The 72,089-nt window shown below is 40.1% G+C and overlaps 2 pseudogenes; one reads left to right on the forward strand and one right to left on the reverse strand.

Moving 5' to 3' along the window:
• Positions 1-9,698: 9,698 nt before the first annotated feature.
• On the forward strand, positions 9,699-20,450 carry LOC103238858 (mitochondrial carrier homolog 2 pseudogene; annotated as a pseudogene).
• Positions 20,451-23,833: 3,383 nt separating this feature from the next.
• Positions 23,834-23,929, reverse strand: LOC119624102 (small nucleolar RNA U13; annotated as a pseudogene).
• Between the last annotated feature and the right edge of the window lie 48,160 nt (positions 23,930-72,089).

A 72,089-nucleotide genomic window follows, 5' to 3' on the forward strand; every position in this document is an offset into this window, starting at 1 on the left:
AAAGAAATGTTCAAAGGAATAATCTTTTTAAACTATCAAACTTACCTTAAAATGATTTTTTAATTGGGTGTGATTAGAGGAAAACATATTTGTTCCAGCACTGGTTAAGGTGAATATTGGTACAAATCTTCCAGAAGGTATATTGATCATGTATTTATGAAGGCTTTGAAATGCCTGCAACCTTGACCCAGCAATTTCTGTTCTAAGAAATTATTCTGAGAAAATCATAAGTGACTTTCTTCATTTGATGATGTCCTTTGTAATGTTACTTATTGTAGATTTTGTAATAATATTTTAAAAAATACAAAATAAATTTCCTAAGGAGTAGACTCTTGTCATCACTTTGAAGGCTTGCAACCTACTGAAAGTTTCATATCAACCAAAAATAAGTAGCAAATTTGAAAATGTAACACTGTTATAAACAATGTTTGTGTCACTCCAAAATTCTTATGTTGAAATCCTAATCCTCACTATGAGGTAGAGTGTTTGGTAGGTAATTAGGTCATGAGAGGAGAACCCTCATGAGTGGGATTAGTACACCTATAAAAAAAATAGACTCAGCAGAACTCCCTTACCCCTTCTGCCATGGGAGAAAACAGCAAAAAGACAGCCATCTATGATCCAAAAAGTGGACCCTCATCAGACACTGAATCTGCCAGCATCTTGATTGTGGATGTCCCAGCCTCTAGAACTGTGAAAAACAAATTTCTGTTGTTCATAAGTCACCCAGTTTATGATATTCTATTATACCAGCCTTAACAAACCAAGACAAAGATTATAACATAATGCTTTCCACTGAGATTTGACAATAGATATCAAACAGTAATAAATTTCTGCTTTTGAGTAAGCGATATAAAGATACAAAAGATCTTTACACCTGTGGTACCAGTAAGAAAAGCCTGCATAAAATAAAAATTATATGTTTCTGTGAGAATAGCAAGTAGTGGCAGATGCAAGGAAGCCTTAATGAACTGAATTTCAGAGCCAAGCAATCCATCCCTTTTGAAATGAGGAAAGAGTCCATAAGTTCCCATTCCTGCAGGTGAGCACCTCGTCTCTATCTAGATGGATGAAGAAACCAGCTTCTTGTAGTTTGGGAGATTTTCAGTGAATGAGGTGATATTGTTTGGCTCTGTGTCCCCACCCAAATCTCATCTTGAACTTTAGCTCCCATAATCCTCACATGTCATGGGAGGGACCCAGTAGGAAGTAATTGAATCATGGAGGCTGGTTTTTCTCATGCTGTTCTCATGATAGTAAGTAAGTCTCATGAGATCTGAGGTTTTATGAAGGGCAGTTCCCCTACACACACCCTCTTTGCCTGCCACCATGTAAGACATGACTTTGCTCCTCAGTTACCTTCCACCATAATTGTGAAGCCTCCCTATCCATGTGGAACTGTGAGTCAATTAAACCTCTTCCTTTTATAAATCACCCAGTGTTGGTTATGTCTTTATTAGCAACATAAAAACAGACTAATACTGGAGGAGAAATCAACCAGCCCTTATTCAACAGTGAATGCTGGCAGGGAAGACTAGAGTCTGATACAGTCCCAGATGAAAAGCAAATTGCTCAACCCAACAGTACTCTCCTCTGCCCCAACCTCCAAATTATAGTGAGGAGATAGTAGAGGACAGGCTGGAAAAAGAACATAATCACATCATCTCTCACATTCTCATGATGCTTGGATTCCAGGTATGTGTCAGATTGAAATCTGAGGTGAAGCTACAGCCCAACCTTCTTCCAGTTTAAATATTGACATGGTTAAAAAGTCTGCAATGGAGGTTGGGAGTGTGGTTAATCACAGGTCAATTCCGTTTAATTAAAGCTATGATTCAGTACCAGCTCAACCCCCTTCTAGGAGATAGCTAAACAATTAGTTCCTTCAGCAGAAGTTACACTCTCTGGATAATAAACAAAACTAAAAATAATGTACTTCAGTCTCTGCTGTTCTTTTATATACAATATCCAGAATACCATTAAATAAGTATAAGACATGCAAAGAAACAGGATATTTAAGAGAAAATATAGTCACTAGACTCAAACCAATAGATGATCCAACTGTTGGAACTAGCAGAAAAAGATTTTAAAACAATTGTTATAAATATATTTTAAAATGTACAGAAAAAATAGATACACTTAATGAAGAAGTAGAGTTTTCTTAGAGGGAAAAAAAATAGAAACACTAAAAAAGAGCCAAATGGAAAATTATAGGACTATAGGAATACAATATTCAATAAAATATTTATTAAAGAAACTTAAGAACAGTAGGTTAGTCATAATTATGTACTGTTCAGATCTCCTACTCTGGGGAGAAAAATTGACTGATAGCTCAGCTACTATTTCTATAGATCTACTGTAGCATTCACACCAAGACAAGCCACTATAGACTGATCCAGCCAATCGTTAAGAATAATAGATCCATTAATGCAAGCCCATTCCTGTGAGTTGTTGGATGCCTCCAGTGGGTGACTTTGGTTAAGAAATCCATCAGTCTGGCAAAACTGTTTATAGATCTTTGCAGCAGTACTAGACTTTATCAACACAATCCTCCTTCCTTTCCATTCTCTCCCACAGGCTTGAAACTTCAATTATGGCCTGAAGCTTCTCTCTACTTTCCTCTGTTTCCTCATCTTTTATCCTTCACAGACATTTCCCAAATGTATCTTTTGGAAGTCTAACCCCATCTTTGCATCTGATTCTCAGTGGATCCAAACTAATAGAAGATTGTACACTTCAGAAGGCAGTAAAAATGAACTTGAAAATAGATTAGTAGAGACCTTATAGCCTGAATCTCAGAGATGAAGATGATTGAAAGGAAAAAAGGGGCCAGGTGCAGGGGCTCATTCCTATAATCCCAACACATTTGTAGGCCAAGGTGGAAGGATCACTTGAGGCCAGGAGTTCAAGACCTGCCTGGGCAACATAGCAAGACCACATTTCTACCAAAAAAAAAAAGTTTGAAAATTAGCCAAGCTTGGTGGTGCAGCTACTCAAGGGGCTGAGGCAGGAGGATTGCTTGAATCCTGGAGTTTAGGACTGCAGTGGGCTATAAACATGCCACTGCACTCCAGCCTGGGCAACAGAGAAAGACCCTGTCTGGAAGGAAGGAAGGAAGGAAGGAAGGAAGGAAGGAAGGAAGGAAGGAAAGAAGGAAAGAAGGAAGAGAGGGAGGGAAGGAGGGAGGGAGGGAGGGAGAGATGGAGGGAGGATCAATGTCCCAAGGGATCATATTAACTAGTCTAGTGCATTCGAAGTCTCAGAAGGAAAGGAGAAAGAGAAATGTTTGAAGAGGTAATGGCTGAGCAAATTTCAAATTTGATTAGAAATAGCCACCCCAGGATCAAAAAACCTCAATAAAAATCAAGCAGAATGAACACAAACCAAACAACAATGAAATACGTTATGGTCAAATTGCTGAAAACCCAGTATAAAGATAAAATCTTAGATTCAACAAGAGAAGAGGTGATGTTACATAGAAGGAACAACGATGGGGAGGTTCACTGACTTTTCATCAAAAGCAAAGTAAGCCAGACTGCAAATGGAGCAACAACTTTGACATGCTGAAGAAGGGAAATTGTCCATCTGGAGTTTTATAACCAGAAAAGTTGCACTTTATTTGTGGGGATGAGACGGAGATGTTCTCTGATTATCAAGGCTGGGATAGTTTATCGCCGGAAGACCCACCCTACAGAGGATGTTAAAGGGGGACTTTAGATTGTGCAAACTTGGTGGAAGATAAAGGATCAGATCTAGAAGAAACACTGACAAGCACCAGAGATCGTAAATGTGAACGTTTTCTTTTTCTTTTTTCTCAACTTATTTGGTGGCAAGTGAACTGTTAAAAGCAAAAGTGATGACAATACTTTGTAGAGTGTGTAACATATGCAGAAGTAAGATGTATGCAGACCATGGCACCCAAGTCCAGAGAAGATGACTGGAGGCATATTGTTGTAGGAGTGTTGCCTTTTTTGTGAGGTAGTATTATGTTATTTCAGACTAGACATTGGAGGGGTGGAATGCATATTATGATCCTACAGCAACCACTAGGGAAATAAAACAAAGGGTTAAGACCAAAAACACAAAAATAATAAACTGTAATAACTATAAGCTTTTTTCTTTTAACCATGATCCACAGTAAATATTTTATTTATATAGTTAGTTATTGTTTGATTGATTGATTGATTGATTGATTGGAGACAGAGTCTTGCTCTGTCACCCAGGCTGGACTTAGGTGATGTGATCATAGATCACTGCAGCCTTGGACTCCAGAGCTCAAGCAATCCTCCCACCACAACCTCCTGAGTAGCTGGCACTACAGGCACAAGCCATCATGCTTTCTCAGCTGATTTTTTTTTTTTTTTTTTTGAGACAGAGTCTCGCTCTGCGGCTCAGGCTGGAGTGCAGTGGCACTATCTCGGCTCACTGCAAGCTCCTCCTCCCAGGTTCACGCCCTTCTCCTGCCTCAGCCTCCTGAGTAGCTGGGACTACCGGTGCCCGCCACCACGCCTGGCAATTTTTTTTTTCGTATTTTTTAGTAGAGATGGGGTTTCACCATGTTAGCCAAGATGGTCTCAATCTCCTGACCTCGTGATCCACCCACCTCGGCCTCCCAAAGTGCTGAGATTACAGGCGTGAGCCACCGTACCTCAGCTGATTTTTAATTGTTCTGTAGGGACAGGTGTCTCATTACACTGCCCAGACTGGTCTTGAACTCCTGGTCTCAAGCAATTCTCCCACCTTGACCTCCCAAAGTGTTGGCATTATACACATGACCCATTATGCACATGACCATTATGTGGAACAAGTGTTCCACAACTCTCTCTTATGCACAAACATATCATACAGAATACATCATTCAATGCAATATTTATGATTACTAAGTGCAATGAATATTTTCTATTCTATTTCAGTTTTTAACATCAATCATGACCTATTGAATCCATTTTTACTACTAAACTCCTGCACTGGATCACAACTTGCAATTGGAAAAACACTTTCGGGTAGCCTCTGCTATGTGTCAGGTCATTTACTTCTTAATTTCTTTAAATTTTTATCTTGTTACTTGATTTTCACCAAGAAAAATCTCATGCATAAGATAAGCTATCTCCATTTTAGAAATGAGTAAACAGACTTGGAGAATGTAACTAACATTCCTAAGACCACAGGCTAGTAAGTAGAAAAGGGAGGATTTCAGTTTAGATATAAATATAAGAAATCCAACTGCAGAGCTCTTAAGAACTCCACCTTGATCACTAAATTTGAGGATCTGGGTATCATGAATGGGTGCACGTACTCATACACATTTTTCTTGGGATAAAAGACTAGTTTTCATCTGTAACCTGAAAAAAGCAACTGAAGAATCACAATACTATACTGTTCTGCCCTAGTTTACTGCCCTAGTTTGTTTTTTCATGCCATACAACTAAGATCTGCTCGTATTATTTGAGCAGACACTATTAAAAGCTCCAGTCACTTAACTATGATAGAACTCTAACCTGCAAAACTTCACATCTTATACTTTCCTTTGTATATGCTATTGGTGGGTGGGTGGCAACAGAAATCTACAAACATATAAAAGAGAAACTTCAAGCTACTGAGGCTATTTTTCAGCTCTAAGATTCTGTAAACCTATAATTGTAATCAAGGGCCCAGCCACCTGCTATCCTATAATGAAGCCACAAGATAGGCAGTTGTCTAAATTGCTCAGAAAGATATACAAAGACAGGGATTCCTTTGTTTCTTTGTTAGCCTTCCCTGGAGTTTTGCAAGACCTAATGTTAATTAGAGTCTCTTAGTGCAATTTAACCATATTCCTCTTATTGTCTATCATAGAGATAGAATAATCTAGCTTTCCATGGGATAATCTTTTTTTAAATATACTTATATACTTAAAGGTAACTATTTATTTATTCATGATTTAGCTTTTTCCTCTGTAGACTAAATAAATATAATCTCCTTAATTTTCCCCTACTGGTTTGATTTTCTTCATAATTATTTTTGTAGTGCTCCTTAGGAAACCCTCTTTAATTTCTACATTTTAAAGGGTGGATTCCCATATTGATCACATTACTCTGCTAAGGGCCTGACCAGTACCAGGTATGACTGGATAATCCGCAGCTCTTGCCGGCTATGCTTTCTAAGAGAAAGCTGAGTACAGGTTGAGCATCCCTAATCTGAAAATTCGAAATCTGAAATGCTCCAGAATCTGAAGCTTTTTGAGGGTCAAGACGATGCCACAAGTAGAAAATTCCACATCTAACCTCATGTCAAAACTTTGTTTAATGCATAATATTATCAAAAAATATTGTATGAAATTACCTTCAGGTTATGTTTATAAAGTGTGTAATAAATTTCATGCTTAGACTTCGGTTCCATCCCCAAGATATCACATTATGCATATGCAAATATTCCCAAAATCTGAAAAAATAGCCAGTATCTAAACACTTCTGGTCCCAAGCATTTTGGATGAGGGATACTGATCTGTATTACGTTAACATTTCCGAAAGCATTATTGCCAGTTTCCTGGACTGGCAACAGCCAAGATTGAATCTCGCTCACACAAACTGCCGTGAACCAGCTGGACCAATACCCTATATTCTCTTTTTAAAGGTATCTGCTCCTATGCTTTTAAGACATTTAGGTTTCTTCTTTCATTGAATTCTCTTCCTTGTGGTTTGGGTTTTATTTTAATATTTCTCTATTGTGACATAATTATTTTTATTGATTTCAAGAGTTCCCTTTATAATAAGGATTTTAACTCTTTGATGGTTATGTATTTTTTTAAGTTTGTATGCAATCAAATATATTGCCAATTTTTTCTTTGCTTTTTCTTCCATTGTTTTTTTACAAAGTCCTGATTTCGAGCCCAAGATCAATGAATACTTATCGAATTTGTTTTAACTTTTTCAGGATTTCATACTTATTTGCAATCAACATTTTAATAATATAGCATTAATTTGGTATTTACCTTAGTGTGTGATATGGTAAAAAAACAAAAACAAAAACAAAAACAAAAAACAAACAAACAAACAAAAAAAAAACCTCACATATTTGTGTGTGAGAGAGAATTTGCCAGGGTTTCCAGTTCATCCTTTTTCCATTGATTTGTGCACTTTCTTTATCATATTTGAATTTCTTACATAAAGGTATATGCTTCAAGGTTGCCTGTTGATCAATCCAAGTATGAATATACTTTATATATATATGGCTCTTAAGAAATAAACCCTCCAGTCAAAACATAGGCAAAGACTTCACAAAAGAAGAAAGAAGATTCTCAACAAATGTGAAAAGATTCAATTTCATTAGAAATCAAAAAATTATATACAACTTTTTCTGTTAAATCAGCAAAAGTTTTTTCAAAATTATTACAATGTTAGTGTTGTTGAGATTGTTTAAAATCGTACAACTTCAAACACTGCTGTTGGTGTTCTTTGTACTAAGATTTTCTTTTGATAATTTTTAAACCAGTAGAAAATCTAAAAGTATAGTAAAATGAACACCCACATACCCCTCACCTTTTCTGTGTCAACTTCCCTGGGCCAAGTGGAGCCCAGCTTAAACATTTCTGAGTTTGTCCATGAGCAGGCTTCCAGATAAGATTGATATTTGAATCAGTGACCTCAGTAAAGAAGACTTGCCCCTGTCCTAGTGGGGGTGGGCCTCATCCAATCAGTTGAGGACCTTTGCCTTTCTACCAAATAGAAAAAAAGAGTGAAGGAGGATTTCATTCTTTTTGCTTCCTACCTGCCTGCTTGACTTGCACACTGATCTTCTGCCCTTGGACTTATATTGACACCATCAGCTCTTCTGGTTCTCAGGCCTTCAGGCTTGGATTGGAATTACACCATGGGCTTTCCTGGGTCTCCAGCTTGTAGATGGCAGATTATGAGACCTCTTAGCCCCTATAATTGCATGAGCCAATTCCTCATAATAAATCTTTATATGCACACACACATATATGTGTATATATGTATATATATATATAGGTATATGTGTATATATATGTATATGGGTGTATATGTGTGTATATATGTATTCTATTGGTTCTATTTCTCTGACAAATCCTAATATGTCTATACTGTAAATATTTGTCACATTTGCTTTCTCTCTCTCTCTGTCTCTTTTCTTTCTCTCTCTCTCTCTTACTCCGTGCATGTGTGTGTGTATCTGTGGGTTTATGTATATACAAATATGTATGTTTATATGTATAATATATATAACATTTTTGCTACACCACCTGAAACTTAGTTGCAGACATCATGATACTTCACCTTCAAAGATTTTAACCTGCAATGGTTGGTGTTTTAAACGTGAACCAAATATTTAAAACAATTTGGAAACATGTATCACAACCTTCAAGATGCAAAACTGGCATAATAATTTCACTTGTAAGCATTTGTTTAAAATATATTTTATTTTCATTTCTCAATTTGGAGCCTACTTCTCATGACATCCAGTATAACATTAGTTTCATATTTATGATTCAATACAAAAGTACTCACATAATTATAAAGGAAATATATACAATTAATTTTAGCTTTTGACACTAAGGAAACACATGTGTGTGATAGCTTTTTCTCCAGAAATTTGTTCTTTCATTTATTTATGTATCCTACTAATATGTACTGAGCACTGTACTATACAAAATAAATAAGATATGGACTTACTTTCCAGAGGTTGTCATCATGAATGACTTTTTAGGCCACTTCTAGAAATTTAGCCTTTTCTCAGATGAGGAAAAGGATTGAAGGATTTTAGATATAGATCTAATTTGATTTGCATTTTGGAAAGATCATTATAAATACAACTTATAAGATAGATTGAATGGGAAAAAGATTTGTTAAGAAAAGTAGTTGGGAGGCTGCTGTAGTAATACAGGTGGTTGGATTGAGAACAGAGATAAGCAAATAGATTTAAGAGAAATGAACAAGGAAGAAATAATAGGAGATGAAGATCTGTTGAACATCTGATTAAATGAAAAGGAGGACTGAAGAGTCCTCACCAGGTTTCTGGATCTCGGCTGCTGGGTTGGTGGTAGTGCCATCCCTGGCTAGAGAAATAGAAACACATAGTTTAGGGAGGAAGGGCAGTCCACTCATGAGTTCAGTTTGGCATATGTGAGATGTTCAATAGGCAGGATTGTGTGAGTTTTGATATGGACTTAGAAGACATCAGTGTTTATTCAGAAGTTAATGTCATAGGAGTAAACAAAACCGTCTAAGAACAGTGTGGAAGGTAAGAAGAAAATTGAGGCTGGATCTCTAAAAAACAGTTATATTCAAAAGTTAGACAAATGAGGATGATGAACAGGAGCAGTCGGAGAAGTAAGAGGGTACCCAGGAAAGATTGGTGATAGAGAAGCCAGAGGAGGACATGGTTTCAAGAAGGCAGAGTCACAATGGTGCCCCACACTTCACAGAGGTCAAGACGATAAGAGCTGGAACAGTCCTTTGGCTTTAGCCACGAGCAACTCCATGGTGACTTTTTGTTTAGAGCAAGTTTCTTGGCACCATTGACACATAGGGCTGAATAACTTTATGATGGGGGGCTGTCCTGTGCATGATGGAATGATTAGCAAAATCCTTAGCCTCTACACATTAGATGACAGGACCAACCCCATTTTCCCTGTCCATCCCCCATTTGTGCCAACATAAAATGTCTCCAGACATTGCCAAATGTCCCTTGGGAAGCAAATCATGGCAGACACAGCCAGTCAAGTCCTCCTTGGTTCTGGTCTCACCATCCTGTCCCAGCTGTTCATGCAGGATATAAGCCTCTTCCTCCAAAAATAGGATGCAATATTTTTGGATGGCAAGTATTTCAACTTCCTGGTCTCTTTTGTTACACTCAATACATTGCCAGTATCGATGAAAGGTATGGGTTTTTCACAGGCTTAACTCTAAGACTGTGTTCGGGAGGCCTTCAAACTGTGGCCCATGAAAAAGTTTTACAGCCTTCCCAGGAGTGGACGAGGACCTGGAAATGTACAGAAAGAAGTCTTATCTTCCTTTGAGTTATCAAGGAGACAGCTTGAGAGATGATGGCTCGTTCTACTGCTACCCTCCTCACACATTCCTTCCACATGATCACTCTGAGACCTGTGGTACAATTCATTAGCAGAGGACCTAAGTACTGTGGACTTAGTGACTTCATAACCATATATCAGAAAGAGGGCATCCTAGGGTTTTTCCTGGGACTGGTTCCTCACCTCCTAGGTGACGTGATTTCTTTGCGGCTGTGTAGCTCACTGGCCTGCCTCATCAGTACCTATGCCCTGGACGGCAGGGTTTCTACCATGAGTGAAATAAAGAGTTATTCTCAAGCTGTCACAAGATTTTTGCTGGCATGTTGACCTGTCCCTTTGTGCTTGTCTCTAATCTTATGGCTGTCAACAACTGTGGTCTTGCTGGTGGATGCCCTCCTTATTCCCCAATATATACTTCGTGGATAGATTGTTGATGCATGCTACAAAATCAGGGAAATATGAGCCCAGGAAATAGCTTGCTTTTCCAGAAGCTCCCCTTTGGGAAGACTTATTCATGTGATTTGAAGATGTGGGGCAGAGAGAGTGACATTTCTATAGTCCTAGATGCAAAAAATTGTGTCAGAAAATGTTGATTTCCATACAGTGTGATACACTTTTTATAACAATCATTTAATCTTGGGGAAAAAAAAAAAAACAGACTACAAAGGGTTATGAGTGAGCAGGTAGTGCAAAGTGAAGTCAGCAGCTTAGCTGAAAAAAGAGAGAGATAGTAATTAGAAGAGAATGTATGATTAATGGAGGATTTGGTTTTTTTTAAAAAAAAGATGAAAGAGGCTAGAACATGCCTAAATGACGACAAGAAGATCCAACAAAGAACTTATATTTGGAAGTAGCTAACAGATAGAGCAAGGTCTCTAGGGAAACAGGAGGGAATGGGGTACAGAGAATCTCCTGAACAGGTTTTCCTTAAGGATAGCTTTATAATGTTGGGAGGGACTCAGGACTTTCAAAGAATTTTCCTCTGTTTGCCTTTATTGTTTCTGTGAAATAGGGAACAATCTGGAGAGTGAGAAGAAAGTAGAAAGGCAAAAGCCCTATGACAGTGAAAGTTTTTAAGTGGCCCTGATTGGAGCCCAGATAATTCTTTTCGGGAGATTTTTTTTTTTTTTTTTTTTTTTTTTTTTTTTTTTTTTTTTTTTTTTTAAGACAGAGTCTCGCTCTGTCACCCAGGCTGGAGTGCAGTGGCCGGATCTCAGCTCACTGCAAGCTCCCCCTCCCGGATTTACGCCATTCTCCTGCCTCAGCCTCCCAAGTAGCTGAGACTACAGGCGCCCGCCACCTCGCCCGGCTAGTTTTTTGTATTTTTCAGTAGAGATGGGGTTTCACCGTGTTAGCCAGGATGGTCTCAGTCTCCTGACCTCGTGATCCACCTGTCTCGGCCTCCCAAAGTGCTGGGATTACAGGCTTGAGCCACCGCGCCCGGCCTTCAGGAGACATTGACAACACAGTTGAAGCTGGAGATCATGAATGGTCAGTGATAAAAATGCTCTTACGCCATTGTTTCTTTTTCCCCCCAGAAGTTTTCAGCAACCCAGGAACACATATGCAGGAGATTAATAGTCAGATTGATCAAGACCTTGGTTTTTGCCACGTGAGTGTGATGGGCAGTCAATGTGGCAGGAAAGTTAAGGATTTGAGAAAGTTGGATATTTTTTGTTTTTCTTGTTTTTTTTGTTTTTTGTTTTTTGTTTGTTTGTTTGTTTTTGACAGGATCTCACTCTGTGGCCCGGGCTGGAGTGCAGTGGCACAATCATAGCTTACTTCAGCCTTGACCTCTCAGATTCAAGTGACCCTCCTACCTCAGCCTCCCAAGTAAGTGGTACCACATCCATTCACCACCAAGAATAGCTGAATCTTTAGGAAATGGATTGCTCCAAATGCTCATCTGGAAGAAAAAACCTGCAATATGTCCTCATATCACATATAAAATGTATATAACATATTATATTACATGTATTACACTATTATTCCACAGTTTAAAGACTTAAACAATAAGACCAAAAAAAATAGAAAATGTATAATTTATATAATCTAGAGAAGAAAGGTCTTCCTAAAAGATTATATAAATGTATAATTATATAAATGTATATAAATTATAATTATAAATGTATAATTATATAAATGTATAATTTAATAGATTATATAAATGTATAATTTATATAATCTAGAGAAGAAAGGTCTTCCTAAAAGCAAAACAGGATGCCCAGAAATCATACATAAAATTAATTTATGTGCATTTTGAAAAATTTTTCAAAGCAAATAAATGACACCATTAAACAAAGTTAGAAGGCAAAATATAGGCTGCAGTGCATATGATAAAGAGCTCCCACTAATGAATAAGCAAAGTGCTAACATCCCAGTGGAAAAATGGGCAAATATATAAACAATGTTATCACAAAGGGAAATTCAAAGGATAATAAATATATGAAAATATACACAACCTAACAAGTAGCTAGAGAAATGCTAATTAAAATATTGACGAGATTCCATTTTTGCCTATCAAATTGGCAAAAATTAAAGGATATGTACAATTTCAGTGAGAAGGTGAGGAAATGAACCTATGGCTGATGGGACTGAAAGAGAATTGCCATTCTCTTTTGGGAAATCAATAGCAACATATACTGAAGGGTAAAACACATATGAGGAAGCATTACCAATATCATGTTTGAGAGAAACAAAAGCACCAACATTTATGTGTGTATGTGTAAATATAAGTATATATATATATACTTATAACATGAATGCATATATATAAGAATCTTTATTGTAGCATTATTTTAAAAATCACAAAAATAGGCTGATTGTCCAAAAATGGGAAATAATTGAATTAACTACAAGACATTTATACAACAGATTATTACAACCACCCAACAGGTTCACCTTGCCCACTGCCTAGACAGAGCCAATTTATCAAGACAGAAAAATTGCAATAGAGAAAGCACTTAATCCACACAGAGCCACTGTACAGGACACCGGAGTTTTATTATTACTCAAATCAGTCTCCCTGAAAATTTGGGGATCAGAGTTTTTAAGGATAGTTTGGTGGGTAGGGTGCCAGGGGATGGGAAGTACTGATTAGTTGGGTCGGAGATGAAATCACAGGGAGTCAAAGCTGTCCTCTTGCACTGAGTCAGTTTCTGGGTGGGAGCCACACGTAGCGATCTGGGTGGTGCCAGCTGATCCACCGACTGCAAGGTCTGCAAAACATCTCAAGCACAGATTTTAGGTTTTACGATAGGATGTTATCCCAAGGAGCCATTTGGAGGAGTTTAGAATCTTGCAGCCTCCAGCAGCATAACTCCTAAACCTTAATTTCTCATCTTGTGGTTAATTCATTAGTCCCGCAAAAGCAGTCTAGTCCCCAGGGAGGAAGGAGGTTTGTTTTGGCAAAGGGTTGTTATCATCTTTGTCTCAAAGTTGAACTATAAACTAAGTTCCTCCCAAAGTTAGTTCAGCCTATGCCCAAGAATGAACAAGGACAGCTTGGAGGTTAGAAGCAAGATGGGGGCGGTTAAGTCAAATTTCTTTTACCATCATAATTTTCTCAGTTACAGTTTTTGCAAAGGCAGTTTCATCGTGCTACTATAAATATAATTGGTGGGCTCTATATTAGTTGACCTGGAGGGACACCCAGAAGAAATATTAAGTGAAAGAAAACAAGTTTCAAATGTATGTGTGTTAGGTGATTTCATCAACACACATATGGAACATGCATTTATGTTTCTTTGTATGAGTATGAAGAAAAAATAGACATAGGACCGTAGATCAAACCATGGCTGATGGGACTGTAAATTGCCATCCTCTTTTAGGAAATCTGTTTTTAAAAGGAATAAAAATGGATTGAATGGGGTAAGAGAAGATTGTCAACTTTTTCTCTATAAATTTTAGGTTGGTTTCAAAGCATGCTTCACATTAATAATTTTTAAAAATTGAATTAAAAAATACAAGACTAAAGCATGAAATGATAATTCACAAACTGTCAAGAAAGCAGATACCAGCGATGATCCATTCTCATTTTTCTATATAAGTATAATATATAGGAACATTGTTAAAATGAAAGCACATATCACATCTCACTACTTAACAAAAGAATTACTTTCATGTCAGAGGTCTCAATTTGCACCTGAGTAGTTTCTGCCACCATAGGATTCAGACACGTCTGGACACGTGTAGAGGCTAAAGGATCAGGCCCACTGGGGGTTGATCTGCATGAGGGAAGACTAAGGAGCCTCCTAAGAAAATCTTATCTTAAACTAGTTAGAGTTGGACATATGTTTTTGGTCAAACAGTATTGAAAGGGGTGGCATGATTCTAAGCACAGCATAAAGACAAAAGGTAAACATCCTTACTATGTAATGTTTTCCCACCCAATCCCTAGACCTGAGTTCTAGGACCAGGGACAGTTGTATTAATTGAATTGATAGACTCCATACAAAAACATCTCTGAGATGTTGAGAAGGCAAGATAAAGCAAATCGGGGACCTGCATAAAGTGTGGCACTAAAGAGGGTGTCAGCCTAGTGGGATTTCAGGGGCATTCGGGGGGGGTGGGCCTCAGCAAAGTATGTTGGAGGTAGAGGGAAGCCCCTCTACATTCTGCTTTATTCTCTTGACATTCATACTACACGTTTCTCTCCATTTATATGGTCTTATCTGCCATTTTTAATGAATAAATACTATTTTACTGATATATGTATATTTATATTTATTAACCTCTCGTCTGTTTTTTTTTTTTTTTTTTAACTGTTTGAGTTAATTTGGACTGCTATAACAGAATACATACACTGAGTGGTTTATAAAGAACAGCAATTTATTTCTCATAGTTCTGGAGACTGGGAAAGACAACATCAAGGTACTAGCAGATTCAGTGTCTGGTGAGGGCACCCTTCTTGGTTCATAGACAGCTGTCTTCTCTCTGTGTCCTCACATGGTGGAACAGGCAAGGAACCCTCTGAGACCTCTCTTCTGAGGGCACTAATCCCAATCATGAGGACTCCTCCCTCGTCACCTAGTCACCTCCCAGAGACCTCACCTCGTAATACCATCACCTTGGGGATTAGGATCTCAACAAATGAATTTCAGGGGGCAGGGCCTGAACATTCAGGCCACAGCATCTACTATTACAGAACTTCATATGTATAGCTTTGTTTTGATGCTCAATTGTTTTCTTAAATTCCCAAGAGCACACACTGACAAGCTCAAAAGGTTTGAACATTTGCCTGTGTGTAGTGATACACTAGACACAGTCATGTTGTTTTTCCAAAGCATTGAAGCAATTTAGCATGCCATCAGCAATGCTAAAGTTATCAAGATTTTGTCACAGATTGGACAGCTAGGTTTTATCTTTTGCATTTAACAAATATTTATTGAGTATCTACTATCTACTATAACCAGACACTCCTCAATTATTTCCCTCCAAGTTCCCATGTGGCTTCCTGAGTCCTGGAATGATGGTCCTAAGCACCACGTTCTATAAGCGCCATGCAAAAAAATGTACTCACAGCCAAGAAAAATCCACCTGCCATGGGATCCTGTTTTCCCGATGGGGAGAACTTCTATTTTCTAATGGCTCTTTGGGAGACACTGTCTCCATCTTCTCCTTTACCTGCAGAAGCAGTTTCCCTCCTTGTCACTAAGGTTGATTTTCTAGGACAACTCTTCCAATCCTTTCTACATCCAGGGCTGTTTCCTCCCTCAGTGTTTCCTTCCTTTCTACCTCCTGGAGTAGAGGACCCTCCTAGAGAGAGATAGAAGTCCTGGGTAACCACATCCTGCCATATCCTAGGATCATGGTGACTCTCCAGTCCCCAGAAACCCACCAGACCTAGGTGGGAGTGAGGTCAGCCCCCCTTTCCCTGTGCCCAAGCAGGTCCCCAAGACGCCAGCCCTGCTTCCTCCTAGAAGCTGGTCTTTGTCTGTCCTTCCCACAGCCTGCACTTTGGGAAGAACTGGTACACTACTTTCAGCTCTCCAGTGAGAGTTTTCACCACAGATGATAGCCTCTGTCATGTTTGATGTGATTCTTTCCCATCTGCTGACCTAAGTTATTCTGCTGTTGTTGCTCATGTGTTTGCAATCCTTTATGTAGCCAAATTTGTCAGTCTTTTTGTGATTTCTTCTGACACTTCAAAGTATAATTTTTTTAAAAAAAGGACTGTGTTTTCTCCAAAGATCTGACAATCAATAACTTATATTTCCTGTAAGGTTTTCTATTATCTAATACTTTAGCCATAAAAAATTTATTTTGATCATGAGGTATTAAATTGCCGTATTAAATTGATTTTTTCGAAAACAGATCTAGATAAGAATACTACACAATGTGTATTAAATAATTCTTTATTTCATTGTTTTTCAAAGATGCCTCTTATTATCTGTTATATTCTTATGTACAATATGTTTACTTCTGAACTATGCTGTTCCATTTAACTATATGCTTATTGGGGGAAGATATACCTCCATTTATTGTTCTCTTTGCAAAATACTAGTTAATGCTCTTAGGTGAGTATGGGGGTGGTAAGTGCTAAATAAATGACATCTATTTTTGCAAATAAAAATTACAATTATGGTAAGTTCAAATATCCTATGAAGATTTTTGAGGTGGACAATAGTCAACCTATAAATTTGTTGAATGATATAGAAGGTTTTCTGATTGATCATTATTTTCAAGAACAATAGTACACCTTTCCATTCATCTTCTCTAATATTGTTCAGTAAAATTTTATATTTTGTTTCTATTAGATAAGACATGCAACTGTTTCGTAAGAATTCTTATTGCTAAATAATTTAGATAATATTATATTATTCTGGTATAAATAAAAGGACTTCTGGTATATATTTGTATATATTGCATTCATCTGTCTATTTTATTGATGCCTATAGTTATTTTATTTTGTAGATTTTTTTTTTGGTTTTTAAAAGTATACAATCATAACATCTAAAAATGATATTTTAATTTTGTTTTTCAGTATTAATTCTTCTGAGTTTTTTTAAAATATCTTCTTGCATTGACCACAACTTCCAAAGTTGCGATCATATATATATGCATTGATCAAACCCATGTGAGAATGATTGCCTTGGTTTTCTTACCGATTTGAAACAGAAACTTTCTAACAGGAGGAAGAAAAGGAGGCTTTGGAATAAGACTTGAAGGTTGCTTAATGCTGATGGTGTCTCTTACAAGCTAGAAATCCAGAACAAATTCCACAACCTCCCTGAATCCCAGTTTCCTCACCAGGAAGATGAGGATATGAATACATCTCACAGTGTCATAGGAATAACTGAGATATCACCTGCAAAGGGCCTGGCACTCAAGGCAGACACAACACATTTTACTTTTGTCTAGTCAAAGCGGTGAGATTTACCAGATCTACCTGACTTCAGACCCACACACATAACCCTGTGCTCTTCAGCCTCTGCAGGAGGTATTCCATTTGTGCGTAGGCCGTGCCCGTGTATAGAAACAAACATAGCCACAGATGTCTAGGTCTATCAGCCACAGCAAAATAAGCCCTGAAAACTAAGCTACCTCTCTGTGAATATACCACATCATGCACAGCATCATGTACGGATTGGAAATGTCTAAACTCGAGCCAGCCTGGCCAACACAGTGAAATCCCATCTCTACTAAAAATATATATAAAAACAAAAAATAGCCAGGTGTGCTGGTGGGGGCCTGTAATCCCAGCTGCTCAGGAGGCTGAGGCAGGAGAATCAGCTGTGAGCTGGGATCACACTTTGGCACTCCAACCTGGGCAACACAGCGAGACTCCGTCTCAAAAAAAAAAAAAAAAAAAAAAAAAAAAAAAAAAAAAAGAAAAGAAAAGAAAAAAAAAGAAAAAATTGTCTAAATTCTATCCAGTAAGTGCAAATTCTAAGGTAGTGGCTATCTCTAAGGAGGGGAAGCCAGAGATGAGATGGGAGGACAGAGGAAGAATATGAAAAGAAATGCAAGTCATTGATACTATTATGGTACTTAAGTTGGGTGGTGGTTTCACAGGTGATCATTACAGTATCAGACTTTATAACATACATGTATTTTAGTGTCATGTTTAGTATGCATGAAGTTTTATACAAAATATTAAACAAAGCCAAAAAAAATCGTCTGGCCAAGTTTAAAAGACCATGAGTATTTAATTAGCAGTTCTTCACTGGGCACAGTGGCTCACACCTGTAATCTCAGCACTTTGGGAGACCAAGAAGGGTGGATCACGAGTTCAGGAGTTCAAGACCAGCCTGACCAAGATGGTGAAAACCCCGTCTCTACTAAAAATACAAAAATTAGCCAGGCGTGGTGGTGGATGCCTGTAATCCCAGCTACTCAGGAGGTGAGGCGGAGAATTGCCTGGACCTGGGAGACAGAGGTTGCAGTGAGCTGAGGTCACACCACTGCACTCCAGCCTGGGCAACAGAGCAAGACTCCACCTCAAAAAAAAAAAAAAAAATTCCTATTCCCTCTACCCTGTATTCACTGTTCACTGTAATCTACCCTACAGTGAAGAAAAGGTACCTAAGCCAGGACATGCCCCTGCATCTTTTTTCCTGATAATCATATTTTCCTAGGCACAAGGCCTGAGAGTTACCAAACCTGATTTTTTGATAGTATTTGTCCTGGAAAATAAAACAAAATGCCTTTCTTTAAGGGATAGTCTTCCTTTTGTCAATGTTTCAAGGCGGAAAAAAAAGGAAGTTTAAAAAGCAGCCTATTTCATTGTCACCAGTTCATAAACACTGTACTAAAGGGCAAGAACGACGCTTGATGCCTCTTGCAAAATCCCAAAGCACCCAGTGCAAGGCCCTGCACTTAGTAGGCGGACAATTGACGTTTGTTAATCAATGTATGAATGATGAGCCAAGTCTCATAGCTTCCATGGAGAATCTTAAATGTCACTCCTTTTGAAATGCGACCATGCTTCTCAACCTACTAAAAATTTCATAATGAGCCACCCACAGACACAATCTTGTGTGAATATCCCCTGTGTTCCCCAAATCCTTTGTGACCTATGGACACAATTGCTAAACGTGAGTCATGCTTCTATCACTCCTACACAATGGGTATTTTTAATGCTACAGCATTTCCTGAAGTCAAGCGCTCAGGAAATGGTTTTTGCAATAATGACCTCAGCCTCCCCATCTTCCCCCCACCCCCACCACAGAACCCAAGAATAACTGAACAGGTGTCCAAATACCCAGAATTACCCAAGAAACCTCACAACCTGTCTTCTGTTTCCTATCAAAGTCATGAGGTTAACCCCTTGTCCTTTGGAGTTCGAAAGGAATGTGTCCAAGAACTGAACACACCCATATCTGTGCTTTATTTATATCAAGACACAGTTTATTTCCAAGACTGTCAATGGTCTCCAGACCCCAGAACTAAATCTGTATACCATCATGGCTAAAAGTACGGGTTCGGGAATTCAAAAGCCTTAGAGACTGAGTTCTGACTCTGCCACTAAGTATGTGGCTTCAGCCAAGTCATTTAGCCTTTCAGAGCCTCAGTAGTCTCATCTGTAAAATGGAACTAATGAAAGAAACTATTTCGTGGAATGTGTGAAAATCACTCATGTAAATGGCTGATCTCCAGGCCTGATACACAGCAAAACGCCTAGTACTTGCTAAAAGTTATTGCGTCAGGTTTCCCCAGACTGAACCTTAGGCCTGGTCAGTTTCTCCTGGACAGCAGTTATTTTGACAGCTTAGGATCTTTAGGTGCCCACACACCTTCAGAACCTCAACCCATTCTTGGGAGCACTGTCTGGGCACCCTCTGAGGATCAGAAGTAGGAAGGGAGATCAGATGGTGAGAGGATAAGGACTGTTGATATCCAAGGGAGGTTGTAAAACCACTTGGGCATACCCAGGTTCAAAACAAAGAAGCTATCACATGAGGGTGGGAGAAGAGGTATTTACTCAGTGAGACCCCTTCCAGCCCTCACGGTAAAAGTCTACACTTGTTTAGAAAAGAGTATGTCTGTTTTACTGTTTTATTTTTAAAAAAGGGAAACTCAACAACAAAAACGATGTTGAAAATGACAATTTGACTATGGAAAACAGGCTCCTGCTATTCTCATCAGACCATCTGACAAACTTCCCAAGGGAGTTTCCAAGGCCTCCCCAAACAGTAACAGCAGAGCAGCCGCTCAAGAGGATGCCCCGGGGAGCTGCCAAACTGCAATTGCCCTGGAAATCAGATTCGAACAGCTCAGACACAAGGGCAAAGGGCGGGATGCATGCATCCCTAAGCACCAGCCCTTCAGCCTGGCAGAGGAGCACAGACAAAGCTGCCCCGGAAGAATTGCTTGGGAGGTGCAGATACAAAGAATAAGATCCTGCTGGCAGCGCTGGGAAACACAGCAGCAGTCGGCACACGCTGGCCTTGGCAGTCAGCAACCGCCTGGCTCAGGCTGAGCGAAACCTTTCTGTGAACATGGCATGAAAGCAGATCTCTCAGAGGCTCATGCTCCCTGAAGGTGAAAGATCAACAACAAAAAAGGCATTAACCCCTCTCCTAAATGATATTTCATGGCCATCAAATGGCCATCAAAGTCCCATCAAAGGAGCAGCTCATGTTCATAGGCCTGGGGGAGATGCTCCCAGCAATTCAGACACATTGGCAGTCCCAGGGAGGAGGCCATAGCCTATGGGGCCGCTCTATGTATGAAGGGCAGCGCTTTGCATGACAAATATTCCATGCAGAATCTTGGAACGTTGGCATAATTCTTTCTGGACCCAATAATGATAATTACTCTCTGTCCTAATTAAGGAGAAAATAAAGTAGCTAATACTTCTATAAATCAACAAGTAGGATTAGTATGATGTACCAAGCGCCCTTGAGTTTGCTTCAGGAGACTTCCTCCTCTGTGTGACCACGAGTATATCATGGCGGCCACCTGGGCTTTTGTTTCCTCATCCATAAATCCTTTCTTTAAGGGGACATCTTATGGGTTCCTTTGAGTGCTCCTATCCTAATTTACTATTCTTTTCCTTTAAAAATATTTGGTAAAGGCTTAGCATGCAGCAGTAAATTACACAGCATGATATGTAGTATTCTTACTAGAATTTTATGCCTTTCAAGGGCGAAAGATGGTGGTCAGGTGACACTGATTTTCTCCTTGTATAGCTTCAAAGATCGTGTTATACATGAGAAACTAGATATTCAAAGGCACAGAGAACATGTCATCATATCACTCAGATTAGAATTTCCAAGTGCTCACTCGTGATATGTAGTCTGGTGAGCCAGGCCTCAAAGCGTCCTACAAAAGAAATAGACAACATGGTTTCTGCCTTCTAGTATTTGGCAATTATTTGAGGAGCAATATGTTATTGGGAGGCTGAGGCAGGAGAATGATGTGAACCTGGGAGGCAGAGCTTGCAGTGATCAAGCCACTGCATTCCAGCCTGGGCAACAGAGTCAGACTCCGTCTCAAAAAAAAAAAAAAAAAAAAAAAGATGTTATCTGTTCCCTTCATCTGGGGTCTTCATCATTTCCTTAAATGTGTACATTATCCATTCAATAACATACATATTCATTGTCCTTTATCCTCAAATAATTGCCAAATACTAGAAGGCAGAAACCAAGTTGTCTATTTCTTTTGTATCTCCAAAAGAATCATAGTACAAAATTTATAAATGAAATCATATAGCTCTGTGCTATATGAAAATGATAACCTATGACATTACAGCCACACCTTGTATTTGTTAACTAAATTGTCCTTTCTATTTACTTCCCAAGCATTTGAGCCACTTTTCCCCAGATTGAATTGCCTTTTTTTTTTTTTTTTTTTTTTTTTGAGACAGAGTCTTGCTCTGTCACCCAGACTGGTGTGCTCACTGCAACCTCCACCTCCCAGGTTCAAGTGATTTAAGTCAAAATACCTGAACTTCAAGCCTCCCAAGACTTTAGCCTTCCATGTAGCTGGGATTACAGGCAAGTGCCACCATGCCTGGCTAATTTTTTTGTATTTTTAGTAAAGATTAGATTTCACCATGTTAGCCAGGATGGTCTCGTTCTCCTGACCCCATGATCCGCCCACCTCAGCCTCCAAAAGTGCTGGGATTACGGGCATGAGCCACTGCGCTCGGCCTGAATTGCCCTTTAAAAGCTCCTTTTTTCCCTTGTAAGATCATAATATTCCATCTTCCACTATATCCATCCTGAGACAACAGCAACCGTGTGTGTTTATATGTGAATATGGAAGATGTGTGTGTGTGTGTGTGTGTGTGTGAGAGAGAGAGAGAGAGAGAGAGAGAGAGAGAGACAGAGAGACAGAGAGACAGAGGCACAGAGAGAAACGTGTGTTCTGATAAAGCAAGGTACATTAGATAATAGCCCACTGCACCTTGCATTAAGCAAGCCTGCCTGGGAAATGAGCAACTTTCTCAGGCCACTGCTCAACCTAGAGTGTTGACAACCTTGGGAGAGAAGACTTTAATTGCAGTCATTCCCTTATTCCCTCTGGATTGCTTGTTTATAGTTTGAAATTGCTGAACGAGTTCTGCAGGTTTTTCTTGTCCATTTGCTGAGCTTGAAGCAAGAAGGGAGATACCCAGGTTCACTGAACTGTAAACAGTACTTCTCAAGGTCAAACTGGAGAGACTGCAGAGAAGAGGCGGTTGGGAGGGCGGGGGCAGGTTTCTGAATGTTGCAGACAACAATAACATATTGCATATATACTTTCCTGCAAGCCTGCACAGAAGAAAAGTGAAGAGAAAATAATATTGCAAAGAATCCTGTTCAAACTTGATTTCTTACAGTTTTTTTTTTTTTTTTTTTGGCCAAACTTGAAGGTCAACTTTTTAAAAGTAATTAGACATCTAATCTGTGCTTTCCCCCACTGCCACAATCCCCAAACTTTTTCTGTCATTATATAAATATTATTTGAAGTTATAAAGAACACAAGCAAAAGTAGGCTAGATATTAACAAAAGATACTTCCAGAAATCGATGACCCAGTCAGCCCTGTTGTCTTGAAATAAACACGTGAAACTGAGCTCCACATCCTCAGGCTGCAATATATTCAGCACACTAACAGGTACAGGCACTACTTTGCTCCAGACTGGTGGGAATGTGGCACTGAAGAAAGCCCAGGCTCTACTACGGAAGAGCTTACAATCTGGAGAGAGTGGTAACATGTACACAGCACATCACAGCACCATAAAGCCAGGGAAACACAAAGGGTAGATATGAGAAGACCCTCCTTTTAATGGTTTAATTTTTAAGAACACTATTCACCAACTGTAGATTTAGGAGAGGAGAGGTCGTTTGTTCATTTGTTTTAAGTAGAAATACCCGAACTTCAAGCCCATGTTTGCCCTTTCCTAGCCTTGAGATCTGAGTCAAATGACATCGCCCAGTGGATGGCAGTTTCCTCATGGGTGAGAACAGAGTGTTGGTGTAGAACATGAGTTAGCAAGTAACAACAGCTAGGGGTAAAAATCCAGCTCACAACTGGTTTTGTAAATAAGATTGCTGGAACACACCACGCCCATTCATTTACATATTGTCTGTGGCTGCTCTCACTCTACAGCTGCCAGGTAGTTATGATATATGGTCCACAAAGCCTAAAATATTTACTATCTAGCCCTTTATAGGGTTCCTGACTCCTGGTGTAGCCAGTCTCTAAGGTCTCTTCCAGGGGCTTGCAAGATTTTATGCACTTGAAAATTTGAAATAACCACACAAATGGAAGAAATTGTCAAAAAGCGCATGCTGGGTCCCAGATGACAGCAGTTCCCCTTGCTTTATCTCATCAACAGGAAACACGTACTCCAAGGGGTCTCAACTCAACTCAGAATCACCTGGGGAGAACTTTATTTGTCGTAACAAGGCTTGAGGGAGGCACATTTCACACATTAGTATGAAAACCCAATCATCATGCTTTGGAGAATTTTGGTTTTTTTTAATGTCAATGCCCAGGACCCAATGTCTAGAGTTTCTGATTTAATTGCTATAGAGTGGAGACCTGGTATCAGCTGTTTTTAAATACTGTCCAAAGAGTCTGGGCATGGTGACTCATACCTGTAATCCCAGCACTTTAGGAAGCCAAGGAGGGTAGATCACTTGAGGCCAAGAGTTCAAGACCAGCCTGGTCAACATGGTGAAACCTCGTCTCTACCCAAAATACAAAAACAATTAGCCAGGCATGGTGGCAGATGCCTGTAGTCTCAGTTACTCAGGAGGCTGAGGCAGGAGAATCACTTGAACCCGGAAGGCAGACGTTGCAATGAGCTGAGATCTTGCCACTGCACTCCATCCTGGGTGACAGAGTGGGACTATGTCTCAAAATAAAATAAAATAAAATAAAATTAGCCAGGGGTGGTGGCATGCGCCTGCAGTCCGAGCTACTCAGGAGGCTGAGGCAGGAGAATTGCTTGAACCTGGGAGGCAGAGGTTGCAGTGAACCAAGATCGCACCACTGCACTCCAGCCTGGGTGATAGAGTGAGACTCTGTCTCAGGGAAAAAAAAAAAAAAAAAAAAACTGTCCGAAGAATTCTACTTTGCACTAGGGTTAATTTAACAAAGGTTTAAACATAATACCAAGATATGGAATCCTAAGTGTCCATCAGCAGATGAATGGATAAAGAAATGTGATCAAAATGCACAACGGAATACTATTCAGCCTTTAAAAATAAGAAAATCCTGTCACTTTCAACAACACAGATGAGCTTGAAGGACATTACGTTAAGTGAAATAAGCTAGGCACAAAAAGACAAATACCATATGTTCTCACTTACATGTGGAATCTAAAAAAGTTGACGTCATAGAAGTAGAGAGTAAACTGTGATTACCAAAGGCTCAGGAAAGTGGGGATGGGGTTGGGGAGATGTTGGTCAAAGGATATAAATTTTTATCTAGACAGAAGAGTAAGTTCAAGATATCTATTTTATGTCATGGTAACTATATTTAATAATAGTATATTATATACTTGAAAATTACAAAAAATTAAAAATGTTAAAAATATATGTGAAGCAAAAGCTATTTTAAAAAATAAGGAAATTGAACAAAACTATAATATTAAAAGGGTATTTTAGTACAAAGCTTATGACCTTGGATAGTTCAAGCTGACCAAGGAGATGAAATAAAGATACAAATAAATACCTTTTTTAAAAGTATCACTGAACCTTTTTTTAAAAAAAAAATACTGATGCCTGTATTTCTTTCCAGGTATGTTACACCAGAATATCTGGAATTGTGGCCCCCAAACCTGTATATTTAACAAGTTCTCAAGATAATTCTTATGCAGCCAACTCTGCAATAGCCTGCATTGAGTAGCCAGGTATGTGAATCATGCTGAAGGCCAACTACGATGCAGGAATTCAGAATCCAACAGTCAAGTGTTAAGATCCATTTCATACCTCTTTATCTTTGACTCTCAAAGGTGTAATGCAACACCTGGAACTTAGCAGACATTTGGTAAATGTTTAATAAATAAAACTTAATTTAACCTGACCATTGAGTGTTTTGGTGGGGAGACACACACACAGCAGGTTTATGCTTAATCAGATGGGGTGAGGGGTTACTCAGAAGCCAAGGCTAAGACTCATGTTCTATACACTTAATTAAATAGTCATCAACTGCAACTGTCCTCCACCTATCTACACTCAAACATTAACTACCAACCTGATCAAAGAATCATTATTTTAAAATCACCAATCCACTGAAGCTCCTTTAGTTAGACTGAAGTTCACGTGATTGCTTAAACCTTTTTTCTGGGAATGGATCTTTTATGCCAAGTAGGCAGGGTTACTGCCCCATAAACCTACCTTCTGTCATTAGCTTTGACTGTTGACACTTACAATGATTAGACAGGGTTGAGCAAAGGGTATTTTTGCAGTCTGTGGGGAAGAGTACAGAAAATAAACATTGCATCTCATTACAAAGCCCTGAATGTACAAAACATACTGATCCAAATGCCATGATTAGATAAGCACCTGTGACACTCATTAACTTTGAAGGGAAATTGAAGCCAAATTTGGGCCCATATGCCAACTGTCCTTACACTTCAGCAATCAGGTGACCTCTGTTCTCATATTAAGTTGTTTCTGAAACACCCTACGTGATAGCTATTGCTCCAGACTTTTAATTATTACCCCAGGGTGGCCTCTCTCAAACATCCTCTGAAATAGTCTCCACCTACAATTTCTAGGGTTTCAGATGAGCCTTTGCCCATAACCTGAACATGTCATTTTTAAAGACAGGTCATTGTAAATAACTCTGAGTGACAACCTAATGCTACCCCCAAAAAAGAGAATGAGGTATAATATTGATCCACTCATCCACAAACACAAAGATGCATGTATTTTGTATGAGGGCAAATAATGACTAAAATAGCCAGAATAAAACCTAAGGTTGACGCAGGAGGATTGGGATGATGGGCAAGGGATCTCTAAAGAAGAGTGCACCAAAGGCCTCCCTGTCTCACTCTGTAATAGTCTATTTGCAAACTGCCCTCCATGCTGTATCACATGTAGCTCTAAAGGTCTGTGGTTCCAGGTGAGAGCCTCTAAGTAACCTGAGAGAAAACTACATTTGGAAATGTTGTTTCTACATGAGGCCACTCTGACAAAGTAGCTCCCAAAGTTATGATTCATTCAATCAGATGGCCTCATCTGGTCAGGGTGCAACCTAGGCATAGATGTAGGGAACACTTGGCTACATGGAGTAGGCTGAAGAGCCTGGGAAGACTCCTCTGTTCAAATATGTCTTTACTACTTAAGTGTCAAAGGTCTCAGAATCCCATCATGAGAGTCCAGTTTCATTGTATGTTTAGACTGTAACAGAGCCGTGTACCAGAGAGAGGAGTACAGGCTGGAGAGCTGAGTGGTCAGAAAGATAATTGGATGAAAGAGGTCTCCGGTGTGCCAGAAAGATCTCTCCAGCAAGCCATAGTTCAGAGGATAAAGAAAATTAAAATCTGTGACCTTCTGTGGAGAGTGAACTGATTCATCCCTCTCTTCCCAGCAATATCAGAATTAACTGACAAAGAGCCATGGATAGAGAGCTGGTTGTGCAATGACTACAAGGTCTCAAAAGCAGCAACTGCAGCAGAATACAGCACAAGCTTCATGAGAAGCACAGGGAGGACAGAGATGGCAATTCCACCAAGAAGGATTAGGAAGGATTTTTTTTCCTTTTCCAAGACTGAACACATCATGTGATGCTATGTGCAACATGGAGATGATTAAAATCAGCATGCCCACTGAAGTTCCAGGACAAGCAGGAAATTGTGAAGCCCGTACTGCAAAGTAATACCACCTCTAGGTTACCAGATGGGGTGAGGGGTTACTCAGAAGCCAAGCCAGCTAAAGAATTATAAATCTCTATAGAATTCTGATATCCACATAGTAAAGAATTTTTAGTCTGTGAGACTTCTAAATAGCACTCTGTGGCAGGAGCACATCTCCCTTGGCTCAGATATACCCAGGAGAGCTAAGCCTCTCAGCAAGATGCTGTGAAATTAATTACCTAGGGGAACAAGAGAAGCATTGCAAAGACTGTGGTGTATCATGTGTGAATACTGACCTCTCAGGTGATCTTTTTTTCTATGCGAATATTATTGATATGAGTAACACTTCAAATCATTAACATTTTAATCTGAAGGAGAATCCTTCTAGTGACAGATGGGGTCCAGGGTTGAGGTGAGAGGTAAGGGAGAAGACAAGCTCTTTCTATAAGCCCACTCTGATACAAAACAGAACGTTTAAGCATTTATTGCAAATTCCTCAAATACTTACTGAGTACCAGCAATATGGGAGAAGATGTGCCAGGCATTTGGGAGGATATAAACATGTATATATGTGCTAATGCCACCATCAACTAGCTCAAGACATAATTGGAGAAATGGCATAGGGATAACTGTGATATAGGATCAATTGAGGAAAGTCATGGAATTGGCACAAGTACCCACAGCATCAACATTAGCTGGGAGTGATACAAAATGTAGATTGTCGGGCCCTCTACAGGACCCCTAGAATCGTAATGTGCATTTATACATGATTCAGTAGGTGATTTGTGTGCATATTTGAAAAACACTGGTCCAAACAACAACAAAAATGGCATGTTCGTGGAGGTGCTCTAACATATTAGAAGAAAGCTACAGGCTGGGCGCGGTGCCTCATGCCTATAATCCCAGCACTTTGGGAGGCCGAGGCGGGCGGATCACGAGGTCAGGAGATCGAGACCATCCTGGCTAACAACGGGGAAACCTCGTCTCTACTAAAAATACAAAAAATTAGCTGGGCGTGATGGTGGGCACCTGTAGTCCCAGCTACTTGGGAGGCTGAGGCAGGAGAATGGTGTGAACCCGGGAGGCGGAGCTTGCAGCGAGCTGAGATCGCGCCACCGCACTCCAGCCTGGGTGACAGAGGAAGGGCCCATCTCAAAAAAAAAAAAAAAAAAAGAAAAAGAAAGCTTCAGAGATAGTTAAGCTCTCACTTTGAGATTATGTGAGAGCAGAGGAAGAGGAATGGCCAAAAGTTCAGGAGAAAAACGGTCCAGGGTTTTTTGTTTATGTTTTTGTTTTTGTTTAAGACGGAGTCTCACTCTGTCTCCCAGGCTAGAGTGCAGTGGCGCGATCTCGGCTCACCGCAAGCTCCGCCTCCCACGTTCTTGCCATTCTCCTGCCTCAGCCTCCCGAGTAGCTGGGACTACAGGCGCCCGCCACCATGCCCGACTAATTTTTGTTTTTTGTTTTGTTTTGTTTTGTTTTGTTTGTTTTTTGAGACGGAGTCTCGCTCTGTTGCCCAGGCTGGAGTGCAGTGGCCGGATCTCAGCTCACTGCAAACTCTGCCTCCCTGGTTCACGCCATTCTCCTGCCTCAGCCTCCCGAGTAGCTGGGACTACAGGCGCCCGCCACCACATCAGGCTAGTTTTGTGTGTTTTTAAGTAGAGACGGGGTTTCACCGTGTTAGCCAGGATGGTCTCAATCTCCTGACCTCGTGATCTGCCCACGTGAGCCATCACGCCCGGTCCACAGTTTTCTTAAGTATGCTTGGGGGATGGCAAATAGACAGGTTTTAGACACATTTAAGGTACTCGTATAATGGTCACGGGAAAAAAATTCTAGAAAGGTAGGTGTGGGCTGAGTTCCATAATAACCCTAATTTCTGATTTCCTAATTACACAAAGATGTGCAATCAAAAGGACATGAGAAAAGTTTAAATGGCAAAAAAATAATCTTTAACTTCTCCATAGAATTGCTCAGACTTCAGTCCCAACTCAAGTTCCTTCTTTACCCTGTCAGAGCCCTTAGGAGGCTCATGTGTTATCCTTATGTGTATGATCTTGATAAAAAAGATGTAGACAGGCAGTGGGATGAGGACTCCAAGAAGGGCTCCAACCCTGAGGGAGAACGAAAGTGAATGCACATCAGAAACTACGTGGAGGCTGGGCATGGTGGCTCACACCTGTAATCCTAACACTTTGAGAGACCGAGGCAGGCAGATCACTTGAGGTCAGGAGTTTGAAACCAGCCTGACCAACATGGTGAAACCCTATCTCTACTTATTTAAAAAAAAAAAAAAAAAATTGGCCTAGTGTGGTGGTGGGCACCTGCAATTCCAGCTACTCAGGAAGCTGAGACAGGAGAATCCCTTGAACCCGGGAGGTAGAGGTTGCAGACAGCCAAGATTGTGCCACTGCAGTCCAGCCTGGGTAAAACAGCAAGACTCTCTCTCAAAAAATAAAAATAAAAAAAAGAAGAAACTAAGTGGAAACTTATCAATACACACAGGGAATACATGCAAAGATTAGTGGGAACCTTAGCTCTAAGAATATACATATGTTCAGGGCCTTGACCCTGTACTCCAGACAACTATCTCTGGGTGTATCAATTTCAGACACTCCTCTTCACAGAGCCCCAGTCTCCTGCCCCAGGTGCAACACTATCTGGAGCTCAGAGCCTTTGTACCCAGTTTCACTTTTGCCAGTCCTCTGCTTTATGATTGGACTCTGCCTCCATAACTAACAGATAAATTATGATAGCACTTACAATCTGCCAGGGACATGTCTACATGCTTTATATCCTAAATCATTAAGAGCCACAATCACCCTATTATGTAAGTACGATTATTACCACCAGTTCACAGACAAGAAAACTAAGCTACAGAGAGATCAAATGCCTTAATTGAGGTCACTCCACTCACTCCACTAGTAAGGGGTGATGTTGGGATTTGAATGCATGCAGTTAGCTCCAGAGTCCACACTATTAAGCAGATGCTTCTCTAGGAAGCTTTTTATCCACTTACTGAGAGGCTGGGGGAAATAGTTCCAGAAAGCAAGCACCTGACTCATGAGCAGTGACCATTCTCTGCGGTATGACCCACCCACTTCATTGATACCTAGTGCTCATCACTTTGACAAATACAACTAAGATTATTTCCTGCCTTACGTTTCATGATTGCAATTTTCAGAGCTGGCCTCTGGATAAGGTCCTTTTTCTAGACTTTATTATGCCCTATATTTGTGTTTGTCAGGAAACTGGAGAGTTTATTCTAGGAACTAACTTGAAATTATAAGAACTTTTTTTCATCCATCAGAATAACCATTCATGAAGAGATAATGCATGCATCAGTGAAGGAAGGTTCTTAAAATGGGTCAGCCAGAAAAAGGAAGAATTAAATTGGATGGCATGATTACACAGGACAACAAAGGACACCAAAGGGGCCTAAAGGAAAGAGAGCCCGTGAAGAAACAGAACTGACCAGCATGAAAGTTGTACTTGGATGTTTAATGTGAAGCTGTATTAGATTGTCTTTTTCAGATGGAGAGAAGATGGTCCCAGTCTTCTAGGTCTGGGAAGTCAGGTTGACTATGGAGGCCATAACTCCTGTGTGGAAAAGGCTGAGGAAGCACATTTCACCATGGGAGGAAGAGACACGAGTGAAGGATACACAGCAACAAGAGATATGGGAAAAGAACAAGGGTAATGAATGGTAATTATTTCATTTATTTGCCCATTCATTCATTCTACAAATATATTTGGAGCACCTACTTTGTGCTACCCTCTGGGGCAGATTTTGGCTTCAGGAAGCTTACATGATAGTTGTGACCCAGAAAATGAGCAAAGCAATTGCCCATTTCTTCCTGTTTACATATCAGAGGGGTAGACGGGGTGAATGCTGTGAGAACATAGGACAGGAATGAACCTTCTGTTAGGGTCTCATGAAAGCCCGAGTTGGTAACTTTTAAAACAAAACCTGCAAAATGAAGGAGAGAGGGAAAGGAAGAACATTTCAAAAAGAAAAGTGTTTATTCTCCAAAGATGGCCAGAAATGCGACTAAGAAAAGGTCACAGGCCTCCAGGTTGCCTGGGCAGCCTCTGAGAGCCCTGTCTAGGGCGAAGTGGGAGTGAGACAGACAGAAGACTGATAAGGGGACAACTTATGGCAGGACGTGGGGACAAGCAATGCAGGTGATTTGTTTGAGCTGGAGTGGGGGAGGATGAGCTTGGTTTTGCTATGTCAGGCCATTGGTTGGGGTGACTTTCAGTTTCCATTTGAGCCTGAGCCTGGAGTAGGTAAATTCCAGATACGCAGAAATCACGATCATGGAGTGATTCATCTCCAGTTAGCTCCCTCAAAAATTCCCCACGGTCACTCTCTGACACCTTTTCCTCAGGCCTCCACCTCGCACCTCCCCTGCCCCTTCCAGAATGACTTTGTGTCATTCTTCACTGAGAATGAGGCCATCAGAGAAAGCTTTCCTCATTTCTCCCTTTTCCACCTCTTCATTTCTCTAGATTTTCTTCCTCCTGCAACCTTCCTCCACCTATCTACACTCAAACATGAACTACCAATCTGATCAAAGAATCATTATTCCTCCATTCCACAAATAACTCCACGCCAGCACTCGATCCCTGTCCTCCTTTTCTCTTCTGTAACTTGTTCCACAAATTATGCGTGTTTAATTTCTCCCTCACTACCACCATCTATTTCTCAGCCAGCTTTCTACTCAAGTCTCCCCACTTCCCAAGAGTCCTCACTCAATCCTGCTTATACTTTCAGCCAACCTCCAACTTTCTGGAATTTGACCTCAGGGCTTCTTAGAGGTGATTGGATGGCTGCTTTTTACTTCCAGTGACCCACTCACTTTATCATCTGACTTCCTTTATCATCTGACTTCCCAGCCTGCCTATGTGTTTTTGTCCCTGTTGAAGCCCCTGCCACCATCCCAGAATGCTGTTCTGTCACATCCCTGTCCCCTGTGGGACTGAGTACCTGCCAGGCCTCTAGATCCTGCATCCCTCTCCTTGATCCTCACCTGAAGCCCAACCCTATGCCAATCTATAGAATGAACCCCAATTCAGACAGAAGAGATGTCAAGGTAACCAACTCCACCCCCTGAGATCCACGACTAGCCAGGGCTTGCCATTGCTGCACATTATATCTCTGTTGTGAGCGCCATCTTGATTCTCATGTGTGAGCCCAGTTTTGACTCTAAGACTGGTCTCTTAGTTTCATTCCTATTCATCCTATTTGTTGAGCATGTATATTATGGGCCAGGCTCTGGCCCACACCTCCTACACATGATTTCCCCTCCCGCTCACAGCACGGCGATGCTGGAGAGCCCTACAGAGTCAGCAGACCCATCTTACAGAGGGTTTGAGGAATTCTTCCGAGGACACACAGCCATTCCATGGTGGAACCAGAACTTAAACAGGCATTCTGATTTTAGAGCCTTTGTTCAATAAATATTTATAACAGAAGAGAGAGTGGAGACGTGTGTGTGTGTGTGTGTGTGTGTGTAGGGGTAGAAGGTAATGGTGAGGGAGCTGAGACCCTGCTACTCATGCCAGATTTTCTGGTCCTGATTAGCTACTGCCTGGCTGTCAGGAGCTGTTATTATCACTCACTCCTGTGCTCCTGTCACTGGGCCTGTGGAAACTTGCCCTTCCTTCTGCTCTCAGTCTCCAATGCTGACAGCTATGCTGGAAAATCCCACGCTGGCCACTACTGCACTTACCAGAGGCACATTGTACGTGCTGGTCTGGACGTGCTGGTCTGGACTTCCTGCCAGACCCACACATGTCCTGTGCCTGCCCCTTCACAGGGGGCCGGTCTATTTCCAGGCCAGGGCCTTTCCAGCCTGTCTCACCTCTGTGCAGGTAACAGAGCTCTTCTCTCTGCCACCACTTCCCCACGGAGTCTTTTCCATGGCTCCCCCTGACAGAATTCATGCTACATACTCTTTGTTAACTCGTGGCATGCACTTTCTTTCTGCTTCTTTCCTCAATTTATGTGAGATTAAGTTAATATCAACCTATCTTATTAACCCCTTCTAATATGTAATCTTTTTAAAAAATTTTAAATATTTATTATATTGAATTCAGTAACTAGAACATTCTCCTCTAAAATGAGAATGGTACAAAAACCTCAAATAAGTAAGTCTGTTGGAGAAAACAAGTCCCCCAAAGAATAAATCTACCAGGAGAGTAAAAACAATGATAATCAGAACAATGATCAAGAATCACTATTGTCAAAGTGCCTGGCAATCACCAAACACCAGATTCATTGACTCTTCACTGTCCTGTAGGAAGACTTCTGTGACTTGCTAAAAATAAGTATAACGGCGACAAGACTCAACTCCCAGGCTCTGACATTAAGTCCTATTGTCTTCCTAAAATGCTCTTTAAAGAGAGGATTTCTATCTCACGTGGTCATCTGGATCATTTGAAAACTTCAAGCAGAAAGTCCCAAGGTCAGCATTAAATGTTTTCCAAGATTATGCATCTTCAAACAGAAACCCAAAATAACAAAAACCAGGAACCAAGACTTCCAGCTTCTCTAATGAGAGTAAGTCTTAGTTCTTTTTCCTTACTCCACAAGAAAAATTATATCTCCCAAGGGGAGTTATGGGCTTTCCAAAAGAGGTGCAAAGAGATATGAGCTTAGGAAATGAAACTTTGCTCAGCACTCTTCAGGAATGACGTTCTCCTTCCTCCCCTATAACAATGAAAGTGCACATTCGTTTTCTTACATTTTAAATCACTGAACAAAAAGGCCTAGTTTTATTTATCCTGCTGCTGCCACTGTAGCAAAACTAAATGTGGGGTACATAAACTGTTTATAAATCTTGTCTCCAACAAGAGAACTGAGTGTGCACTTTTTGAGGACCTTAGTCCATTTAGAATGATGAGAAAACTTGGAAGAAATTTTTCTCCTGATATAAGAGCTGTATAGGCCAAATGGACTTCTGCTTCTGGCCTAAATACTGTGTTTATAAAAATGGTGTGCTGTAAATAGCAAAGTATAGAAGTGAGAAATTATGCCTTTGCTGAATAAACCACACTCCCGGCCGACTGACTCCCTGCTTCTTCAAAGTGAAGAAACATTTGTTCCTATATCTTGTGAACAACAAGCTGGGTCCATTGAAAATGCTGGATAACATTGATCTTGGAGAATAAGAAAGCAACCTCTTTGAAGGTCAGAACTGTCTTAGTTTTTAATGGATTATTGGTTGATGAATTCTTTCAAGAAATATTTCTCTAATTCCTTCTCTGTGTCAAGAACCATTCCAGGATCCAAATATACCCTTGCTTCCATTTTCTGCATCAGGGTCAACAATCCTGCTGAAAGGTTAATTTTATTATATCACATCAGTCTCCTACTCCAAACCTCTCCCTGGTTTCCCCCTGCACTTAGAACAAATTCCAATTCCTTCCTGCTGTGTACAAGGCCCTGCCTTCTTCTCAGGTGGCCTCATCACTCACCTCCTTCACACTGTACCCCACCCCAGCTGCACTGGCCTTCCCACCAGGCTCATTTTCAACTCAGTGTTCTCCCACACGCTGCAGCCACTGCACGGGCACTCTCCCCGAGGCTCCTCCCTCATGGGGCTGGCATATCCTCACCTCTCAGGCCTCCACTCAAATATCACCTCCTGGGCCTGGCGCGGTGGCTCATGCCTGTAATCCCAGCACTTTGGGAGGCCGAAGTAAGTGGATCACCTGAGGTAAGGGGTTTGAGACCAGACTGGCCAACATGGTGAAACCCTGTCTTTACCCAAAACACAAAACTTAGCCAGGCATGGTGACATGCGCCTGTAATCCCAGCTACTGGAGAGGCTAAGGCACGAGAATCTCTTGAACCCAGGAGGCAGAGATTGCAGTGAGCCGAGATGGCACCACTACATCCAGGCTGGGTGACAGAGCAAGACTCCATCTCAAAAAATAAAAATTAAAAAATCACTTCCCAGGAGGTGATTCTTTTTCTAAATTTACTCCTCCTTCTCTATTTTCTATCCCCTTACCCTCCCCCCTTTATTTTATAAATAGTAATTATCACTCTCATACATCTTTTTTATTTTCCTGTTTACTCATTTATTATCTATTTCCTCCAACTAGAAGATAAGACCTTTATGAAATTTGTCTTAGTTATAATGGCATTCCCAACATCCTGAATTCAGTTCCCTGAATAAACTTTCAGGATACCACTCACAAGACAATTCTGTTATATTTTTCCCTCGTATGTTCAAAAAGCCATAGGATTTGAGGATATCATCAATTATTTTTCATCGCAAAGGATTTTTGACTTTAGAAACTACAGAGAAGGGTCTCCTCACTCAGAGTATTTTTTATTTTCTCTGTGTTGCAAGCACACCCACAGTATTTGGGTCAGAAAGAAAAGGTCTTTGAGTCTGCATCTTATTTCAAATGTTGAAGAAAGAAAGTGAAACAGAAAGATTTGTTTCTTATGCCTTGAGGTTCTAATAAACTCAGTGCTCCACCTGCTCTGTGGAATCCTTTGAATGGTTTGATCTTGTTGTTAAACCTTTTCTCTCCAGTGCTGCAGAAGAGAGGAAGATTCATTTATTTCTTCAACAAACAGCTCAAATGTCACTTTTCTGAGAGTTTTCACTCACCATGATGTCTGCAAGAATCTTCCCAGCCTCCTATCACTTTTTAGTTCATTACATTCTATTATTTTTCTTCATAGTATTGATCTCTACCTAAATGAATATTTCTATGAATGTTTTCCATATTCTCTGTCTGATTCTTCCTGGTAGAATATAAGCTTGTGGGAGCGAGAGACATGGCTTTTGTCCACTGATGGTTCTCCAGAACCTAGAGTTCCTGGCACGTGGAAAGCCCCAACAAGCAGTGGTTGAATAGATGAAGAAATGAAGCAGCATTGGCTCTGTGAAGGTTTTTTTGACAACTCCTAACTTGGTTGTTCTTGCCTTTCTGAACACTCTGCACCTGTCAGCTCTGCTCCATTGCAGGACTTCATTCTCTAAAGTTCTGTTCTCGGACATTTATGTAGTACCACTGAGCCTTTGGCTGCTTCATGATACCAAACAGACCTAAACAACACAAGCATGTTTGTGATTATTTTATGCATTGGTATTTTGTTTCCCTAGACAATACTGTAAGCTTCCCACAGGGAAGGCATGTGTCTTAAGCCAGGAAATAGAGAAGGAAGAGAAGGCTTTGGTGGGGCAGGTGGGATGATAACAAAGTGAGTTTTTAAGATGCTGAATTTTACGTCTATAGGATATGCAGGTAGAAATGTTCAGTGAACAGTTCATGTACATACTTCTGAATGCCAGCAAAGAGGTCTAAGCTAAAGTCATTAATTTGTAACCCATCAACATATGCATGCTATGACTAACAAGCAGAGAAAATGCACTCACTCAGGGAAAGTAGGAAGAAGGCTTGAGGAGATGAGCGAAGAAGGGCAGATGAGCAAAGAAGGGTTAGGTAGAAGAAGCAGGCAGGGAAGGAAGCCTGTCAGTGGTTGGAAGAGGACCAGGTGAGTGTGTCACTGAGAATGCCAAGAAAGTTGAAATTTTCAAGATGAGAGAGAATGGTCAATGGTGGCCAGTGTCACAAAGAATCTAAGTAAAGGAAGACCAGAAACATGTCCACAGGATTTGGCAGGTGGGCCTTGCCACAGCAATTTCAGCTAAGTAATGACAACAGAAGCCTGGCTGAGAGGGATTAAGAACGGACTTTACTGGAAGGTGAGTAATTAAACAAAGCAAGTTAAGACAATGCCCTTAAGAAGCTTAGCTTTGAAGCCAAGAAGAAAGATACACTAGTACCTAAATAATAGTTGCTGAAGAAAATGAATTGTTTTTTACTCAAAAGTAGATTTTAAATGTACACTTGACATATGTGTGGTTTATTGTGTGCCAATTCTATCTCAATAAATGTTTTCAAAAAGCAAGGTTTAGAATTTCACAAAATATCAATCACTTTTCATTTCAAATGTATTATAACATATGAAGGTACTACCTGATATCTGAATGAGAAAAATCCATATTAAAGAAACAGAAATATGTAAAGTCATATTCCTGGTTTATAAAAAGTGAAAAGAATATGAATAGTATCAAAAGGACTCTTTTTCCTGTGGTAGATAGCAGGAAGGCATGATCATCTGGAATATGTGCCAGCATAGGGAAAGAGCAAAATTATGGAATTCTGGTTATCATTTGTAGATTACTGACTATTTATCTAAGAGGCTCCACATCGGTCTAGGTTAGGACCCAAATTAAGGTGAACGGAAACCAAATTAAAGCCTCCAGGTAAGCCCAAAGAGTTTCCTGAAAAGATGATGTCACAAAAACTTCATTTAGGGCCATAATGGGAAAAAATACATAGGGAGAGACAATACATAGAGAAGGGATATCAACATCTAAATTAAACATTTTTCCTTTTTAAAAATATTTGTCCTTTTTCCAAAGGTTCAGCTATTGTCCTACCAGTGTTCTCAAAATTTAAGTGAATAAAATGCCAAGGTTTCAACGATTACTCAATAGTCAGTAGATTCAAAGATAAGTAGACAAAACTAAGAGAAATATTAACTTGGTGAAGGCTGTTTATTCAGGAAGCAGCCATCTAGAATTTTCTCTACAGTGTTTTCCCATGGAATTTTTTAAAGGACAAATAGAAAGAAAGTCAGTAGACTAAACACTGATGTGTGCAGTGCTAGACATTTCCTCAAAGCACACTTTGCCTCAGTGGATCCTTAAAATAATTCAGAGAAGGAGGCAGTGTGCTAAGGCCTTTCCCCACCTCACCCAGAGTGATATTTATCTTTGTGTTTTCACACAAACAGACCCCGAGAGGTAGTAAGTTTTTCCTTTGACTCCTCTTGATTTCCATAACATCATTCAGACAAGCACACTCTGCAGTGACTGAAAATGCAATAGAGTCAAGTAAAGCAAAGAGGACAGGAGGCATTTTATGTCTGCTGAAATGTGTACAGTCACCTTATTCATTACAAAAGAAATCTAAGCACTAAAGATAAGTAGCATGATTACCAACGTACTCATTAAAGAACTATACGGAGAGGCTAAGGATGTGACCATCTCATTCCAGATCGGAATTCACGACTAGAAAGGCAACATCCAGTATCTGTCATAGAATTAGTAGAGTCATCATAATGTTCTATACTCCATGACCTCAGGGCATAGAGATTGTCAAAAGTATGATGACTGATGACTCACAAGGCCCCTCAAGATATTCAACATCAATTTGGTGTCCACTGTATTACCATCTTCAGTTATTCATCACTCTTCCCATTTCCCCCCACCCAATGCTGTTTATCCCTCCTAAAACAGTAGCTAATATTTATAGAGGCCTTGCTATGTACCAAGCATTGTTCTAAGCACTTCTTGTGTCCCAAATCACTTAATTATCCCCAAAACCCTATTAGGCAGGTGTTCTTCTGCTCACAGCCATTTACAGATAAAATGGCCATGACAAAAAGAGGTTAAGTAATGTTTCCAATTGGCACACAGATGGTGAGTGTAAGAGCAGAAATTCAAGCCCAAGCAGTCTGGAATCAGAGCCTTTTGTTCCCAGTCACTAGGTTACACTGCCTCCATGCTTATTTCAGGTCAGAACCATCCCTCTCTCCTGGAATACTACAACAGACTCCTAGCTAGTCTCCATTCATCTTACTTCTCACATTATTTTTTATTATAAAAATAATATATGAATACTTTCTCCCTGTAAAATACAGTAATAATATAAATTAGATAAAATCCCATTTGGCCACCAGCTGCAATTCCAGGTTCCTCCCAGGATCAGGTATGTCTACTCCTAGATCTTTTTCTGTGTATTTATGTACCTTTAAAATATATACAGGATTGTTTGATGGTTTTTTAAACTTTTATTTTAAGTTCAGGGGTACATGTGCAAGTTTGTTATATGGGGAAACTCGTGTCATGGAGGTTTGTTGTACAGATTATTTCATCACCCAAATATTAAGCTTCATATCCATTAGTTATTTTTCCTGATCCTCTCCCTCCTCCCACCCTCTGTTCTCTGAAAGACCTCAGTGTGTGTTGTTCCCCTCTATGTGTCCGTGTGTTCTCATCATTTAGCTCCCACTTACAAGAGAGAGCATGTGGCATTTGGTTTTCTGTCCCTGAGTTACTTGGCTAAGGATAATAGCCTCCAGCTCCACCCAGGTTCCTGAAAAGGACATGAGCTCGTTTTTAAGGCTGCGTAGTATTCCATAGTGTATAGGTACCACATTTTCTTTAGCCAAGTGTGATAGATTTTTAAAAAAATAAAAGTTATTATAGCAATCATGTTCAAATTTCATCTTTTAAATTTACCTATATGTCTTTGAGAGCATTCTAAATCAGAACTGTGTGACCTTTAAAAGAAGAAAACCCCAGTCCCATTTTTTAAAAGCACCCTCACTCCAAAATAGAGATGGCATAACCCTATTGAAATGGTCTATTACTTCCCTTTCAGTGCCAACGAAACCTAGCAAAGTCCTTCAAAGGAAAAAACTAGAAAAAAAAAATTAAAGGAGTAACAGTTTGAGTGGCGTATATACAGAAGAATGAGGGGCACTGCTTTATGGAACCTAATTTGTAAGTGTAACAATACGGGCATTGTCACCTGGAGATTTGCCATGAAGTGAGTCCAGATCCACTTCTTGATAAAGTCTACCTAAAAAACCAGACTATTCAGTTTACCAGTACATCTTATTCCTGTAGCAATCTGGAGTACTGGATTGCATTAAGGTTCTACTCACCGAAGTAATCCCTTCACAGATTTCAACGTGTTAATCTCTTTACTTGCTTACTGTTCCCATAGTGTAAGCTCATAAAGACAGGAATTGCATCTCTCTTATTTCCCTGCTGCAGAGCGATTACCTTACTCAGTAGCTATCTCATAATTGGGGCTCAACAAGTCATGGTTTAATCAGTGAATAAACCCAAAGACACATGATTAATTAGTGGTTCAATCACCCATGACCATTGTACAGTAGAGATGACCTAAACAGTTACAGATCTACAGCAGCTACTAATAACAAGTCATCAGAGTAAAACTCAACTGGGTCAGATTAAAAAGAGCATAAATTTGGCCAGGCACGGTGGCTCACACCTGTAATCCCAGCACTCCGGGAGGCCAAGGTGGGCGGATCACAAGGTCAGGAGATTGAGACCATCCTGGCTAACACGGTGAAACCCCGTCTCTACTAAAAATACAAAAAATTAGTCGGGCGTGGTGGCAGGTGCTTGTAGTCCCAGCTACTCGGGAGGTTAAGGCAGGAGAATGGCGTGAACCCGGGAGGCGGAGCTTGCAGTGAGCCAAAATCGCACCACTGCACTCCAGCCTGGGTAACAGAGAGAGACTCTGTCCAAAAAACAAAAACAAACAAACAAACAAAAAAAGCATAAATTCTAGAGTCGCTTACCTGAGTTAACAAAACATATTCACCACATGCTTGCTGTGTGACCTTGGTCAATTTTCTTAACCTCTCTGGTATAGTTTGAATATTTGTTCCTGCCCGAATCTCATGTTGAATTGTAATCCCCAATGCTGGCGGTGGGGCCTGGTGGGAGGTGTTTGAATTATGGGAACCGGTCCTTCATGAATGGGTTGGGCTATCTCTTTGGTGTTAAGTGAGCTCACGCTATAAGTCCACAGGAGATCTGGTCATTTAAAAGTATGTGGTGCCTCCCATCCCCACTCTCTCTCTTGCTCCTGCTCTGGCAGTGTGACTTACCTGTTCTCCTTCACCTTCCACCATCATTGTAAGCTTCCTAAGGCCTCCCCAGAAGCCAAGCAGATGCCAGCACTATGCTTCCTGTAAAGCCTGTAGAGCTGAGAGCCGGTTAAATATCTTTTCTTTATAAATTACCCAGTGTCAGATATTTCCTTATAGAAATACAAGAATGGCCTAATACACTCTGTCTTCAGTTTCTTTATCTGTAATAATGACAGTACTCAAACCTTTAGGATTTTGCAAGGACTAAGCAAAGTAATGAATTAAGGCGTCTAATAATGTGTGAGACAATGAGTAGGTGCTTAGTAAATGTCAGTGCTGTGCCTATTTTCCCTCCACCCACTTGCCACCTCTTTTCTAATAATAATACAGAGTTTATTTACCCTGATAAGCGCATCTCTTCTCTCATTTCCATTTGTGGCAATGTGGGCAACCACTTCTTTCTGTGTCAGTGCTGACCTACTGTTTTGTTGGAAGCAGTCCCAGGGCTCTGGGCTTTAGAGATTGCTGTTGGATTGTGAAGCATTATGGACCAAATCCAAGTGCTGCTGCACATAATGGCTCTGGCCATTTAAAAAAATCTAAACTGTTGTAGCTATTTTATGGGGTGCAATATATAACCAAAATTGTATAATAGGGTTACCAAATGCAGTGCTCTAAAAATCAAGAATCATCCAAAATTTACTCATCTCCTCACAGAAATAAATTGCTATGTTGGTTATTAAAACAGACACCTTGTTCAAGAGTCTGAGGTTTTCTCTAAGATGTTCCATAATTATCATTTAAAACCAGTGAATATTATTCAAACGCGAAAAGGTAGAATTCTTAACTTAATTTCATCAGAATTAGACTTTCATTCTATGATATTCTTTATCCAATTCCCAATATTTCTGCTACCTCAAACTCTCTTAGATCTACCCTCAATCCTCTTATTTACAGAGTCTTCAAGTCTCAGAAACAGTTGCATTTATCCTATCATATACACACCCTAAAGTCATCCTAGGTCTTTAAAAAGACTTAAAGCAGACTGAGCCAAACACAATCCTTTCCCTATTGTAAGTCTTACTCTTCTCCAACATATGAGAATGCCTTTGCATAGACCACTGGGGCAGATCTATTGTGTTGCTACCTGAGTGATCTCCTAGCAATTAGACATGTCTTTAAAACATGACATGTATTACTTCTTCTTTATTTGCATTATAAACTTGAGCAATGTCTGGCTTGATGAAGGCAGTGTTTCTACTATCTTGGTTGGGTTACAGCCATACCCTTTGAGTAGAGAACAGTCTGGGCAACTTATAAATCTTGTTTTAAAAAAATAAATCAACTTCTTGCTTTGAGATCTGGGTCATTTCAAGAATAGCTGGAGTACTCACGCACCCTTGACCTAAAGATTACATCTTTTCCCCAAAGTTCTAGCAAAAGCCACCCAGTTAGAATTATAGTCAATAGGAATAGCTAAATGTGCTACACCCAAAACACAAGCAGCAGCTGGATTACCGTCCTACAGCTCACCTGTCGGTAAATGTTGATCTTAGAGTTCTTGCTAATATAAACCTCAAAGCCCGGAGGAACTCATATACCACTCAGACATCATCACAAGAGAATTCTAAAGTGGAAATCAACAGTTAAATGGGCCTGTATAGGACTAAATATATATATGTATATATGTAAAATATGTATTTTATTAAAATACATATTAAAATATATTTTAATTATATATCTCTCTCTAAAATTCTAGATTCCAGGACTCTGTTTTTGGTCTAAATTTGTAAGACCCAGCAAAGACATTCATCCAGGCCATCTATAGCTTGCTGTGAGCCTTTGCTGTCTTCAGTAACCAGCATGCAAATTTCATGGAGATGCCAATGGAGAGAAAGATACAAGGCTTCCTTCCCTTTAAGAGGCTTATAATCAAACTAGTCTGAGAAAGCTAGCTTGACAAAACTCAAGGGAAGGAGGGGGATAGGGAAATAAATATTAAACTGCATGGCTAGTTAAGCATTAGTCCTACAGGCCAAGTATTTGCTGGGAAAAGGGGGACCCCCATCAGTTACTTCAGGAGCTAGATTTTTCCATGGCCCCAAATAACCTTAGTGTATTGTATGTCCTTCCAAGGATTGGTGTCTGCACTGCAAAATGCCCAGTCATCTTAAAGCACAGTATGTCTTCTAGTATTGGTGGTTCCTTAAAGCAGCTTATTCAAGTGCCTTGATTCTTTAAATCTGGAAAAGAAACAGAGAGAAATATAGGCTACAAATTTCATCCTCAGAATGTTTCATCAGTTCACTAGTGAACTACAATATTTCATTAGTAATAAGATAAGGCAAAGATGAAAATAATAACTGAAAACACACACATTTCAGACAAAAAAATCCCAGCCCAATTAAAATTATAAATTAAAATTTTATATCTCACTATCTCTCTGTATTTTAAAAAGCAATTTGCCTCAACCCCAACATAAGCTGAACCACTTAAATTGCAGTGACAAAATCAAAGCTTTGCTCTGAATACTGGGAGCTGAGATCTATTTTGCTACATATCTTGTAAAATTATCCCCAATTTCAGGACATCCAGCTATAGCATTAGAAAACCTTATGTTTTTTTTTGTATCATGCAATGAATTTTAAACAGTCTGTTGTCCCATTGCAGCCTTTTTTACTGGTAGTGAGCAGTGGGATTGAGTGAGGTAGAACAGAGGTTGGGAAATTTGTGAGCAGAGCATTTTGTAAGAGCTCAATTAAAATGGTTAAGTAGTTACAACAGAGTTCTCAGATGCTACAAAATTATATCAGATCCTTATATGAACTCCTAGTTCACTCTTGTTTTAAATCTAAATTCTTTAGACTTGCCATTTGGTAATGCTTAAACTAAAAAAAAAAAAAAAACAGCTCAGGAAAACAAAACAGAACACTGTGAGTTTGAACGTATCATCAATTTTTCATGGACAAAGAATAAAACAACTGCATAGTAGACAAAAATCTGCCCAGATAAAAATCAATATTTGTATCCAGCTTTGGGGGGAGTTAAGAGAACTAACTGCTTATGACGTCAGCCAGCCCTAGAAATGTGCCTGTAAATATCCACATTAGTAATGCTTCATCCACCAGTTTCTTATAACCAACATGATCCAATTCAGTAGCTACCACAACTGATCCAAGCTGCCCTGTGGGAAATTATGCAAGTTTCTCTTCCTAAGCACACCCACCAAAAACAGTAAAAGCCACCTCTGACCAAAAGAACTGGGTCACAGGATGAGAGGTGGCACCATTCTCTTTAATATCATTAACTCTTGATTTTTAAGGAAACATGGTTCCCATAGGCCTAAGAGGGTTTCTTAAATGTGACCTACATTCAAGCATAATTATCTTTCTTTCCCAATTGGCAAACATACACCACATAACCTTGTTGTAAAATCCCATAATTAATACAGTTTTGAATATTATGAGCCAAATTATCTGACCTAAAATATAGTAAGATACATAATAGTTGAAGACAATTAAAATAGTCTGATTGTACCTTGGCCCTGTCTCCATTACTTTTGAAACAACCGCTTTTATGAAACATGATTTATTTTATCAGTATAAGTTATCCATAGAGTTCGAAGAGAGAAGTTGGGACTCCCATATCCTTATCAAATATTCAGGACCAGTTTTAAATATTATTAAAAAGTACAACCAAGCTGAAAACTAAAGCAGTGTACATGATGCCCTGTGGAAGTAGAAATTTATTCTGTAAACAGATTATTTATTAATGCTGTTATATTTATTTGGTTTTATCAAGCGTTGTCTAAGAGACATAGTGTAGCATGAGAGATAAACAAATTTACAAGCAAAAAACAAACAACCCCATTAACAAGTAGGCAAAGAAGGTAAACAGACACTTTGCAAAAGAAGACACACATGTGGCCAACAAGCATATGAAAAAATATTCAACATCACTGATCATTAGATAAATTCAAATTAAAAACACAATGAGGGTCAGGTGTGGTGACTCATGCCTGTAATCCCAGCACTTTGGGAGGCCAAGGCAGGCGGATCACAAAGTCAGGAGATCGAGACCATCCTGGCTAACATGGTGAAACCTCATCTCTACTAAAAATACAAAAAATTAGCTGGGTGTGGTGGCGGACGCCTGTAGTCCCAGGTACTCAGGAGGCTGAGGCAGGAGATTGGCGTGAACCTGGGAGGCAGAGCTTGCAGTGAGCCGAGATGGCGCCACTGCACTCCAGCCTGGGTGACAGAGCGAGACTCCGCCTCAAAAAAAAAAAAAAAAAAAAAAGACATATTGTCTCACACTAGTCAGAATGGCTATTATTAAAAATTCAAAAAATAACAGATGCTGGTGAGGCTGCAGAGAAAAGGGAACATGTATACAGTGCTGGTGGGAATGTAAATTACTTAAGCCACTGTGGAAAGCAGTTTAGTGATTTCTCAAAGAACTTAAAACAGAACTATCATGCAACTCAGTAATCCCATTATTGGGTACAAACCTAAAGGAATATAAATCGTTCTACCATAAAGACACATGCACAAATGTTTATCGCAGTACTATTCACAATAGCAAAGACATGGAATCAACCTAGATGCCCATCAATGGTAGACTGGAGAAAGAGAATATGGTACATATACCATGTATATATGTAGTATGCCATGGAATACTATGTAGTCATAAAAAAGAACAAGATCATGTCCTTTGCAGCAACATGGATGGAGGCTGTTTTCCTAAGTGAACTAACACAGGAACAGAAAACTAAATACCATATATTTTCCCTTATAAGTAGGAGCTAAACATCGAGTACACATGGATACAAAGAAGGGAACAATGGACACTGAGGCTACTTGAGGGTGGAAGGTGGGAAGAGGATGAGGATTGAAAACTACCTATTAGGCACCATGCCTATTACCTGGGTGATGAAAGAATCTATACACCAAACCCCATGATGTATGCAATTTACCTATATAACAAATTTGCACATGTCCCACTGAACCTAAGTTTGGATCTAACCAGATCAACATTTACCAACTTTATTATCTTAAGCTTATCATTCAACTCTCTTGGAATCTCAATTTCTCATCTGTAAAATGAGATGGTGGCAATACCTATTTTACAGAGTTGTTTTTGGAAAAATAATTGAAGTAAGTTACAACCTTGAAAAGGATTTTTTTAAACATTAGACCTCTTTATACCTTAAAATATTGAGAAAATTATCAGAGAAATGGTACATGCCCAAAGGCACCTTACACATATGCACTAAAAACACATGTTTACAAATGATGTAGACTATAAATAAATACTAAATATGTGTCTACAAATTTCAGGTCAGACAAATGTATATTCAAAAATTAACAGGGACTTCCAGATAAAGATGGCAGATTATGCAAATGTACAAATAGGTACAAATCCATAAGGTAAAATAAGAATAAGAAATGGACATAAATTGATAAAAGATTTCAACAATTTTTTTTTCAACAACCCCAGATGCAAAGTGGAGACATGCTAACAGGTGAAAAGCATCCAAAGGGGTTAGCTTAGAGCAAAATAAAGGGGGTGGATGGTTAGTGACACCTATGGAGACAGGTTGCCTAGAAGAACCATTGAGATGCTCAGAAATGTGAAAACTGAAATACCACAGGAGTGGGAGTGAGATATAAGGCTAAAATGCAGAGGAAGTCCATCAAAAGTCTACTTATGAAACAGCTGATTTCACCACAATGTAAGTTACAACCCCAGTCATGGCATTTGCTTTGCCCTAAAATGTCAACAGAAAACCAAATATTCCCATACACTTGGAAAAACTTCTGAATATGAGACACTGTAATCAAGACAAACAAGAAAAGCTGATTACAAAACAGAAAGCCATATTACAAAAAAAAAACAAAAAACAGACATTTTTGCAAAAATTCCAACAGCCTTGGAAAGATTCGAGAATACGATGCTTTCATTAGACAAGAACTGGATACTCTGAAAAATGAAGAAACTGAGATTTAAAAGGTTTGATTTTAAAAATATGATTGCCAACATAAAAAAGAGAAATACATTTGAAAAATTCAGAAAAGTCTCCCAGAAGACGAAATAAAAAATAGACAAAAAGATCAAACCAGTCATGAAGTCTTTGCCCATGCCTATGTCCTGAATGAATAGCAGTGGCAACAAAAGCCAAAACTGACAAATGGGATCTAATTAAAAAGCTTCTGCACAGCAAAAGAAACTGTCATCAGAGTGAAAAAGCAACCTACAGAATGGGAGAAAACTTTTGCAATCTATCCATCTGACAAAGGCCTAATATCCAGAAAGTACAAAGAATGTAAACAAATTTACAAACAAAACAACAACAACAACAACAAAACATCAAAAAGTGGGTGAAGGATATGAACAGACACTTCTCAAAAGGACATTAAGGTGGCCAATAAACATATGAAAAAAAACTCATCATCACTGGTCATTAGAGACATGCAAATCAAAACCACAATGAAACACCATCTCACACCAGTTAGAATGGCGATCATTAAAAAGTCAGGAAACAACAGATGCTAGAAAGGATGAGGAGAAATAGGAACGCTTTTACACTGTTGGTGGGAGTGTAAATTAGTTCAACCATTGTGGAAGACAGTGTGGCGATTCCTCAAGGATCTAGAACTAGAAATACCATTTGACCCAGCAATCCCATTACTGGGTATATGCCCAAAGGATTATAAATTATTCTACTATTAAGACACATACACACTTATGTTTATTGAGGCACTGTTCACAATAGCAAAGACTTGGAACCAACCCAAATGCCCACCAATGATAGACTGGATAAAGAAAATGTTTCACATATACGTCATGGAATACTATGCAACCATAAAAAGCAATGAGTTCATGTCCTGTGCAGGGACATGGATGAAGCTGGAAACCATCATTCTCAGCAAACTAACACAGGAACAGAAAACCAAATACCACATGTTCTCATTCATAAGTAGGAGATGAACAATGAGAACACATGGACACAGGGCGGGGAACATCACACACCAGAGCCTGTCGGCAGGTGGGGACCTGGGGGAGGGATAGCATTAAGAGAAATACCTAATACAGAGGACAGGTTGGTGGGTGCAGCAAACCACCACGGCACGTGTATACCTATGTAACAAACCTGCCTGCACGTTCTGCCCATGTATCCTAGAACTTAAAGTATTTTTAAAAAATAGATAATATTGGTTACTATTTTACTGTTAAAAAAAAAAAATCAAACTAGGAAGACTAACAGATAATTAATAGGAATTATGCAAAATAAGTAACAAAACTGGAGGGAAGCAAATTGCTAATCTGAATGACACAAGAGATTCTGTTCATTTGAAAGCCTTAAGATTTCAGATTGGAAGAGCCCACCAGTGACTGTAAAACGACTTCCACCTATGATCATGGCTCAAAGCAAAAAGCAGAAAGGAAAAGCAGATCATGTCATCTGAAAAAGAATGAGAATCAAGCTGTCATTAAATTTCACATCAGCAATACTAAGTGCTCAGGAAAAAGGAATAATGCCTTTAAAATTCTGAGGAAAACATATTTTTAAACTACATTCTCTATATCTAATTAAATTACTATACAGGTGTGAACATAGATCACACTTGCATGTACTGATTTTCACACAATCAAAGAATCAGAAAAGTTGCATCTCATATACAGTTTCTTAGGAATTGTGTTGAGTGTAAACATATCGTATGTTTACACTCAACACAATTCCTGGAGTTCCAACAAAAGGCTGGAGTTCCACAAATAAGGAAAGCAACCCAACAAAGCAGAGACAGTTGTATAGGAAGCCTAGACAACAAGTACAGACAAGAATAACAGGATGAAGCACTCTTCCTGAAGTAGCTTCAGAAGAAGGAAGTTTCTGGAAAATTTTTAACCAAATCTCTGACTGAATGGACAAAAACGTTGAGCATGTAACAAAAGCAAATAGTACTTTTTAAAAGCTAGTTAGCAACTTCAGAAAAATTAAAAGCTGTACAAGACAGGAAATATGTCAGTACACTTCTTGACACTGTGATAAACAATACTGTTTTGAGTCCCCATGTAAACACTATTTATTGATTTACAAAGTTACAGACAAAGATGGTGGAATTACAATTACAGAGCAGAAGGCAAATCTTATTATCTCAACATTGTACAGGAACAGCAAAAACGGAGGGAAGCAAATTGTTCATTTGAATGATACAGGAGAGTTTGTATAGCTGAAAGCCAAGATTTCAGATCAGAAGAGCTTGCCAGTGGCTATAAGAAGACCTCCATCTAGGATCATGGCTGCAAGAAAAAAGCAGAAAGGAAAAGCAGACCATCTGCCAAAGAATGAGGATCAAGCTGGCATTACATTTCACATCGGCAATACTAGATGCTCAAGAAAAAGGGAGAATGCCTTTTTATTGGGAGATGGAAGTGGAAGATATAGAATGAAAAAATGAGGACTCATGATAAATTGCTTTCTGTTAAAGGAACAAATGTTCTCCTCAGATAATCAATAAAGATCTAAAATGGAAATATGACTAACAGGAGATATTGAGTGATTTAAGTTACATTCTCATCTGTCAGTGTAGGAAAACAAATATATATAAAACTAATAACTCAAGAGTTATCAATGTAAGCATATTATTCAGAGACAGGTTGCTAACCAAAACATGCTATAAAAATTAAAAGTTACATATGTGGAGAGACATTGAGGATAAGAGGAGTGGGACAGGAACGATTACTCTTCACTGGAGTGCTTTTGTCTTTTGTTATTGTTGTTATCATATGGAATTTTCTCATTTTGATAAAGTGTTTAAATGGTTAATATAAAAACTCAAGTATACAAATGTTCCTAAGATATGTGCAATCCACTATTAGATACAGTTGATCAAATTTATGTAAAATTTAAGTGACAAAGTATTCTTCTATAATATGTTTAATGCTGAACATGATTTCGGAACAGGGAGATGCTTACTTTATTTTGATAAACAGCCTTTAATTCTCTAATGTTCAAACCCAACAAGATGTAAAGTGTTCTCCAGTACCCACTTCCATTTGGAGACATCTGTGCTCATTGATCTACAAAGGGCAGGGAATGCCTGATTATTTTATTATGTCATTTGCTACTACTGGAATTATTCATGATCATTTACCAGTAAGCTGAGAACACGTGGGGCCGATATCTTGATTCAGAACCCCAAGCCTAAGAGGGATACAAGTACTTAAATTTAGAAGCAGATTCCACTCTACCACCAGCACGCCGTTCATCTACCTTTAAACACATGCATTTATCACCAGAAACTGTATGTGCATTTTGCAAGGAATATCCTTTTGTACAGCAGAGAACAAAGGGATTTTTCTGCAAAGTGATACTGAAACCTGATCACTGATGCATACTCTCTTGCCAGCATCTTGCCTATTGAATATCATCCCAGCCTATTATTCCGATATTGTTCTCTTTGGAAAAGAAAGACAAAGATGAGGAGTTCATTTAAAGTGCTCGAACAGTACCCTCTGCTGGTTGAGTTTAAGCTGAAGAGTTGATGTGTAGCAGGGCTTAGTGACACATGACAAAAAGAAGAAAAGCAAGCAAGGGAAAAACTGTAGACTAGGATGCATAAGACAAACATGAATAGATATCCATTAGTAATTTTGGTTACATATAAGGAAACTGACATTTTAGGCATCATAGCCCATATATAATGCAAAGGCACTGTATTAATTCCTAATAGAATACTCCGTTCTTAGAAAAAGAATATATTGAGTGACTTTGCATATTACCTTCAAGGTCTTTGCTTTACAAAATGATTCACAAGCTCCCCCAGTGAGTTCCTCTAGTGCTCTGAATATGTGGCATATCTTTGGGTAACATATTAACTGTGCAAAACTGCAAACTGTTTCTTAGGTCACAGACCAGGACTCTTCATGATACCAGAGATACTTGCACTTATGTGATGTGTTTATAAGTGTTTAGGAAACATTCACGATTAATTTTTAATGTCTTGCTAATATGTAAGAAACAAAGGTTTGGAGATGGCAAGATTAATTTCTCCGACAAAGAAAAAAAATGAGTAACGTATGTTCTCCAGGGCAGGGGATCTAGAGATCTGTTTTGCTTAATATAGTATAAATTCTTAATAAATTGAGTAGCAATTAAAAACAGGTGCAGTCTTACATTTTAGAAGAGTAGAGCTAGGGTTTTTTTTATGTCTTTGACTAAAAATCCATGAGATATTCAGCTCTCCCTGCCTACCCAGGGGGTGGAGTTCACTTCCCATTCTCACTAAGCATTGGTAGTAGAGAAAACAGTCAACAGATTTTAGACAGTTACATAGCGAGACACCTTATGGGCCTTTATTCTGTTTCCTCCAAAGTAAGAGTGGAAGAAATTTAAATGCCCACAGTCACCAACCAATAAAGTACATGAATGGTACACACTGAGTTTGAGGAAAAGCACATGATCCTCTTGGTCTAATCTTTAATTTTTGGTGGAGACAACAATATCAAGAAACAATTCTCCACTAGAAGAAAAGCAACAGTGCAAATATGACGATAAAGAATAACTGAAGCCTCACTTTGATGTTAGGGAGACAATTAGGAGTAGGAAGACTGATGAAATGGACAGTGTGTGCCCCACTTAAACTGGTTAAACTGGCCAGACACCACTGGATGTGGTGGCTCTCGTCCATAATCCCAGCATGGAGACCATCCTGGCTAACACGGTGAAACCTCATCTCTACTAAAAATACAAAAAATTAGCTGGGTGTGGTGGCACATGCCTGTAGTCTCAGCTACTTGAGAGGCTGAGGCAGGAGAATCGCTTGAACCCGAGAGGTAGAGGTTGCGGTGAGCCGAGATCACGCCACTGCATGCCAGCCTGGGTGACAGAGCAAGACTCCATCTCAAAACCAAAACAAACAAACAAATGAAAAAAAAAACTGGCCAGATACTTAGCACTTGTATTGCAGCCATGAAGCCCAGAGGACCCAGAGTTGCCACATCATTTGATGATTCAAGAGGAGCTTGAAATCAGAATATTTACTCTTTGGGGCTCAAATCTTTACAAAAGAGTCTGTGAACCAAAACAAACAGAAAAATATTTACAAATTAAACTTATCCCATGGGCCAGCAGTGTGCAACTACCACAGACTCAAAGCTCTTTCCTCCTACCTCAGGGCCTTTGTACATGCTCATCATTCTCCCAGGAATTTTCTCCTCTCATTTCCGCTGCCTTCCTCCTAGTTAACTACACTCACCCCTCTGGTATTGACTCAATTGCCACTGCCTCCAGGAAGTCCTTTCTGATCTGCTAGATTAGTTTAGGCCCCTTGTGATATGATCTACCACTTTTCTGTACCTTTTCATCATGGCACATAGCACAGTTTGTAATTATATGTTTATTTGTATAACTATTTGATTGTTTTTCTCCTCCACCATGAGGTCAGAGGCCATGTCTCTGTTGTTCAGCAGCACATTGCCTATCATAAAGGAGGTATTGGTAAATAATTGCTAAATGAATGGTTAATAACTTTAAAGTAGCTCTTCATAGGCATAGCTGGAGCTATTCATCTGTGGTTAGTATCACATGAACCCTTAGATTTGGGGATTGGAAGTGGGAAGGTCTGGGTTGGGATCTTAAATAGCCTACTTACTGTCTGAGTAAGTGGCTGATCCTCCCAGAATGTCTCCTCATCTTAAAAAAATGGCCCTTAGATTTGTGCAGAGGACATACCTAAATACTTTTACAGTACTAACACCTAATAGTTGTTCAATAAATGCTAATTATTATTATTATCATTACCTTTAATATTAATAGTCTACTCACACTGACTTGCCCACATCCCCTCTGGTCCCAGTGGCAGGAATTTGACAGATCTGAAATAATAGTCCTATTTCCATACTTTTGACCTCAGAAGAGCGTTCTCCCAACGAATAACAGTATTCTTCTACCAATCTAGCTAACTAGGCATGAATATCTGGATTTTACTCTGTATTCAGGAAATCAGGCCTGGAAGAGCTCTTACAATCCAGTGTTTCATAGAATACTTTTTAAGTCAGAAAGATGTATTCACCACTGATATCTTTCCTGATTGTGTAAGTGATCTAAATCAATCCCCTAATAACATGGGATATTTATCGTAGGCCCCACAACCTTCAGGAGAGAGCTACAAACTAAGATAGAACAATGGGCGTATTATCCCTGAGGTAAACCATGTGATTCTCTGACGTAGGATGTCTGGGAAGGAAGCATTAGGTGTGAGTCACAGCATTGGAGCCAGGCTCACCTGGGCTCATGTTTTTTGTCACCTCAGCTCTGTGGTCTTGGCCAAATCATTAGGACTTGCAGGTGAAACTAGGCTCATGAATCCTGCTGGGAAGGTTTTCTGAAGACGGAAGAGAGTGTGTGGAAGACAGCCTGGCACACGGAAGAGGTGGTCAATCAATGATACCTGCATAACCAAGGGGGATTTGAGCATTGAACTCATTGCCCACCATTACTTCCCCCAAATAAAATTCTATTTAGTCCACACAGAATAGTACAAACCACCGCAGGCTGGGTTGTGTACTGTAAATCATAAGATTTCAAACCTATTATGGAAGAAATGAGATCATCTTTGAGATGTTTAGGATCACGGATAAACTGGGCCAGAAATTTACCCATTACATACAGCACTTTGTCCTCTCCTTCCACCGAAAAGCAGGGAGAAGTCTGACCTCACCCATAGTGCTTCTCTGGAAGTCTGGCAGGGAAACCAGCCAACTATAGTCACTAGCCTACCACGTAGTGGCGGTTTCCAGCATTTACATTCTAAGATCAGGTTGGTACCAGGTTCATCCTGTGACACAAATCTGGACCACTTTGTAATAAAATGTCCACGAGTCCCACCTTTCATCATTTTCTTTTTTTTCAATGTCTACATGATCCCAGAGACCTCACACCCACTTCCCCAGCCCTTAGCCTCCCCCTCAAATTGAGCACAGTATAGGTAATCATCCATTGCTCCCAATTCAGAGCATCTGCAGTTCTCAGTTATATCCATGCGGCAGCATACCCTGAGTCTGACCCGGGTACCTGTTGGTCTTCCTGACCATGGGAACACAAAACCATGGTCAGATTTATCTTCGCTTTCCCAGAAATTGGAACGTAGAAGATACTTGCTTATATCTGCCCACAAAAGGGACTATTTATGGCTAATTTATCAGAGAGGAATTTATTCAAAGGATGTTGGGTGATTCCCAGAGTCTCCAGGAAGCTAGATCTGTGTGGCCAAAAACAAGGCCCCAAATAACACCGAGGGGTTCACCCCTGCAGAACAGATGCTGCCCTGGCACCACCAACACCACCGCCACCTCCTCAGCTGCCTTGACTGTCCTCAGGAGCCAGCGGTGCTGCTACTGAGAAACAGCCTTCTCTCTTCCCACTCTGCTCTGTACTACCTACCTCCCAGTGAAAAATCCAGGGCATATGTCCAGGCCTCCCTGCAAGGGGAAAATGGAAATGTAGATATCTAACACTATCAGCTTCTACCAGGAGATGGCCTCTTGCCCAAGAAGATTTACCAGGTAAAGAGTTTCTCCATGCAACAGGGTTCAAATGCTGGGCAGCCAGAATTATAACACGGCCGATCATTACCACACCTACTTCTGAGCGTTGACTGGAGTCCAAACTGTGTGATGTTTGGTTTTCTTAGTGCTCACTACAGCCGCTAAAATGACAGTGCTCAATATCTGTTTGTCGGAATTAGAATTAAAAAAAGAACAATGAATCTAATGCCACCGAGTTTCTTTTCCTCTGGGTCCCATGACATCCACTTTGATTCTCTGTGTTGTCCTAAACTTTTAAAGCGCCTGGACTCAGGCTCGCTCTGCCCCACGGAGTGGATGCTGAGAACAGCATGCTGTGGGCACGCCAGCCACGCTCGAACCCCTTCCTCCAGTCTGATTGCCCGGCCAGAGCCCCAGAGCTGCCTGGCTTCCCTGTTCTTTGACTTTGTCTTCTTCCCATCACCACCCCCCTTGCCCTTTGGACTTGCTGACTGCATTTGGCTCACTTACTTTTTGACCCTGGGCGCTTTGCAGTGTTTCTCAACAGGGGCGTTGGTGCAGAACAATTCTTTGTTAAGCTGAACTGTCCTATGTGTTGCAGGACCTTTTAACATCTCTAGCCTTGCTCATTAAAGGTTAAGACTGTTCTGTGGTCATGGGAGGAAGATCCCCAGTGGAGAAGCCCTGCTTTATAAAGGCTGCTCCCATTCACCCTGGGCTCCTCCTTGGTTGGGTCACTCCTTCCTACTCTGCACTCTGGACTTGAACCCAGCTACCTGTGGAATATCTTGACAGAATTCCACACTCCTTTGGAAGGGGCAAACTCAATCAAAACTAGCATTGGGAGGAACTATTGGGTAATAACTGGACAGAGTTCAGTTATACTGAACTTTGTTCCTCCTCTGCTGTATGATTTGCACAAACAATCATTCTCAGCTCCAAATTCTTTATTTGTAAAATAAGAGGTGTTTTAGGTCAGGCTTCCCAGGAGCAGAGCCTGAGATGGGGATTTTTTCATTCAAATGAATTACTGGGGAAGTGCTCCTGGGAGAAGAGGAATGGGGAGAGCAGGTTAGGGGAGGAAAAAAAAAAAAAAGGTCAGGCAAGGAAACTCTGCAGCATAAATTACCCTGGAGTTAGCCCCACCTGGAGATAAGGCGACTGGCCTTTGGTACTCCCAGTTCAGCCAGGCATTGGCTGAGACCCGGAGTATCCCAGTGGCCAAGGGAAGACTTCCCTCTGCATGCACGGCACATACAGGCTGTTTCTCATTGTGTTGCTATTGTAAACAATGTTGCAAGGAACATCCTTAGCCAAAACTTAAAGTACATTCATGATTACTTACCTGGGATAGATTCCTAAAAATGATATCACTAGATCAAATAGTTTTAACATTTGCAACAATATGCACATTGCCACATTACCTTCCAGAATGATTATAAGCATTTCTATGTTTCCAGCTTCTGTATGAGGATAAGACTGACTCTTCTTTTGGCCAACACTGTGTAACTGTAACCTTTAATAGTGGAAATGATGCATGGTGTTATTTTTAAATATTTCAAAGGAAACACTCATGGTTTAAATGACCCACATAATTCTGCTAATTGCTAACTAAATTTTTTCTGTGTTTATAACATTGGTTAACATAGACACTTGGAAAATACTGGCCTAAAAACTATGTCTGAGAATACATTAAAATTAGCGTCTAATTTTAGATTTATAAAATAGGTTTTTGATAATAAAAGTTGATATTAATATGACTGTCTGGGGCCGGGCAAGGTGGCTCACGCCTGTAATCCCAACACTTTGAGAGGCGAAGGCGGGTGGATCATGAGGTCAAGAGTTTAAGACCAGCCTGGCCAAGATGGTGAAACCCTATCTCTACTAAAAATACAAAAAATTAGCTGGGTGTGGTGGCAGGCACCTGTAATCCCAGCTACTCAGGATGCTGAAGCAGAGAATTGCTTGAACCTGGGAGGTGAAGGTTGCAGTGAGCTGAGATGGCACCACTGCACTCCAGCCTGGGCAACAGAGTGAGACTCCATCTTAAAATATATATATGTGTGTGTGTGTGTGTGTGTGCGCGCGTGTGTGTATGACTGTCTGATGCTTAGGTTTTAACCTAGCTCATGAGATAAACAGACTGTCAATCATATTTGCTGCTCACTCACTAGTTAACAAATCAGAAATTATTAATCAAAAATTGAAAATTTGCCCAAGCAAACAGAATGGAAGGAAAGAAAAATCTAAAAACAATATATGAAATGATAATTGCATTCAGTAAGCTGACAAATAACTTTGGCGTTAGGAAATTTAGAGTTTGTTCCCAGCTTTGTCACTGATTTGCTGGTCTTTGAGGAGTTACTTAAGTGTTCCATAAAACAGAGAAATAGAAATGACCCCTGCATTTCTACTCTCCTGCATCCTTGACCTAATATTGCACCAGAGTTTTGTAAGTTTCTTAGAAACTGTGCCAAGCACTTTGAACTCCTTGAAGAGGGGTACTTTATAAAAAGAATTTCAGCCTATGGGTTCCTGGGCTGGTTAAGTACGTTTATCATGTTTTTTTTTTTTTTTTTCTTTTTTATTTTGTTTCCAGCCATTGTACAGCTTAAGGCATTCTCAAGTTTCTTAAAAAATTATTGTACAAGAGACTAAATAGGAGACACACAAAACTTCCCAGTCTCATAACCTACTAGTTTCTGGAAAGCTTCCCTAAAACAGTCTCCTTTTATATATGCCTTAAAACATTTAAAGTAGCAACTTTAAACATTTCTTTTTTTGATCCCAAATTAAGACACGATTCTATACAAAACATGTTTCTGAAGAAATTTTAAAAATAGTACCTGTGTTTCCTCATTTCTAAGACACTTTGATTCTATAACTTGTATTCAATTTAGCGATAGCTTTATTGTCATTAGGAAAAAGGAAACATGATAAAAGTACACATATGGAGAAAATATTTGCAAACTATATATATTTAAAAAGGGTTAATATCCAAAATATATAAGGAACTATTACATAAATTCAGACTGGTTTAGAGCAGAGGACCTGACTGCCAGTCCAGGGTCCCTAGTCATTGAGACACAGTGTTTCCCCAACGTGTCTTGAATGCTTTCATTCCCAAACCACCAATGGGCTTTTGTCTGGTCCATGCTCAGGAAAAGTAGGATTTACAGGGACCCATCGGACTTGCTTATTCCCAAACGGCTCCCCCAGCCTGCCCTACATTCTTTGCCCTGTATCTATATCCTTTGAAATCTCCAGAGATTTTCTTTTTGGCTAAGAGCAGGGCATATGTGAAATTATAGCTGATATGCACATTATCTAAAAGGGAGCATTATTTTATACATTACTAAGATGAATTTCAGATTACTTTTTTTTTTTTTTTTTTGAGATGGAGTCTTGCTGTGTTGCCCAGGCTGGAGTACAGTGGCACAATCTCGGCTCACCGCAACCTCTGCCTTCTGGGTTCAAGTGATTCTCCTGCCTCAGCCTCCCAAGTAGCTGGGACTACAGGTGTGTGCCACCACACCTGGCTAATTTTTTGTATTTTTAGTAGAGACAGGGTTTCATCATGTTAGCCAGGATGGTCTTGATCTCCTGACCTCGTGATCCGTCTGTCTCGGCCTCCCAAAGTGCTGGGATTATAGTCATGAGCCACTGCACCCGGCCAACACCTATGATTCTGTTCACTTGTTCATTCTGTTTATTTGTCCCTCTTCCTACAATGACTTTCCCTGCATACACACACACACACACACACACACACACACATACACACACACACACACATATATATATATATATATATACACGAAACCATTCAGCAAATATTTATTGAGGTCTGCTACAAGGTCAGCACTGTGTTTATAAACACTGAGGATACGGCTGTAAGGGAAAAAAGGTACTAACATTTCCCTCAAGAATCTTACAATTTAATAAGAGAGAAATCATTTAGTTTCTATTAATTATGTAATTTCCATTATTCTTTATCGGTTGCTTAATTTAATGATTATAGGAATAAATCCATAAATAAAATTGTAATCCATCCTCTATAAACCAAGCAGGCAGCGTTTGACTATACAATCAGTTGTCTTAACCTTGTCAGGTGGATCAGGGAAAGTCTTCTAGCCCTGGTGGCAGGTCCCAGGGATGTTCATTTTAACTGGTCTATGTATAAACCCAAAATGCAAAGGCAAGTCGTTTAGGTCTAGGTGATGTTTCCAGCCAGGAGTCATAGAGGGAATGGGACTTTAAGAGATTGTTTATTCTTCCAGAAAATCTCCAAGAATAGCTAAAGGACACAAGGCAAAGTTACAGTATGCAAAAAACTGCCTATCTGAGTGGCAGCATCACACCCTAACCTGCTGCCTCTCCAGGCCACTGCCCAATGGTGGCCACTACACACCTACAGACGATGGTGTATAGGAACCTCCATGACTCCCCTCACATGCAGGACAGCAGAGGTTGGGTGGCCAAGAGCATTAAGACACCTGGACTCTCCAAGATGAGGACCATGGAAGCATAGATGGGTCAGGCAAGAGTGTGACCCACAGAGGAAAATTTGAAAACCATCACTCAAATATAATGTTCTCTCTTGCTGTGAGTCTCCATTTTCTATTTTTTTCCTTATATTTTTGGCACATTATTTTAGGTGCAGTGGGTCTATTTTGGTTTCCTCAAAGCAATATTTTAGCAATAGAACATCTGTCACCTTGAGAGCCTGAGAGGAATCTCAATGTTCTTCATCATTTTGTAACTGAATCGTAATGTATCAGACACTGACCCTGTTGGTAAGTACCTAAAATGTGCAGGGTGCACAAAATTGAGAAGATTATAATCCCTGGTACCACACATGCACACAGATCTTGTTCTTCCTGTGCCATGTGACAAATCTTATCACAGATATGTCCCAAAAGGATACACACATCAATTATCTCATTTTATTTCTCTTTACTGTTTTTTTGTGTGTGTCATTTTAATCAATTTGTGTAGTTACTGACAATGTTCTTATCTAACAAGCAGCATTTAAAATATTTGTTTTTGGTAAACGACGTTGATGTTGAATTTTCTACTCTCAAGAACTTTAAAAACCAACTGAGTTACAGACAGTATGTAAGTAACACAGAGGGCTCGGCCATTGCACAACTATGAGATCTGGCCACAGATTTAACCTCTCTGAGCCTCAATTTCCTCATTTATAAATAGGAGCAATAATGCATGGCTCACAGGACTGTGTAAGAACTAAATGAGATCATGTGTGCAAAGCAGATAGCACAATGCATGGCAAACAGTAGGTGGCTACAGCATGTCAGTCCCTCCCCCTTTCCTCTCAGCTTACTGAGGTCTCTGGAGGATACAGCAAATAAACACAAATGGCATGGTGAATTCCGTGGGCTAAAAATGTGATTTTTTAAAGGCATAGGGTGTTTTAGTTTCTAAAACAACCGTCGTACATCTAAGAATAGCTCTGTTTATGACTGTGTGATTTTATCCATCTGGGTTCACACAACCCTCAATGTATCAGTTAGTCTTTCACATTAGGTTTAAATTTTATTTTCCCCAAGAAAGTCTTCTCCAGGCACTTCAGCTCACAATGATATCTCCCTCTCTTAAATCCTCCCCCAACCTCTGAATGCGTTAAGCAAAACCTCACCTCTGAGAGAGAAAGAGATTTTCCTTAATCAATTTGTCCACCTCTAAAGCAAGGATGGTAACCAGTGCCCCTTTGTGTTTTTGGAACTCAACACGGTGCCTTGCATTCAAGTGGTCCTAAAGATATGCTTGTTGGTGGATTAGTTGGTTGATAGATGGACAAGGACTTAACTCCTTTGTTATAACTGTGTAACAGTCTTGCCTTATCTGGAGTTCATACAGGGGAGCAGGACTTTCTCAAGGAATTCAACTGCTAATTCCCCAATAGCCCCCAAATGGTACCACTTGGAGTAGCTGAGGAGGAGTCACTCAGGATCTATGATTTGAACCACTCTGAGATCTACTATAAATTCAACAGCTTAATCCACTGCTCCCCTAGCTAAGCAATGAGCAGTGTTTCTTCTCCACCGAAAACGAAAACATTTGTCCAGTTTAGTAAATGTCAGCCTGGCAGCATGAAGAACAAACTATCGAATGCCATTTCCATGAAGCAAAGTTACTGGGCCAACAGCAGATGCATCCCTTGGCATCAGGCAAAACTCATTGTGTTAGCAGCCGTAGCATCAGAGATCAAGAGCACACAAAGCCCAAGCTTTCAGGGCTGGTTAAAAAGATTCATCTATTGTCTCTGGCAGACAGTGCTAGAGATAAAGTATCCTGGAGACTCAATGTAAGGCAGGCTGGAAATGCATGTGCCAAGCCAAAACGAAAGCAAGGCTGCACAATGGTAACTACTGAAGGAGCAGCTGGTCCTGGTGGCACCAGACTGTGACTTTCAGCCCATGTCATCAACACTTGTCCATAGGGTAAACATTTTCTGAAGAGGTGCCTGTCAGTTTCCATTTATTTATAAATAAGTGAATGAATAGCATCCAACTTACACATTTTTCATGGTCTTTTTTTTCTTTTAAATTCCGAGAGCAGATGAGAAAGAGCACTATGAAGCCAAGTGATAACACAAGGAGAATGCAGCTCTGTCCTAGAAGGAGGGTTGACGACTGACGGATGATACACGTTGAGTCAATGGAATGAGGCAGTTGCAGACTATTGTTGGAACAAAAGGAGGTCAAGTTTTATTCTTTTCTCCTGCTGGGACAGAAGGAGTTGGTCACAACTTTTCTTTAAAAAAAAAAGAAGAAGAATGCATTCCTAAATCAAGGCTTCCTGGGGCAGTGAGAACAATCACAGCACTCCTCAGCTACACTATCTCTGTTAGTGGACAAATGCTGCTGACCTTTTAAGCTGAACTTGCAATCTTCTTGGGCTTGAGCTGCCACTCTAAGAAAGTTCTTTAAAATGCAGATTAGCTACAGATATCTCATTTTATTAATTTCCTCTTGGAAATATCAAAATGACTATGAAAAGACAAAACTGTATATATTGATAATGTTTTATATGGAGGTTTGTAGAATGCAATGATCATGAAGTAAGTTTCCTATCTGTAAAAATGGCCTTGGAGTTCCCTTCTTACCAGCTCTCTCTTCAAAACAAAAAATAAAAATAAATAAATTATATCAAATCCATCTTGGACCAGAAGGTAAATTGGAAAAATACAAAAAGGCAGAGGATTAAATAAATGCACCTTCTTTGAAACAAATGATGACATTTTCTAGGCCCAATTCAGATGATGCAGAGCTTCCTTTTGCAAAGCAGCATGCTACACAACGAATGGCCTGACAGGCCTTTGGGTTTAAATCTCAGCTGACATCTCCTTGCCAAGTGTGGTAGAATTATTGCATTAATTCCCCAGTTCCTCACTCCTTCCTGTATCCAGGTTCTGACTCCCATCCCAGCCATGTTACTTTCTCTGACCAAACGGATGTTATCAAACATGTCACAAGCAAAGAGATTAAAAACTGTGAGTTTCCATTTGTGTCTTTGCCCTCAACTACTGCCATAAAAATATGCCAGAGCTAGTCTACTGAATGATGAGAGACAACTGGAACATAGGTGAGATCACCTGATCATCTCATCCTAAACAATCCTAATCTGCTGACAGGCAGCTGACTTCCAGGCATGTCAGTGAGCCCATCTCAGACCAGAAGAACTGCCCAGCTGAGCTCAGTCTAAATCATTAACCTGCAGACTTGTAAGCTGAATAAACACTTACTGTTTCAAGCCACCAGGTCTTGTGGTTATTTATTACGAAGCATTATTGTGGCAAAAGATAACTTACATACTACATTATACTGGATGTATCCCTTTATCCCACAAGCTTTAGTTTTCTTTAATATTCTCATATGCAAAATGAGTGTACATTAACTTCTTCTTAAGGTTGATGTCATAATTAAATTTATTAAATTAAATAAGGTATATGAAATAATTTAGCACAATCGCTGGCACATAACTAGCATGTAATCAATGAGAGTTCCTTCTGTGCCTCACATTCTTCCTTCAGATCTCTCTCATTAGAAGAAACGCCTTCTTAATGTTCTCACTATTAGTTTCCATTCACCAGACACCACATGATTCATAGTTGTGCGCTGTTTGGAGCACTGTGGTAGCATCCATGGGGTACATCGCCAACACTAAACAGAAATACTCTCGTGATACCTGGAAAAATCTTGCAATGTGCTTGAAATTTCCCAGGTTATTGCAAAGATTCCATTTACTCCAGATCACAGCTCCAGGTTGAAACCCAGAGAAATGGCACTGACTTTCCCCTTCCTGAAGGCTGTCTCTGAATATACAAGCCCACGCTTCACTGTTTTACTTCTTCACTCCTCTAATAACATTTCTTGGGATCACCTTTCGCATGAACTGCTTTTTTTCAGATTGAGGAAATAGCACTTAAATATAACATGGCACACAGAGTGAGGAATTGCAAGTTACTTATTGTGGCCAAAGTGGGAGGTGCAGGGAAGTGGTAAGGCATGAGGCAGGAGAGGTAAACAGGAATGATGAGATCAGAAGTGTATCCAGGTTCTGACTCCCACCCCAGCCATGTTACTTTCTCTGACCAAAGGGATGTTATCAAACATGTCACAAGCAACTTTTTGCTGAGGCCTGCTTCAGGAAAATCCAAACTTCATTAATCCCAGAGACCCATCTTTGTATGGAACCCACCTGAAAACCCAGATTCCAAGAGGCAGATCTAGCAAGAATATGACAGCAAGCAGAATCATACCCTGCTTTGAAGAATATTTGATGAGTATAGACATTGAGATCACAATGCCAATGATTCCATTTAGGCCTTCAATATCTCCCTTCTGAGATTTTGTAGTAATCAGCTAAGTGGTCTTCTTTCTTTCAAGTTTGTCTCGCCTCTCCTCACTCTCCCTCCTATATTCATCGCCATACAACCCCACAACTGCCATGTGGCTTCCCTCCTAAAAAATTATTAAATGCCCCCCACATCCTCATGATGAGTCCAATCTCCCTAAAATAACATACAGGACACTTCTGATCTCATCATTCCTGTTTACCTCTGCTGCCTCATGCCTTACCACTTCCCTGTACCTCCCACTTTGGCCACAGTAAGTAACTTGCAGTTCCTGACTCTGTATGCCATGTTATATTTAAGTGCTGTTTCCTCAATCTGAAATCTCTTCCTCCCACATACCTACTTCCTGAACCCCAGTTCCTCCTTTGAATCCCAGACATAATTGTGATCTTAAGGGTCCCAGGGACTTCATATAGTGCTGAGTAAGAACTCACCATTTGTTGAGGTAATCTACTGGATTAAGGTTTCTGAAAGAGTAAGACCATCACTCATAGAGAAGCAGGCTCTTCAGGCAGGCTTGGGAGGTCATAATCAGGACGTGGAGTGGATTGGGCAGTCATATCTACTCTCTGCTGACTGTTCTTTCAAAACATATCTCTAATCCCTTCAATTCCTCCCATGCCTACCCCACCACCCATGTCAGATCTGCCTCTCATAGCACCATGTACCTGCCCTCATTGTCTTTCTGAGAGTTTTAATTTTATATTACATGCAAGGTTAATGGATTAATGTCTGTCTCCTTCTGTAGATGGTAAATTCGTATAATAAAACAGCCATATCTACATTCAGACACTATGGATGCAGTTCTTAGTACAGAGTATGGCAGATAGTAAGCATTCAATAAATGTTAGTCAAAGTAATTAGTGAATCTGTCCCTTCTATTTACAAAGTTTAACCTTCAAGTCACTTCCATCTTTTCACACCTAGTGCTCTATACGACTTTTGGCTCACATGTTAACTTCCCACACATAATTGTGATCTTAAGGGTCCCAGGGACTTCCTACAGTGCTGAGTAAGAACTCACCATTTGTTGAGGTAATCTACTGGATTAAGGTTTCTGAAAGTGTAAGACCATCACTCATAGAGAAGCAGGCTCTTCAGTCAGGCTTGGGAGGTCAAATAGGACTTCAGTCGGCAAAGATGTTGGCTTAAAAATGGCTTGATAAAAAAAAAAATGCAAGTAAAAACAACTTGTGTAGGAAATAGTAAGTTGTTGGCTGGGCACAGTGTCACCTCTGTAATCCTGGAACTTTGGTAGGCCAAGGCTGGTGCATCACTTGAGCCCAGGATTTTCAGACCAGCCTAGGTAACATAGCAAGACCCCATCTCTACAAAAAATATAAAAATTAGCCAGGAGTGATGGCATGTGCATGCAGTCCCAGCTAGTCAGGACGCTGAGGTGGCAGGACTGCTTGAGCCCAGGAGACAGAGGTTGCAATGAGCCAAGGTGGTGTCACTGCACTTCAGCCTGAGTGACAGAGTGAGGTTCTAAACTAGCTGAGATATAAGGTAAATGAGACAGATTAAAGACCAAAATATTACTTTTATTATTGATGAAGCTGATATTAGAGAAAGTGGCTTATGTCTAAAGAAGGACTAATAGACTTTCACATACTAACTCAGAATTAGACAAATCATCCTGCAGTGCTAGTCTGGAAAGGAATCCTCATGGAGGAGACAAAAGTGCATGCTGCCTGCAGGTAGCTGTTTCCCAAGGAAAATAACAGAAAGGGCCAGGCCCACTTTGCCCTCTAACCTCCCCGATCACATCAGGTCACTCTGCCTCTCCTAGTATGTATTCAGTGAGGATCTGAGGGAAGAGGCAGGTGGTTATTGTAATGAAGCTCACTCCACATAGGATGTGGACGATTAATAATCCTTCCTAACAATTTATATCAAGGATCAACACATGATAGCTCATGAACTGAATCCTGCCTGCTGCATGTTTTTGAGCACCCCCCAAGCTAAAAATGATGTTTGTATTTTTAAATGATTAAAAAAAACCCTGACCAGGTGCAGTGGCTCACATCTATAATCCCAGCAATTTGGGAGGCTGAGGAGGGTGGATCACTTGAGGTCAGGAGTTTGCGACCAGCCTGGCCAACATGGTAAAACCCTGTCTCTACTAAAAATACAAAAATTAGCTGGGCATGGTGGTGCATGCCTGTAGTCCCAGATACTCAGGAGGCTGAGGCAGAGAATCGCTTGAACCTGAGGGGTGGAGGTTGCAGTGAGCTGAGGTCACACCACTGCACTCCAGCCTGGGCGACAGAGCAAGACACTGTCAAAAAAAAAAAAAAAAAAAAAAAAAAAAAACTGAAGAATAATATTTAATGACACATGAAAATTATACTGCTCACCTATTTTCCTGGGAAGATTTGTTCCCATTTAGCTTATTTATTTCCCCTCACATCCCTCTGTTTTCTCACACCTCTGTTTGGCTTGTCTTCCCTCTGCCTGGGGACTTGGTCATATTCATTGTTTAATCCCATCTCCATTCCCACTGAAATCCTTGTCTCTGTGTGGACAATGCTCAGTTCTCCCCTTCACTCAAAATATGTTTCATCTTGAAATTTTGGCTCTCTTTCTCAAGGTACCATCTCAACTCCTCCACCAACTTTTACTGCTAATGTTTTCAGAAAGCACATATTTTATACTCAATCTACTCCACTTCATCATTCATTGACTCTTTTTCAGTTCCTTCCATTCTTAAAGCACCACATGTGGAATGGTTGAAGGACAGAAGGATGTTTAGTTTGAAGAAGAGAAGGCTCAAGTTTGTCACGCAAGGTGTTAAAATATTGACAGGCTGTCAGGTCGTAGAATGATCATGTGTCTTATAAGACTAAAATGGAAAATGAGAATTAGCAAGTAAAAGCTACAGTGAGGCAAATTTCAATACAGTATTAGAAAGAATTTCATGTCCACCAGAATTATCCAGGGATGAAGTGGGCTGCTGTGGGTAACAGCAAACTTCCTATTACTGGAGGTATTCAAACTTACATTAGATTGTTGTAGAATCAAAGAAAACATTAAATGAGCTCATAGACCAGATAGGTGCTTCTGTATGCTGAGATTTTTGTGATTATCATAAACAAAGCCATGTTTCAAGTTCATGTTATTTTATGTGTGTTGTGTATATATAAAAATAGGCCAGGCCGGGTGCGGTGGCTCACGCCTGTAATCCCAGTACTTTGGGAGGCCGAGATGGGTGCATTACGAGGTCAAGAGATCGAGACCATCCAGGCCAACATGGTGAAACTCCATCTCTACTAAAATTACCAAAAGTAACTGGGCATAGTGGCACATGCCTGTAGTCTCAGTTACTTATGAGGCTGAGGCTGAGGCCGGGGAACCCTTTGAATCCGGGAGGCAGAGGTGTCAGTGAGTCAGGATCACACCACTGCATTCCAGCCTGGCAATAGAGTGAGAAATCTGTCTCAAGAAAAAAAAAAAAAAAAAGCCCGGGTGCGGTGATTCACGTCTGTAATCCCAACACTTTGGGAGGTTGAGGTGGCGGATCACGAGATCAGCAGTTTGAGACTAGCCTGACCAACATGGTGAAATCCCATCTCTACTAAAAACACAAAAATTAGCTGGATGTGGCGGCACATGCCTGTAATTCCAGCTACTCAGGAGGCTGAGGCAGGAGAATCGCTTGATCCTGGGAGACGAGGTTGCAGTGAGCAGAGATAACGTCACAGCACTCCAGCCTAGGCGACAGAGCGAGACTCCGTCTCAAAAAATAATAATACTCTTTTATTATTATAAGAGAGTCAGAAAAATGGGAAAAAGTGCATTGTTGAGTTGAAAAGTCAAGTTAAAAGTATTCACAGTGGCCAAAAAGGAAATAAAAGAGGGAATCAATAGGAGTTAAATAGAAGGAATATTGAACTGTGGTGAGGGCCGGGTGTAGGAAAAAGTGGACAGGTCTCAAGGGTTACTGAGTTTTTCCAACAATGTTTAACAACTCAGGGTTTTCCTACATCAGCCCTTGCCCGTACACCCCCAAATGCAGGGTCCAGAGTGATTGCACTACTCATTGCTGTGGGGGTTGTGGGGTGGGGAGCCTGAGAAGCTCGTTGCAGGCAAGACAGCAGTGGCTCTTTGTCTCCAGCTCCAAGCATATGCGTGCCTTTGTGAGTGCAGATCCTCAAGCGTATGTCCCAATAGAAACATTCTACTCTATGGGCTTATTAAAGAATCCTAATGCCTTCTAAAATTGCCCAAACCCTTATAGATGCCCAGTATTCAACAATGTGAACTGTTTGACCTATTCAGTCAGAAATAATAGAAAATATATTAAAAGCACTACCTTTTCATACTCTTAACATAATGTTTTGTATTTCCAATGCAACCCAGTGGATTACTGTGAATTGCTTTGTAGGCACAAAATTATCTGTTTTCCCTTCTACTGTACACTATAATCTTTGAAAGTGTATTTATCAAAAGATGAAGGCACTTGTTTCTCCCCCAGCCTCCTCTGGAGGAGCACTTAACAGCATGTAGGAAAGCCTATGCTTAAAGTCTGGTTGACCCCCTGGTCGATTTCCCACCCCTGTGATTGCTGTCTTCTAATTTTCATCACAGTTCCCACCTCAGTCTCCACCCCACTGACTCTCTAGACTATCTTCCTGTTGCCTGTGCTAAAATACTCCCACTCCTCTCGCCACCCCTGCGTTCAAGAGTCATAACCCTTTGGAGTGCTGCGTCTCTGTGAAAGAAGACAGAGACTGGTCAGACTCAAGACTTTCAGGAGATTTTATGAATGTGATGGTACCCATAGCTTCATAGGAACTATGATTATCGTCATCAGCCCAGCTAGCAAAACAGACCTTCTCATCAGTTTATACATGAAAGGGAAAAACCACTTTTCCCATCCTGCAATGGTGAGCTTCTCCTTTAGGTGTGTTTTTGAATGATCTCCTGCCATTTTCTCCCCAAGAACTCTTAACATTATTTGACATTCACTTCAGCATCTTGCAACTTAGGTCCAGGAACAATAAACCAAAATAACCAAGTAAAGGAAACATGCATTCTTTATTTTTTCCCCATCCAAACACTTACTCACTTAGAGCACTCACTGGTGAAAAGCGACATACCACCAGCTGGAGAGGAAGAAAGCACAGGGAAACCAGGATGAAATAAGAGTGAATTTGCTATGTGGAGAGAATGTCAGATTCTTGGTTTGAATGGGGAGAAAAAGAAAAAGAATAGCTTCAAAGGTGCTCTGCCTTCAAGCAGGCTAATCAGCACATTTCACCCCATTTTAACTGAATATAGCTGTGCAAGCCCACTGATCCTCTCCTTCTATTTTATTGAGAAAAATCACAAGAGCTTCCCAAATTTTTCTTTTATCAGTATTTTATAGGCGACTGGGGACAAGTTCTTTGGGCACAGGTAGGCCTGAATTAAATTCACACCTTCTCTGTTACTTACCAGGTGCTGGGCAAGTTCCTTGATCTTTCCAAGGAACTTTCCTCATAGTAAAAAAGTAAAAATCATGCTGATGTTATAGATATGTTCTGAAATTTTATTTAGATAATATATCAAAAGCCCCTAGCCCTTTCTTAAGTCCTTTCTTAAACTTAACATAAAACTCCTGGTTCTTGATCTATATTTAATAACATGGGTCAAATCATGTGTTTAATAAGGGGTTAGTATTATTTATTTTCCTTGCAAGAGATATGGAAAATAAGAAAATAAGCAAGTGACGAAGCCATGGGGATAACAGGGATTTGAGTGTAAACTAACACACATCTCATAACTAAAAGGACTCCTACCAATATAAGAACTACCAGAACATCATCTTTTAACTGGTCCTCTATTTCTAGATCCTGTCTATGGTCTATACCAGTAGTCTCCAAAATACAGTACGTGTGCTCAAGCAGGTATGCAAAACAATCAATGGGGGAGATGGAAAATAGCATTAGAACTACTGTATATACCCACTTTTATCAAATAAAATCAGAGATTAAGCTTTTCTGATATTTAATATGGCATGGCACTCTCAGTCTCTATGTTAGTGATCACCCCTCACATAGGATATGTGGGAAGTCTTGAGGGAAAATGGGAGTCTATAACAGAGGAGTGGACAGTGGTTCCCTAACATTTTCATTTGTTTAATAATTTATGATGCATGCCCAGTTGAGTGGATAAGTGGAACTATTGTCTAATTCTAACTTGCTGAAAAATCATAAAATAAGTGAGAAACTTAAAAAGATTCCTGAAAATAAGTCATGGGTCAAAGATAACACAACAAAGCAAGTCACATGAGTAGAAAAAGTTGATTTTTCTCCCCTTAGTAGAAGTACTTTGTCACCATATTACAATATATGGTATAATTATACTATATACATAATTATAATCAGATCTGACAAGAGATTAGTTCACCTCAAGAAGATCATTTTGAATATGGATTTACATACACACTCCTTAACAATGTCACCCTAGATAATAAAATATTGGTTATAATGTTTAGTAAGACTTTAAAACTAAGCAATTAGAACACTAACAGTATGACTGTATTAGTCCATTCTCACACTGCTATAAAGAACTAGCTGATACTGGGTAATTTATGAAGACAAGAGGTTTAATTGACTCACAGCTCCACAGGCTGTACAGGAAGAATGGCTGGGAGGCCTCAGAAAACTTACAATCATCTCAGAAGTCTAAGGGGAAGCAAGCATGTCCTACCATGTTGGAACAGGACAGAAAATGAAGAGGGAATTGTCACACTTTCAAACAACCAGATCTCATGAGAACTCACTATCAGGAGAATGGCAAGTGGAAAATCCGCTCCCATGATCCAATCACCTCCCACTAGGCCCCTCCTCCAACACTGAAGATCACAATTCAACATCAGATTTGGTGGGGACAAAGAGCCAAACCATATCAATGCTTTTAGTGAGATAAAAATTGAAAATCAAATTTTACCTCTCTCTTATCCTTTTTAATATCCACATATGTACTTTATACTGTACAAAAGTTATCAGTACAAGCATGCATGTATATAATACACACATAAACAGAGCCTGGCACGGTGGCTTACGCCTATAATCCCAGCACTTTGGGAGGTCGAGGAGGGCAGATCACTTGAGGTCAGGAGTTTGAGACCAGCCTGGCTAACATGGTGAAACCCTGTCTGTACCAAAAATACAAAAATTAGCCAGGTGTAGTGTTGTGCACCCGTAATTCCAGCTACTCAGAAGGCTGACACAGGAGAATCACTTGACCCTGGGAGGCATAGATTGCAGTGAGCCGAGATCGCACCACTGCACTCCAGCCTGGGTGACAGAGTGAGACTGCCTCAAAACAAAACAAACAAACAAACAACAACAAAAAACTAATTTACACATAAAGAGATATGGATACATGAGTGGAACATGCTCCAATATGAGGGGACACCTTACCGAAAGCTTGGAGGGCATTCTCTACACTGATGCTGTGTGTTAGCCTTGCCTTTGGGTTATGCCATACCTCTGCTGTCTTGGTCAGCTTACACTACTATCACAGACTACCAGCGACCAGGCAGCTTAAACAACAAACACTTAATTCTCAGAGTTCCAGAGACTGGGAAGGTCAAGATCAAGATACTAGCAGATTCGGTGTCCTGTGAGGGCCTGCTTCCTGGTCCACAGATGGCTGTCTTCTCGCTGTGTCCTTTGCAGGTAGAAAAAGAGCTAGCTAGCTTTCTAGGGTCCCTTTTATAAGAACACTAATTCCATTCATGGGGGCTCTACTCTTAAGACCTAAACACCTCTCAGAGCCCCTACATCCCAATATCATCACATTGGGGGTTAGGATTTCAACATGTGAATATTCAGTCCATAGTACCTGCAGAAGGATCTGTGTGAGCTACTTACATGCAAATAAGGTACTTTCTAACCTGGCCCCAGCCCTGGTAAGAAACAGACTGGCATAGGTAGTTTGAAGAGAGATTAATAGAAGGACTACAAAGATATAAGTGGAGTCTAGAGAAACTTCGAGGGATAGTGATGTGGAAAGACAGGAGGAGGTGCCTGCCTCCCGAACTCAGGCCTAAAGTGGTGGAAAGGAGGAAATAGAGGCTATATGGAGCAGGCCCTTGCTGAGACTTTCAGGGAAGGGATGCAGTCAGCTCAAGGCCACCCTGACCCCTTTCTTGTCACCCTTATCTGCCCCCTATTGACTGAATCCAACACAGAGGGAAGATATTGAGGTGGCCCACACAAGTAAGCCTTCCATGACACAGAATTGGATGGAGAAGGGTAGTGGACCTGGAGAAACCAGCGGAAGATATTCAAACCTATCTCTTTCCAAATTTTTCATTCATTCATTCACTGATACTTTTATTTCTTCATTCAACAACTTTGATTGAGTGTAGTGTCAGGGACTGACTAGGGTACTAGAGATACACCACAAACAAGACAGTCAGTGTCCCGACCCTCATATGTCTCATGCTACCTTCCAGAGAAGCAGGTAAAAAACATGGTGACAGGTAAAATAATTACAGGTCATGATACACTCCTCGTGATAGATGCTGTGTGGGGAATAACAGGGGACTTGCATCAGGGAAAGTGGCCATGGATAATCTTCCTGAGGAGGTAAGACTTGAGGATAGAGAAGGGACTGGCCATGAAAATAGATTGGGAAGAATGTTCTAGAAATAAGCAGCAGAA

Source organism: Chlorocebus sabaeus, chromosome 11, assembly GCF_047675955.1.
Source record: "Chlorocebus sabaeus isolate Y175 chromosome 11, mChlSab1.0.hap1, whole genome shotgun sequence".
Classification (NCBI taxonomy): domain Eukaryota; kingdom Metazoa; phylum Chordata; class Mammalia; order Primates; family Cercopithecidae; genus Chlorocebus; species Chlorocebus sabaeus.